The sequence below is a fragment of the Manihot esculenta genome, chromosome 13, assembly GCF_001659605.2.
Source record: "Manihot esculenta cultivar AM560-2 chromosome 13, M.esculenta_v8, whole genome shotgun sequence".
NCBI lineage: Eukaryota > Viridiplantae > Streptophyta > Magnoliopsida > Malpighiales > Euphorbiaceae > Manihot > Manihot esculenta.
In genome coordinates, this window is record NC_035173.2 from 9326435 (window position 1) to 9398523 (window position 72089).

A 72089-nucleotide genomic window follows, 5' to 3' on the forward strand; every position below is an offset into this window, starting at 1 on the left:
ATAATTAATTTCTAATTTTATTATATTTGATAAAAAATAAATTTTAATATTATTTTAATCATAATTTTAATCTATACTATAATATTATGATATAATAAATTTTTGCTAATTATTTTAATAATAGTGATGACCGTCGGGTCTCACCATTTCAAAATGAGGCCGGGTCCAAGAAGTCAGTGCTAATCCAAAATTCATGAAGTCTCCCCCGACAGACCGGTCTAGCATCTTCAACCTTGATCCACACAATGCGGAACAGACCGGATCACTCACAAGTCTAGGTCCAATAGGAAGAAGTTTAGCCCAGTAATATGACATGAGGAAAGTACAGGCAGACCCAGTCATTTCGGCAGCCCTATCCGCATATGCGCCGGTGTGAATTAAATGACCGTTTGGCGTTGAAGCGAGAGTCTGATACTTTCATATGTACGCGACCTGCATGATAGAAGCAGGTGGCATTGTGTGCAGAGAGACCGTTCGGGTGTGAGAAACATTGACACAATTACTAATAAAGTATAAACCCTAAACCTGGATCTCATAACATCAAATAGAATGAACTATTAATAATGTTTGGCAACAAAAGTTTATGCAAAAATTAATTTTGTAAAAAATAAAAAATTTCTAATTTTATTAGTTAAGTTTGATATAAAAAAAGCTTTGATATTATTTTAATAATAATTCTAATCTATTCCGAAAGTTTTATTGTAATTCACAATTAAAAATGTAATAATTATATAAATTTTTTTATTAAATATGTATTGTTTAATTTGAAATAATTTGTGTAAATTTAATAGATAATATATTAAATTATGTGATTCTCATATTTATAGTCATACTTTTTTTTTTTTTAAATAGGGATTGGGGGAGTCGAACCTTAGACCTTTCAAGGTTACAGGATGCACTTTCCACCAGGTTAAGTCTTGGAGTGCATTTATAGTCATACTTTTATCATGATTATAATTTTTATGACTGATGAGAAATAATATTATTTACACTTTATATTTAGCTATTATAACCCTGAAGTCTTTCTGACAACAAGGCCTTAAATGATAGCCAATCAAATAATGAAATTATATTTAGGGATAATATGTCTGTCTACTTCTCAAAACTTTCAAGGTAGAAGCAATTGTGTATTTTCTAGTTGGAGAAATATTAGATATAATATTATCCTTCCCATATTCGCATACTTTGTACTTTTTAATTTTCTCCCATGCTGCTTTTATTGCAGTATCAAATGGTTGTGACAACCTCCATTCTCCCTGTCTCCACAAATCTATTATTTTTTAGTATTTTGGTACGACAATATTTTAGTACTTTAGTATATCAGTGTCAGCACCGATGAGAGTGAGAAAATTTATTTCTAATGCTAACATCATCAACCCATGGATCAAACTAGAAAGACACCTCACTTAGTCTCAACTTATAGCTGCAAAAATACTTAAAAGAATTTCTTAGTTTTACTAAGTGTCTCCATGCCCAACTTACATTTAGAGATTTAGTGATATCCAAAAATTCAACTTTTTCAACTTGTTTCTAACCACCTAAATTGCCCATAATGAGTTATTAGCCGTTAACATGTCTCATATAAACTTTCTAACAACAGTCTTATTCCAAGTATATAAATCCTTCACACCCAAACTCCCTTTAGACTTCAATTTACGTACTTTCTCCCAAGCCACACTACCTCCCCTTCTACTCATGTTCTCTTATCCACCTTTATCATAGTTTGTGGGCAAAATGAAAGCACAACACCGATAAACAAACATACTTTTAAGCACTATGTTAACCAATTGAGTCTTGCTAGCATAAGGAAGGTGCTTTGTATTCCAACAATTAATTTTAGAAGTAATTCTATGAATGAGGATTTGACAATGATATTTTATTACTGTAGTGGACATTAATAATAACCCCAAATATTTTAATAGGCAACTGATCTTCTTTTAAAGTTCAACAGATACATAATCTGCCTTTTGACAGTATCATTCACACTAAAAAAATACAAAACTTTTTCTCTCATATACTTACAAACTAGATACATTCTCAAGGTGTCCTAAAGCATCCAACAGATACTGAACAGAACTCATATCACTATAACTAAATAGGAACAAGTCATCAAACAAAGCACATATGAATTAGTTTGACCATATTATAATTTTTATGAAATTTAAATTCAGTCGGCAATTTTATAGTAAATAACATGGAGAAGTACTCTATTGCCATCTCAAAAAGCATAAGAGACATAGAATTTCCTTGTCTAACCCCTTTCATTCTTGAAAAAAAATCTCTCAATATTATTGTTCACCAAAACTGAATACTACGACGTCCTCACGCATTACATTATTTAGTTAACAAATATAATAGAAAAATTGAGACCCAATAAAACTTTCTCAATAAAATCTCAGCTTATAGAGTCATAAGCCTTCCTTATATCAATCTTCGTTGCACACTTAGGGCACCATTTGCTCTACAATAGTTCCTTGCTAATTCATTAGTAAGGAGAATATTATCCACTATTCTTCTTCTTAGTACAAAGGTAGATGGGCTGAGGTTAATGATTTTGCTAACAACTTTTCCTATTCTAATTGTGAGGACCTTGTTGATCACCTTGTATATGACTGTGCAACACGTTATTGGATTGTAATCAGTCAATCCTACTAGTGCTCAACTTTAGGGATAATGGTTAAAGTGGTTCTAGTATGCACTTATAATTATTAAGCCTTTTTGAAATATTTGAGAATTCTCGCTTGTTTAAATTTTTATTTCAAAATAATAAATAACTAATATCAAAATAATATTAATATACAATTCTTAATAAAAATATTATAATATTTTATATTTAATTAATATATAATTTTAACTCAAATGTATTATATATTATATTACTAATATAAGATTCACTCATATAATTAAAAATTATAAAATAATTAATATATTTATAGTTAAAATAATAAATATATGGACACACAGAGACATATATATAATCTATTTAGACACAATAAATTATAATTAACAAATTAAATTATTTGAATCATAGTGTTAGAAATTTTTAATAACTAATAAAAATATATAAATATTTTATAATATTATTAATAACTATTTAATAGTTAAGAAAAATAGTTATATTTAAATTATATGAATAATTTAATTTATAAAATAAATTAAATAATATTAAATATAAAAGTAATTAAAAGAAAAAATATAATAAATTAATTTTTTTATTAAATTAAGTTTTGAATAACTTAAAAGAGCAAGAAATTATGAAGAAGTGAATAATATAATATTGAATGTAACTCCAATCATACAATGATCTATAATACACTGCTTTAAATAAAAAAATAATAACAACTGCTGTAGAAACTAAATAGGAGAAAGCGGAGAAAGTGGAGAAAGTGGAGAAAATGACTGAGCTATTTCAGGTAATCAAACCCATTACCCGTGGGATCCTAACTACTAAGACTTATTCAAACTAAACATATTTACAATAATACACCTTATCTCTCCACAGCTCTAGCACATGGCATCCAGCCTTATAACTCTAGAGGGATATTTGCATCCTTATAACCCCTTAAGTCATTAAAAAGTAACAGCCTCATCAAAAGACACATGACGACTTATAATAAATTTCTTAGTTCTAGGATTAAAACATTTATACCCTTTGTGTTTCTCACTATAACCAACAAAAACACATAAGCAAGACTTTGGATCAAACTTATGTGCCTTAGAGTCCCAAATGTACGGAAAACATTTGGAACCAAAGACACGCAACGAACTGTAATAAAAATGAAAACTATGAAGCATATAAAAAGGAGTCTCATTTCCTAAAACAGTAGTAGGTAATCTATTTAAAAGAAAGACAGCTGTTTGAAATGCTTCAACCCACATATATAAAGGTACATGACTATGGTACATCATAGTTAATCCTAATTCACAAATTACTCTATATCGCCGTTCAACGGCACCTGTTTGCTCAGGAGTATATGGACAAGAAATGTGATGCTTAATACCATGTGTGAGAAAATGAGAAGACAAAGCATTATTAACAAACTCACCTCCTCCATCTGAATGAAAAACTTTAATTTGCTTTCCGTATTGACGCAATATAAATTGTTCAAATGCCAAGTAAGTAGCAAAGAAATCAGATTTCCGTTTTAGAGGAATAATCCAGGTATATTTTGAGAAATCATCAACAAAACAAGCATAGAACTTAAACTTAGCAAAAGAAATAACAGGCGCTGGTCCCCACAAATCGCAATGAATTTTATCAAAAACAGAAGAACTAGTATGTTCAGAAGCACTAAAAGGCATTTTACTTAATTTGCCTGTAACGACCCGAAAATCCGGACCGCTACCGGCGCTAGGATCCAGGTCGGCATAAGGTCGCCGGGACCCGTAGCAAGCCTAACATTCATCCTGTAAACCTGTTTAATCCCATACATGATCAACACATACATAATAATTTTGAACTTTTCCTTACATTCATTCATTCTTTCATTCATTCACCAAACTCAACCTGTGCATGCACTATACATAAACATAGTCATAAACATTAACTCCTCTTTGGAGTCTCATCATTACCTCAATGGGGTGACATAACATGTATTGAGTTTGGTTTACAATAAACATCATTAAAATTGTAATACCCGGCTCGAGTCCGGCCTCGAAATTCCTGTCGTCTGGTGGAATCTCGGGTGTCGGAACCCTCGAGAAGGGTAAGACATATGGTTTCATGTGTTTTTAAGAGTTTGAAATGTGTTTAAGTGTTAAAAGGAAAAGGAGTTTTGAAAGAAAAGAAACAAGGGAGAAATGCAAAGGTTCGGCCGCCGAAGGTCACTTTCGGCCGCCGAACATTGCATGGTTTCGGATTCACGTTCGGCTGCCGAAGGTGGTCTGGCCAGCCACCTATAAAAGGGCCAAAGGTCGGTGGAAGGAGGATATTTCTCCTCCACTTGCAGCCAGAGGTGAGCCAAAACTTTCTCACGTTGACTTTGATGATTTTCATGTTTTTCACCAAATCCTTCAAAGTTTTTAAGAGTTTTGTTGTTGTTTTGCAGATTTGAGCAAAATAACCAAGTTTTGAAGCTTGGAGCTTTGAGAGAGGATTTCTCCATAGCTCCACGTTAGGATCCTTCATCCTCAAGTTCCTTACGAGGTAAGTGAAGATCCTGAGCTTCTTTGAGGATTTTTGAAGGTTTTATGAAGGTTGTGTGGGTAGTATGCATGTTTAGGTTTAGGTAAGGTTTTTGGTGATCTTTGGTGTTCAAGCCGGTTTGAGTGTTATGTGCTATGTTTGTTTGGGGTTTTAGGTTAGTTTTAGACCCCTTTGTGCATATATATTTGTCTATGCTAGTTGGGAGTAGTTGATATGCATGTTGAGAGGAGTTGGGGAAAAGGTTGCATGAAACAGAGCAGGGTTCTGCCCAACGGGCAAAACCAGGTTCGGCCGCCGAACCCCTTGTGGAGGCAGTTTCGGCTGCCAAAAGCTTGCCCCCGAAACTTGGGACTTTCGTCTCTGGAGGCAAGGTTCGGCCGCCGAAAGTGCCGCCGAAGGTTGAGTTTCGTCTCTGGATGAGACTTTCGGCTGCCAAAGGTGCCGCCGAACATGCATGAGTTTCGTCTCTGGAGAGGGGTTTCGGCCGCTGAACCTGCCGCCGAAAGTGCCCTATCCAGCTTTCTTTTGCATGTTTTATGTGATTGTTTGGGGAGCTTGTAGAGGGTTTTTGGGGAGTTTCTTAGAGATGTTCTTGAGTTAGTTTAGTCCCTCATTTGAGTCCACCTGTGTAGGAACGGACCAGAGGAATCAGGGAAGTCAGCAGTGAGCACTGTTTCAGAACCTGCAGAGTTAGTACAGAGTCAGCCAGAGGTGAGTGGAACTTCTCTTTTCAGAACTAAACTGCTTTGAGCATATATCATGCATCATAATGAGTCTAGTAGGATGAGTGCATTAGTTTCACGAATATGCTGCATTGCATAATACGATGCGTATGAGGCTGTGGATAGACCAAGGCGACTCCAATAGCCCAAACTCTGTTATAAGACCTGGCCGGGCCAGGCAGCCATCTGTAGGTAAGACCTGATTAGATCAGGCAGCAGAGATAGTAAGACCTGGCTGGGCCAGGCAGGCAGAGTGTAAGACCTGGCCGGGCCAGGCAGATTGAGGTTGTAAGACCTGGCTAGGCCAGGCATCCTTTGAGTGGGATTGTTGGTGGTCATGTCTGATCCCTGAGATGATGTGCTGTAGTGCATTCCATGAGAGCATGTTTTCAACTTATGGTTTATATAGTTCTGCTCATTGGGCTTGTATAGCTCATCCCTCTCCCCTATCCCCCAGGTTTGCAGGTTCAGAGTCCAGAGGGAGTTCAGCAGGGTATGGATAAAGAAAAGTTATGTAATAGCTAGTATGGACATGTAATGGTAAAGAGATAGTGTACAGTGTATAGCCTTGTGCTTGACTTAGAGAGTTGGAATCCCTTGTTATATATACATGGTCAGTTTATATATGTATGTTTCCTTTATTGATAATGTCTATGAGAAAACCAGGCTTACCATTATGAGTTGATAGACCAGAAATAGTGCATGCACAGGTTAAGCCCTGGAGAAAAGAAAAGTTTTAATGGTTTGACAGAAAATGTATGATCATGTATGGGATTGCACAGGTACACAGACATTATAGCAGGCTTACTACGGGTCCCGGCGACCTTAAGTCGATCTGGATCCTAGTGCCGGTAGCAGTTCGGTTTTCGGGCTGTTACAAAAATCATGTACTCAAAGGGATTAACAACATACTAGGGTCAAACACAACTATGAACCTCAATAGATCTCATTACATTACATCTCTATACTAAACTTATACATAACTGTACTCAATATAACATATCAACATTTATCATGTCCACACTAGCTATTACATGACCATGACTTCATTACTCTTGCTGACCTCCTGGTCTACCCTGTACCTGCAAACCTGGGGGTTAAGGGAGAGGGGTGAGCTACTAGAGCCCAGTGAGCAGAATAATAAAACATAGCATTTAAAACATATGATATCAAGGAATGCATCACAACACAAACATTTCACATCAAGGATGAACTTGTCACCACTTAGCCCTCCATACAGTCTAATCATGCTAGGGGCGTAGTGCAGGCACACCTGGACTTCCATAGCATAACATACATATCCAATCATGCCGGGGGCATAGTGCAGGCTCACCCGGACTTCCATAGTCTGTCATATCATACCATATAAGGGCTAATGGATCACTCAACATTCATCCACATCAATAACATAATGTGCAATGCGACATATTCGTGAATTCTAATGCAAGCACCCTAATGTATCTCATGGCATTCATGATGCGTGAATTATGCTAAAACGTTCATTATTTGCTTTGAAAACATAGAGAGTTATTCCACTCACCTCTGGCTAGCTCTGACAAGACTCGAAAGCAGCTATCTCACTGCTGGGGTCCTCGGTTCTTCGGGTCCGAACCTACACAAGTGGACTCAAATGAGGGACCAAACATCTATGATCATGACTCTAAAATACTCCCCAAAAACCCCCTAAAACACCTCAAAACATCCATAGAAAACATGCAAAGGAAGGCTGAACAGGGCACTTTCGGCGGCAGGTTCGGCGGCCGAAAGTCCCTCCAGAGGCGAAAGTCATGCAGGTTCGGCGGCCGAAAGTGCCCTCCAGAGACGAAAGTCCATTTTCGAGGGCAGGCTTCGGCAGCCGAAAGGCTTGCCTCACAGACAGGTTCGGCGGCCGAAAATCCTTTCGGCTTCCGAACCTGGTTTCTCCCAAAGGGCAGAAACTCAGCTCTTCACTGCACACTTTCCTCCCACACCTTCCAATCAAGCATCCAACTCAACCAAAACATGCATACACACATACATCAACACCTAGGGGTCTCAAACTATCCTAAACCCCAACTACAACACATCAAACATGCATATCCAACACACATTGCCCATATAATCACATAAAACCTAACAAGGTTCATCTAACCTAAACATGCATTTCTACCCCACGAATCAACTTAAAACTTACTTAAAACATAAAATGAGTTCAAGATCGGCTCTTACCTCTTGAGGATCGAGAGAGAGACGACCTAAACTTGGAAACCAAAGGAAAAGAGCTCCTGAGTCTTCCAAGCCTCAAAACTTGCTTAAATGCTCAAAAATCTTCAAAACAAAGTGAAATCTCATGAAAATCATAAAAGATTTGTAGGAAGAGACTCAAAATCGATGGGGGACGGCTGAGAGCTCACCTTGGCAGAAAATGGGGAGAAAAGCTCGCCCATTTCGGACAAGGGACCCCTTTATAGGTGGCTGGCCAGGCCACTTTCGGGGGCCTAACATGCCTCCGCATGCATGCCATGTTCGGTGGCCGAACATGAGGTTCGGCGGCCGAACATAAGGTTCGGCGGCCAAACCTGGACTTCCCTCACTTATGCCTTCGGGAGCCTAAAGCACTCCCGAAGCGCATGCATGTTTGGCGGCCGAACTTGAGGTTCGGCGGCCGAACCTGAGTCTTCCTTTCAAGACTATTTTCATTCAAAACTTAATTTCTTTCTTGCTTAAAACCATAAAATACATTAAAACATTTTATGAAAACATGGTTTTACCCTTCTAGAGGTTTCCGACATCCGAGATTCCATCGGACGGTAGGAATTCCGATACCAGAGTCTAGCCGGGTATTACAAACTTACAGCTATCACACAAAAACTTAGAACGCAAAGAACCTGTTAAATTAACTAGATTTTTATTGAATAAAACAGAAACAGCCGAAGCTTGTGGGTGTCCTAATCTCTGATGCCAAAGCTCAGCAGTACCAGCCTTAAACCGATTCGAGAAGTAGGCCTCAGGAATTCCAGATAATGTATACAGATTAAGCCTCCTTGGCCCTTTCAGAAGTACCTGCCCTGTTTCCTGATCCTTAACACAAACAGAAATATTAGAGAACTCACAGTTTACTGGATACTCATCAGTTAGTTGACTAATTGACAACAGGTTTTGTTTTAAATCAGGTACTGATAGAGCATATTTTAGTCCATTTTATCATTATGTTCTTGATGTTTATTTACATCTTTTCTGCTTAATTTTGTGGTTTTAATTATGTTTTGCAGATATTAGTTGTAAAGAGACAATCTGGAGAAAATGCTCTTAAAACTGCCAAAAAGTGCCAAATATGGAAAGTGCCAAAAAAGGAAAGTTTCCAAATAAGGAAAGTTTCCAAATGAGGAAAGTGCAGAAGCAAAAGCAAACAAGGAAAGCTCAGTCAGAAGATTATTTGAAATTCAAATCGCAGATCTTTCTTTCCTTATTCAAAGATATGCGCACACTGCAGCAGTCATATCTTCCTATTTAGGCAGCAAGATCTCAAAGAGATGCTCTTCCTCTTCTGCGTTCAACATTCAAATTTCAAAAGAGGCTCCACCTAAAAAGGAATGTATGGACAGCATATCTTCCCCTTTGAAGATCAAAATTCGTGCATCCTTCCTATTCAGAAACAATCTGCGCGCTTTCCTCTTCTGAAAGCCATCTGCGCGCCACCTTCCTTTTCTGTAACAACTTGGACAACAAGTTGAGCATGGGCAGCATCTTGGGCAGCCTCTACACTAATTAGGAAGTAAGGTCAGCATCTAAACTTATTTAGGAAGCACAATCTGCGCCTCTTTCCCTTTCTGAGACCAAACCGCGCGCAAAGCATGCGCGCGCAGCCTTCCTTTTGAAGCCGAAAAACGCGATTCTTTCCTTTTCAGACATAACTTGGACAGAAAATACCTCTTGGGCAGTAAGTATGACCTTGGGCAACACTTTTCAACTATAAAAAGCCACATAAGGAGCCTCTATATGTCTTTTTTACACTCCCATTGGGAGACACCTGCGGGATTCACATCTCTTCTTCTACCTTTCTTCTTTTCTTTTATTTTTATTTTTGTTTCAGCCATAAGAGGCTGAAACCTTTTATTCTAGTCGAATATTAGGTGATACTTTGGTTGTTTTATGGATTGGGAGACTTGATCAAATATTGTTTAACTTTTGGTTGTTCAATATTTATGCAATTTCATGCTTGATTTCAATATTGCTTTGTTGTTTAGATCTACGTTGATTCTTGATTGCAAAGTAATAATATGTTAGTTTGGATGATTTAAGTCCGTAATTGCTTAGATTATTCTTACATAAGAACACTTGGGATAAAACCCAAGGAAATTGTATGATCTAGCGTTATCTCCATACGTTTGGGTAGCTAGGATTGGATCTCTCTATTTCTTAATGCAATTGACAATTGTTTTGATGCCTAAGGCCCAAGGACGTTCCTTGGCAATTTGTTAATTAGTAATTAATTAGAGGACGTTCCCTAATTGGTTTAATCATAAGGAGAGATAATGGTGGTGAAAAGCGTCTTCCATCTCCATAACTAATCTATTGAATCAACCCAAAGGAAACTAAGTGTCAATGATCAATCCCAACAACTAAAGTGGATCCAATTCTTCAACTAGATCTTTCTTATTATTTATTTCTCTTTATTTTTATTATTTGTCTTATTTTTATTGCTTTCAGTTTTAGATTAATTAAATCAATCTCAAAACCCCCCCATTTTATTTACAGTTTAGTTGGTTTCAGTTTTATCTCATTTTAGTTTATTTTGCTTTCCGTTTATTTCTCTTTCAGTTTTATCTCATTTCAGTTTTATCTCGTTTCAGTTTATCTCGTTTTCAGTTTTATCTCGTTTCAGTTTTATCTTATTTCAGTTTTATCTCGTTTCAGTTTTATCTCGTTTCAGTTTATCTCGTTTTCAGTTTTCTTCTTTTGCAGTTTATTTTTGTTTCAGTTTATTTTATTGGTCTTGATAAGGAAAATAGGTAAGTCTTCAATTTCCTGTGGATTCAATCCTTTCACCACTATCTGCAGTTGTAAATTGTTGATAACCAGAAAGGTTATTTTTGACCGGCTTCGACAACCGCGAGTCAGGTACAGACAACACATTAGAAAGAGGCATATTATACTTTTGTTTCAAAAAAGATGTACCAATACCATCAATTGGCAAGAACGCACCATTTCTGATTGTGATAGAATCAGACCCAAGATAACTACTAATATTTTTTAACAAATGTTTGTTACCTGTCATGTGATTGGACGCACCTGAATCAGCTACCCAGTCGGCATCGTGAACTCCATTGTCGAGTGTGAGAGCTGCAAGAGCTTGTGGAGGGCTTTCACATTGTCCTTTAGAAACCCACCAGCAAATTTTAGCAATATGTCCTTCTCTGCCACAATATTGACAAATTTCATCCCTATAAAGTTCCCGTTCAGCCGGTGTCATTCGCCTCTGGCCTGGTGGTGGTGGACGGCGTTGGGCAGAATACCCCCCTTTGTTCTGATTCTGACCTCGGGTCTACTGGGCTTGAAATCCTCGTCCTTGCGAATCGAAACTGGAGCGTTGATCTGAGCTGGGATTTGTGTGTTTCTGTTGATTCCCATAGAAAGCTACATGTGACGCGATCTGTTCCAGCGAAGTATTGGTCTGACTTGAGAACCAATTCCGCCGTTGATCATGATTTTTCAATTGTGACACTAACTCATTATAGTTAGGTCGTGGTGGCTTGAGCATAGTAGTGGTGAAGGTCTCGTATTGTGGACCTAAGCTAGTGAGAAGATAGAAGACTTTCTCACCATCGGGCACTTTTTTACCAATTGTAGTCAAATTGTCGCAAATCTCTTTAAACAAGCGTAAGTGCTCTGTTATAGAGTTGTTGTCGTCTTTTCGAAAATATGTTAACTGTTGTCGAAGGGTAAACTCTCTCTCTTGTGAGTCTTGAGCATAGGCTTCTTTCAAAGCGCTCCACACATCTCTCACAGTTTCTAATCCGATGACAAGTCCCAGAGATTCTTCACTGAGAGTCCCATAGATCCACCCTCGAAGCAATCGATCGGACTTTTGCCAAGTTTTAAAAGCATCTGACTGTTGTGGTTGATAATTTTCTGGAACTGGATTTGGAGAAGGGTCGAACTTCTGATTTTCTGGAAAATCCCTCACAAGGTGACCGGATAATTCCTGACTCTCAGCTAAACTCAGGACCTGTTCTCTCCAAAGTGGGTAATTTGTCTGTTTAAGTTTTAGAGTTACGAAATTAGCTACATTCAAAGTAGGAGAAGCCATGGGAGCAGACAGAACCTGCTCTGATACCAAGCAAGAAATTATGAAGAAGTGAATAATATAATATTGAATGTAGCTCCAATCATACAATGAGCTATAATACACTGCTTTAAATAAAAAAATAATAACAACTGCTGTAGCAACTAAATAGGAGAAAGCGGAGAAAGCGGAGAAAGTGGAGAAAGTGAAGAAAATGACTGAGTTATTTCAGGTAATCAAACCCATTACCCGTGAGATCCTAACCACTAAGACTTATTCAAACTAAACATATTTACAATAATACACCTTATCTCTCCACAGCTCTAGCACATGGCATCTAGCCTTATAACTCCAGAGTATTTGCATCCTTATAACCCCTTAAATCATTAAATAGTAACTATTTTATTTATATTTTAAAGTATTTATAATTTTCTATTATATATTTAATAATTTATGAAATTAAAATTTAGATTCTTTAAATAAAATTATATAAATTTAATAATATAATTTATAAAATTATAATTATTAAAACTATATAATAAATTTATAATATCTAAAAAATTATTAAAATATATATATAAAATATTTTATTCTATACAGTTTTAGTTTGGTACGGATTGGGTATTGTTTTGATAAGTTTTTTGATTAAAAACTAAAATTAGAACTAAATAATTAATTTTTTTTTTCAATTTCAATACGTGCACAGCCCTACTGGTAATCCTGGGAATTGAACCCATTCAGATGGCTTTCGAATCATATCCAGTTCCATTTGCATCCTAGGCTGCCATGTTAGAAGCACCAGGGGTCTTATATCAAACATGTATGGCCCTTCCTCTATGACCTTAGCTCTACCATCTTCTTATGAATTGAAGAGAAAAATATTTGCCTTAACCATATGAACAGAGATCAGCCCGTAGTTCCTCCATCTCTTGTGTGCAAAATTTTCCATTCCCTGTAACCTAGGAAAGGCCCCAATCACACTACCAATAAGTGCGTTCTTCCACCGGTGAGCCTCTGTTTTCAATTCATCCTGCGTTTCCAAACCCCTTTCTTCGGCATCGATTTCCAGATTCAGTTTCTCTCTTGGCTTAGTCGTCCCTTCGGTACCCATCGTACCTCCACTTTCTCCCTGCCGTCGCTGGTTAGCCGGCGGTCTACGGTTCTTCCTCCGCATAATGGGACACGGCGTGTGTTAGCCTAGCAGCTTAACTGGCGCCGAGAGAAACCCATAGCCCGACGGTTTTTCATTAGAAAAATTGGCGTATGGATTACTTATTTTAGACATATGGACTGTTAGGTTTCTTGCACAGACACATATACGCCCACACACAGAGAATTAAATTCAAAATACTAATTATTTTCTTATTTAGAAGGAGCCAGTCTCTTTACTTCTATTTGTCCTATATTAGTCGTTTCAATGTTTATTTGCTTTGTTTGAAAGTAATTCGTTTATTTGTTTGTTTGTTCAGGTTAAATGATTGTATACATTGTAATATTGTGAAGTATTAGGGGACTAAGATCAGTTTCTTGGTCCCCATCAGATGACTTTCAATTTTGTCTGGAAGAAGCTGTGTGAGGGACAACAATGAGCTCACAATTCCAATCCCTGTTCCTTGGGGTTCCGCTTTCCAGTTCTTTGAAAGGGCAAATCCATGCCAATTCTTTGTATCTGGGAAGAGGTCCGTTATCAAGAAGAACTTTTCGCAAATGTATGTGCACCAAAAAGCATAATGAATGGATTACTCAAGCAATTAGGTTTTCAAATTTTTGTGGCAAGTATGTAGTGTTTCTAAGGAATGCCATTGGATCAAGAAGTGAGTTGAAGGTGGAATGTGTGAAAGAGCCTTTTTCTCAAAGCAGAGCTCTTGTGAGATCGTTGTCTCCTTTGTGGAAAGAGGGATTACTTCTAGTCAGAGGTTCAGTTTTTGTGGCTGTGATATCTGGGGTGTGCTTGTTGGTTTGGTATGGGCAGAACAAAGCCAAGGGTTATATTGAGTCCAAGCTTTTGCCTTCCATTTGTTCAGCGCTTAGTGATTATATTCAGCGTGAGATTGATTTTGGTAAGGTTCGGAGGGTTTCTCCTTTAAGCATAACTCTAGAGTCATGCTCAATTGGGCCTCATGGTGAAGAATTTTCTTGCGGTGAGGTACCTACTATGAAGCTCCGTCTTTGCCCATTTGCAAGTTTGAGGAGAGGGAAGATTGTGATTGATGCGGTTTTATCACATCCTAGTGTTGTGGTTGTGCAAAAGAAGGATTACACTTGGTTAGGTATACCAGCATCTGAAGGTTCTCTGCAAAGGCACTTATCTACTGAAGAAGGGATTGATTATCGTACCAAAACAAGGAGAGTTGCCAGGGAGGAATTGGCTGCTTGCTGGGAAAGACAGAGGGATAACGATGCAAAAGAAGCTGCAGAGAGGGGTTACATTATTCCTGAGAGGGATTCTAGCTTGTCTGAAGATGAAGTTTGGCAGGAGGATGCAATTCAGCTGACAAATTTAACAAACTACAAGTCTTTCTCGTGCATGGATGAAAAGATGCGCTGGAGGGATCACCACTGCATGGACACAGGTCCTGCTTATAATATGAAGCATGCTGATTTGGAAAAAGCTTTTGGTGTAAAATTTCCTGGTTCAGGTCTTAAATTCTGGTCTAGTGTGATTACAGGACCCAAAAAACTCAAATTTAAGAGGAGGAGTAATGGGTGTGATAACTCAGCAGCTGGTATAAATGCTAAAAGACGAATCCTTGAACGCAGTGCATCAAGAGCAATTGCATATTTCCGTGGCCTTGCCAATGAGGAGTTTGATGAACCTTCTCAATCATCTGATGGTTATGATATTATGAGCCTTGACACCCTTTTGGTGCAAATCCAACGTGATAATAATGCAGACGTATCTGTTGATGTAAGTAGTGTGGAAGAACGTTTGCCTGCTGACAACCAGCATGGAGAACCTGATGAAAATTTAGGAATCCAGCCTCTCACAAGGAGCAAACATTTACTTAGTCGTACATATGGTTTCAGTCTTATACGTGATCCGTTTCTTAAAACTCTAGATATACTTACTGAAGCTGCAAAAGTTGGTGAAAATTTTCCATCTAGCACAAATGTGGTAAGGGATGCTAAAATAAATGGCGTAAATGGTGAGTATTTATCAGTTGATGTTGTAAATAGAGATATGGATGCACATACATCTGAGATTAATAATTATACTTCTGGAAAGCCTCATTCTGAACCTGCAATGGTCTATCCAGTTTCAAGTTCATCCCTGACCTTGAATTCTGGCTTATCTTCTTTTTCAAGAAATATCAGGAGATCGTTTTCTTATTTTTTAGCCGGTCCCATTCAGAAGCTGAAGTCGGGATTGGGCCCAAAAGTTGAAGATATTGTTGCAGAGCTTGTTGATGGTGTAGATGTAGTTCCTAGTGAAGGAATTGAGAAGATGCTTCCAGTTTCGCTGGATTCTGTTCATTTCAAAGGTGGAACCCTAATGCTGCTTGCATATGGTGACAGGGAGCCTAGGTGAGAACCAATTCAAATTCTTATACTATTATTTTATTCTTGATCTACTACTAGAGTCTGGAGCAGGTTTATAAAATTGCAATTTTTCTATCCTCTTACAATTTATGGAATTGAATGGCTTGTTAATTCACAAGTTAAAGAGTTTTATAGCATGCCCGTTCAAGAGTCTTTATAAGGGGGAATAATGTGGTTAATTTTGGAAACAGATGGGAAAACCTCCATGTTTTGATATTTAAATGTTTTAGTTATTTTATTCAGTAAGAGTTACAAGTGGATGTTGCAGTCATTGTCTGACTGAGATATAAATATATGTATGAATTCCAGGTAACCGCATCAATTACCAATTGCCGTTTTATTTATCAAAAAATTATAAACAGAAATTATGAGAAAGCACTTTTCTTTACAAGTGAACCAGCAATCAATTCTACTGCAAGCAAGTAATTAATTTTAGCATTTACTATTATAGTAGGGAGACCTTAGCTAATAAAAATCAGATGAATTATTTTGTATAACGACGCAATCTCCAATGGGAGTAAAGTGTCGTTTATACAGTTGAGACATTAACTATTGCTTTATGATTTTACTGCACTGCCTTAGAGAGATGGAGAATGTCAATGGGCATTTGAAGTTCCAAAATCACTATGGCCGTGTGTATGTCCAGTTGAGTGGCAACTGTAAGATGTGGAGATCTGACGCAATATCTGAAGATGGTGGCTGGCTATCTGCTGATGTTTTTGTTGATATTCTTGAGCAGAAATGGCATGCTAATTTAAAAATTGCCAAACTCTTTGCTCCGGTAGAGTATACATTTAATATGATATGTTTATTTAAAATTCTACCTTTTACTAAGTGCTACCTGGGTATTGCCTATGTATGTTAACCATTGTTCTTTTTGCCTTTTTTTTATTGTTTTGTAGCTTTTTGAAAGGATTTTAGAAATTCCAATTGCTTGGTCCAAAGGGAGAGCCACTGGTGAGGTGCTTCTCTAACCCACGTTCAATTTCCTCTCTTTCATAGAAATGTTTAAGCATCTACATCAATTGCGATATTACTATTTCAAGTTACAAGAAATTCTATTCTTGTGTTAGAAAACTGCTTATGTGATTAATAATTTGCTTTCTTGGAATTTTTTAATCATTGGTTGGTCATTACTAAAAAAATGTTGATATTTGTGGGTGTTATGGTAATTATGTTCAGATGTTGAAATCTAGAATGAACAGAATTATGAGAGGTAATATTATATTTTGACTTCTTCAGTCAACAGGGAGTTATTTCCATATCTATTGTTAGATTCATCCTTCATTTTATTACACTTTTTATTTGTTGATAAATTGGACTGCACCTGACTCCACCCAAAAGGTAGCTTATGATGGAGGTTTCTCCAAGTCATAAATTAATTTTTTTTTGCCAATATCTAACTGATGTCGGACTTTACACCTAGGACTAGGCATCTGGAGTTGTGAAGTTTGCAAATTTGAACAGTTGCGGGTGGCCCAATACTGAGACTGAAAAGTTGCCTTTGATAGCCTGTTGATATAACTTACCAAGCCCAAGCCTAACTCTACCCTAAAGGCACCTTATGGGAGAAGGTTGTCTATGTTATATATGAATCATTTTTTTCCCACTACCTTGCTGATGTGGGACTCAACACATCTCCTTCTCACTCCCGAGGCTAGATACCTGGAGTATGAAGTTTGCAAGACTGAATATTTGGGAGTGACTGAACATCAAGAATGGGGTGGCTCTGCTATTATGTTGATAAAATTGATCTGATCTAATTCTACCCAAAAGCCACCCTGTGGGGAGGGACTGTCCAAGTCATAAATGAAGTGGTTTTATGTAATATCCGGCCGATGTGGGAGTGAACACAGTATTCACAGCCAACTGTAGATTTTTATCTCCATACTTCTATAGATGGAACAATTAATTTGTTGATATAATGCATATGCTTCTTGTTCAAATTAATTTCTGTCAGCAAATTTTGTGAAATTTGATTATCATAACACTAGAGACAGATAGATTTTATGAAGAGCTTTAGAGTACAGAGCATATTAATTGTCTTCCTTTATAAGGTGTTGCTATGAGTTCTTGAGACTTGTCTTTTTTCCATTATAAGAAAACAAATGTTAACTTTATATTTATTCTTTTTGGATCTTTCATGTTAGTTTCCTAATAAATTGGCCAGGAAGTACACTTTTCATCAACTAAAATGATCCTAGACAATTTAAGTTGCCATTTTGAATTGTATATACCTTTCCTGATTGCAGGTTCATATTTGCATGTCCAGAGGGGAAACGTTTCCTAATCTTCATGGGCAGCTTGATGTGACAGGACTAGCCTTTCAGATATTTGATGCTCCATCATCATTTTCTGTATGTTCTTGTCTCATTGGTTCTTAAAATGTTCACTTCTCTTCTCTTCAGGTGTGTGTACTATGTTGTGTTTTAGTTACTAATTTGCGGAGCTGAAAACATTTAGGAAGAAGGTTCATAATATGCTCCTATCATCTTATATTTTTGCTTCAATGCATAATGAGGGATACTTGATGACTGGGTGATGTGTGAATTATATACTGATGATGCACTGTTTAGGTGTTGAATCGGTGGTTTAGAAGCTCATCATATATTTTAGAGCATTTTGCATCTCTACCTGTTCCATATGAATCGGGTCCAGTCTAAAGGAGACCACCAATTGAGTCATTTTTTGAGTGTTTAGTTGGTATGCAAAAAGGAAAACGAAATTCTTCAGTCTGGTATTTTATTGTCAGGATTTATATTTGGTTTGTATTAAAGGCAGTGGAGGCATGGAACTGAAGAGATGGGAATCTGAATTCTGAAAACTATTATTTTCTTGGGGGTATCTCTATTCAATGAGGCAGAAATTGCTCTCAAGGAAATGCCTTTGCTAGGCTTAGTATTTATTTGTCTTGATTAGGAACATTTTTAGAAGCAACACACTGGACATAACTTGTAGATTTACAAAAGCCACTTTTAACTGTTTGGCATTTGAAAGGACATAGACGGGCATCATTATACTTCAGGATTTAACGGGTAATAGTTCTCTGTTGAATTTATTTTAATGCTTCTCTACTTGATTTTGGTAGGTTGGATCAAGGCTCTTCTGAGTTCTTTTATTTTTAAAATTCAAGCTATTGCATGTGTCTGTTCCATTTTATCGTACCATTGACCTAAATTTATGCAACCATTTATAGTGTGTTGAAATAAACATAACTGGTCCAGGAGTCCCCAGTTATTCTACTGTATCTGTAATGCTTTAGGTATATACCAAAGGTGCAAAAATTTTTGCAGTTACCCTTCATTTTATTCTTTTGGAATTGGAGACTACTTTAATCAGGTAATCTTGCACTGAAACGTGCATGTATTCATTTTCCAGGACATCTCAGCGAGTTTATGTTTTCGTGGTCAGAGGATATTCTTACACAATACTAGTGGCTGGTTTGGCAATATTCCTTTAGAAGCTTCTGGAGATTTTGGCATTCATCCAGAGGAAGGAGAATTTCATCTAATGTGTCAAGTATGATCTTCCATATGTTTGCCTTTATTTCTGGATGCTTCGGCTATTGATTTCAGCATCAATTCATTGTACCATATGTGCAATACTTGAATCCTTTCTTGGAATTGAAAGTTCTGCATGCTTGTGCAAAATTTCTGTGTTGTAGACTGCTAGTGCTACACACACTCTCCTAATAGGCCCTTATTTTTAAGTTAAAATTGCAAACTGATCGAAGGGATGTTTCACCAATGGAATAGTTGTACCTTAGTTGGATGTGGGGTTAGTAAGTTCTATCATACGCCATTACTTGATCCTCTTGATGGACCTTTCAAGTTCCAATAGCTCTACTATTGATCATTGTATTTAGATTAAGATCATCGAAGTATTCATCGTGTGTTGAGTTCTGTGTGGCAAGTTCCCAAATACCTTCAATTTCTTTTAAAATGTTTCTGGTCTTTCCTCTAAGGCTGTAACCCTTTGATTTTGTTAGTAATTGATAATTGTTGAAGTTAGATTCAGATTTTAAATACAGGAGCTAACTAAGAAGCCAGCAAGGAAAGAGGGCGAGAAAAGAGGGAGAAACAAGAGGGAAACATGTGTGTGTATTTTCCTTATTTATTAGTGGCCATGCCTAGGAGAATATGGTGAATATCTTCTACATTTGATTGAAAGGTAGAGATGCTTGGATATGGATGTTTTCCTTTAGGGAAAAGTATAGAAAAGTATCATGAGATTTCATCAATTTTTCACTTCATGGTCTATGGTTCCATTTGTGTCAAACTAGTATATCGTGGTATCATGCGGTTAGCAAAAGTTCTAAAATATTTTGACACAATCTCATTTCACGAGATATTAATTTCAACACAAATTGAACCATAAACCCTGAAGTGAAAAATCGATTAAACTATATAATGCTTTTTTTATACTTTCCCCTTTCCCTGACATGTCTGAAGGAGAATTAGTGAATCACTTGCTCCTCCATGGAGAGCAGGTGAGAATTCTTTGTTGTGTTTAGTTTGCAGTACATTTGTTATGCTTTGGCAAAGGATTTTGAGATGTAGCTGAATGAATGTAGGAGTCCTTGTTATAGAGAAAGGTTGAGAATCTTTTGAGATGTTATTCCCTTGACCATCTTGTGGATACCATGCGAGATATGTACTATAACTTTTGGATGAATTGAGATTTTTTTATTGTTCAGTTCACTTTTTTTTTTTTTAACTTTGCAAAGTTCTTGAAATGAATATATGTTAGTAGATATGAATAAGATTAGCATACACAACCATATAATAAGCATAAATACATCAAATAAAGACTATAAATCTAACATTCTTAAATATCATTATCATTAATTAATTTATAGCTAAAATATTATGTAGATAATAAAATTATGAGGAGTCGAATTATTGGTAATGGACATTACGGTTGAGTAACTATCGGTAGTGTCCATTATTGGTTTGTAATTTTGTAGCGTTATTGTTTTGTAATTGTGTAACGGCCATTGTACCTGCAAATTACAGGGGCCCTGTAAATAATGGTGAAATGGGTAATGGCCCTCCAAAATCCCATTACATATATAATGGTTGTTATTTGATTCCATGCTCCATATATATTCTCCCTGTGGTAGTTCTTAATTTTGTATAGACATAATATACATGGATTGCACTCAGAATATTATTTTTTTCCCATTACGTATGTGCTGTTACATACTGATTTTTAGGGTACTGATATGATATTTCCTGTTTTTGTTCACAAAACATGAACCTTTTATCAGATGAAGGCGCCAAGATGGACCAATATAGATTTGTTCAATGGTTTTTTCTTCATTTAGAGCCTTGGCTTCTAATGGACTTGCTTTTGAACTTGCATTTGGTTTGTCCCTGTCAGCTTATTTTTAAAAAATAAGGGGTTCTAGCCATTTATATAAAAGCATGATTTTTTAGCAAATAATTTATTAATGAGCTTCTTAATTTTTTTTTAATTTGTAATTTATGCTTGATAACCAACTTTAATATTGCTAGTGTATTACTGAATAATATTATTTTGTAAATGTAAGATTTTATGTATCTAAGAATTTATTATGTTGATTATGCATTGAAAAAGCGTAATAGTTGAACTTCGCATTTAAGTTAAACATTATTTTGAGAGTAGCAGAATTCAGTTATATATATATTTTTTTAAGCTTTGAATTTAAGTTAATTTTTTTTTTGCAAAGCTCAACATAGTGCCAGTTGATACTGTTACTGATTGCTGTTATTTAGAATACTATTTGCACTGCTTTCTTGGATGAATTTATTGGTTGCCAGGAAAGTTTGTACTGGGGAAGGTGAATATCCTCCATTCTTATTTATTTTTAAATTCATGGTGGTAAATTTAAGTTCCACTTTCTGCTTTATACTTCTGACTTCTTATAGCCATTAATATTCATGTTGATCTTAAACTAGCCAATTGCAGTTGTTTTGTTAGTTGTTATTTTTGTACCATCTTGTCTGATTTCTGTACTCCAACTAATGGTTTGTGTACTCTTAATTTATTTAGGTTCCAAGTGTAGAAGTAAATTCCCTGATGAAAACATTTAAGATGAGGCCTTTATTATTCCCAGTAAGTTTATCAGGGTTTGTTAACATTTTTTTTCCCCTGTTGAAATGTGTAATTTAATGTTCCATAATTTTGTTTGCCATTTGCACAAGCCTTCTATTATGAATTTCTTCATCCCAGAAAATTATAGGGAAGGCAGTCCTTGTTTTATCTCTTTAATTAATAAATTAATTGGTTACTTGTATTTTATGGAATTAAATAAAAAAGATCTCAATCTCGCTCCTCTTATTTTTGCTTTCATCTTGTTTCTATACTGGCTGCAGTTAGCAGGTTCTGTAACTGCTGTATTTAACTGTCAAGGCCCTCTGGATGCTCCTATATTTGTGGGAAGTGGAATGGTTTCCAGGAAGATATCTCATTCGGTTTCAGATGTCCCTGTGTCCACTGCATATGAGGCAATGTTGAGAAGCAAGGATGCTGGTGCTGTGGCAGCAGTTGACCGTGTCCCATTTTCGTATCTGTCAGCTAATTTCACATTTAACACTGATAATTGTGTAAGTTATTTCCGATAGTTGATGATGCAAGTGTGTAATCAGATTATCAACCTTTAGTCCAATGTTATAACTGTTGTGCATGTGAACTTTTTTTTCCTTCAAATTTTTATTTAATACTGTTCTTAAACTTTGTAAAGTTCACTTCACATCACAGGTTGCTGACTTGTATGGAATCAGAGCTAGCCTTGTGGATGGTGGTGAAATTCGGGGGGCAGGGAATGCATGGATTTGCCCTGAGGTAAACTACTTGCACTATGGAATTGCAAATATATAGTTGCACATGCATATGCACATGTGAGTTTCTTTTTTTCTTTTGAGGAAATTGGATTTGGTCTTCTTGGTTTGTGAGCTGGGTATTAGACTATTAGCTTTCTAGGATTTACTATTTTGTCTTGTCCTTAATATTTCTGTTTGCTATGGAAGAATGTATGATTATAGTTGGATCATAATATGTAGGCCCTTTCTCCAAATGATATGTTTTAGCATTTTATAGTTTGGTTTTGGATTTTTCATTTAATTGCAGTCAGTGAGCTATAGTTGGTCTTCCATGTTTCTTTCATGCTGAGTTTTATGGCTTTTTTGGTTCTTGTGTTTTGCAATCAGCCTTTTATTTTGTAAGGGATTCACTGTTAACTTGTAATAAGTTTATACCAGGTGGGCAGACATCTGTGCTGATTTCCTTTGCTTCAATCATGTTGATTGACCAGCTGATAATATAGAAATGGAATAAGTTATGGTCTTAATATTTTTATGGTGGGACTGGATTTTTTTCTTTCTAAGATTATTTTATTTCTCTATTCTGATTCAGAATTCCTTGTTATAACAGGGCGAGGTGGATGATTCAGCAATGGATGTAAATTTCTCTGGCAATTTTTCCTTTGATAGGATCATGCATCGATATATTCCGGGTTATCTTCAGCTGATGCCACTAAAGTTAGGGGACCTAACGGGAGAAACAAAACTTTCTGGATCCCTTTTGAAACCGTGAGCCTCAGGGCCTTTTTTTCTGAGCTGTCATTTTCACATTTTTTTCCATTTCCTTTTCCCCCTGATTTGCATTTGCATGTTCAACACACTTTCATTGATTAATATTCTTTTTGGATATAGGAGGTTTGACATCAAGTGGGTTGCACCAAAAGCTGAAGGATCATTTACTGATGCTCGAGGAGATATCGTGATCTCACATGATTATATTACCATTAACTCTTCATCTGTTGCTTTCGAGTTATACACAAAAGTTCAGACAACTTACCCTGATGAATACTGGCTAGATAGAAAAGAGTTTGATGCAAACTATGGCATTCCATTTACTGTTGATGGAATTGAGTTGGACCTACGCATGCGTGGTTTTGAGTTTTTCAGCTTGGTCTCTTCTTATCCATTTGATTCTCCACGACCTACACACTTGAAAGCAACTGGAAAAGTCAAATTTCAGGGAAAGGTTCTCAAGCCATCAAGTATTGCTAATGAGAAGGATCTTCCTTGTGACAAAAAAGTGTCCCATGAGCAAATAGAGGGGAACAAAGAAAGTCTTGTTGGTGAGGTTTCAGTATCGGGTCTTAGACTAAATCAGTTGATGCTGGCGCCTCAATTGGTTGGGCAGTTAAGCATTTCACGTGACCATATCAAGGCAATGGCTTAAATCTTTTTCATGACTCTATATATATACTGAAAGGAACTTGGAAACCATGAAACACAAATTACTATTAATGAGGTTATTGTAGACCACTATTGCATTATGGCAATAGGAGCTGCAAATTGCAATCATTAGATTCAACAAAATATGCAGGCATAACTATAGATGTACTCTTATTAAATTCTTATTACCTGCTTTGGTTAGCAGTTTATTCTAAAATCTAAGCTCTTGCTGATAGTGCAGTTGGATGCCATGGGTAGGCCAGATGAAAGTCTTGCAGTTGAGCTTGTGGTACCCTTACAACCTAGTTGTGAAGAAAACTCACAAAATGAAAAATTGTCATCTTTTTCCCTTCAGAAGGGGCAACTACGAGTTAATGCGTCTTTCAGACCATTACATTCTGCTACCTTGGAGGTATCTCTGAATCCTGTGTGTTATTTATTTTAAGTAGCCAAAGTTTGATTATGCACTTTGAGGTTTATCATCTATATATGCCTTGTGTCAAAGTGCAGGAATTATTTTGAATGTAGGTAATTGACTTTCCTTTCTGTGTATGAACTGGTTGTAGGTACGCCATCTGCCCCTGGATGAGTTGGAGTTGGCTTCACTTCGGGGCACAATTCAAAGGGTGAGCCTAAGGCTATTGTTGAATTTGTCTTTCCGTGTTTTGTTGGTTAATGCTATTCAATATTCTTTGGAATTTTACTTTAGATGGTTGATTGTTCCTACAAGTAATAAATTTGCGGTGTAAATAGTTTGTTTTCATTCCTTTTCTCACATAGAGAAGAAGAAAAAGGCTGCATGAGAGAGAGGGAGCTAATGTCATGGATGGGAAATAAACTTATCATTAGGATTTAGCCTTCTCAGTTGCAATTGATGAAATTTTCCCCTTAATTCATGCGATATGACTATGGAAAATCATTTGATTGATGAGCAAAACATTGATTTAGGGTAATACTCGTAATGAGTGATATATGGAATTCCATATGCATCTTGTGTCTTCCATTATAAACATGGAATCTTTTATATTATGTTAATTCACTAGAGAATGAAATGTAACTTGTTGAGGTTTTGAGTCCATTGACATAGGGTTTTGGTACTGAACCTCATAAATCCTTCTCATATCTTTTATGCATTCTAAATTTCAACATAGTACTAGAGCCTAGGGTTTGAGTTTCAAAGCAATTTTTCTTCCATATTCTTCTTCTTCTTCATTTTAGCCCAGGGTTTTGGTCTCAGAGCTATTTTTGTCCCATACTCTCTTCCTCCTTCATTTTAGCCTAGGGTTTGAGTACCAAGGTTAATTTTCTCCTTCATTCTCATTTTTCTTCATTTTAACCTATGGTTTATATTCCAAAGCAAATTTCTTTCAAATTCGTCTTCTTTTACAATCTAACTTGTATCCAGCTTAAAAAAAAGGTAAGAAAGGAAGCTTGATGATTATTCGTAACTTCATAAAAATCTCTTCATGAGGAAATGTTGAAATCAATGAGGTTTCCCTTAATTCATGGGATATGACTTAGAAAATCTTTTATTGATTAGAAACATCATTGGCTTTATTAATGCTTGTGTTAAGGAGTGTCTTATGGGATTCCATATATATCTGCTATCTTCCATTATAAATGTGGACTATGATGTATTATGCTAATACACAAGTAAATGAAATGTAACTTTTTGAGGTTTTGTGTCCATGAACATAGGCTCTCTGTAGTGGAACCACATAAATCCTTTTTGTTATGATTTTCTCCTATCTTTTCTATCATTCTAAATTTCAGCACTCTATATCGTCTGTGCATTTCAGCTGCTTCTTGAAATTATGTTTATGTTGTATGCTGGCTTTGTTAATTGTAATATATTTGTTGTCAAGAGATGAATGTTATAATAATTGTTTTAGGCTTTCAAATTCCATCTGTAATGTTTCTCTGATATTACTATTGTGCTTCAATTAATTGTTAAACTCCATCCTGATATGTGGAAATTCCTTTATTTTACCAAAGAAAATGAATGATGTGATCCATCAGCCAGTCTTAATATTCAAATAAATCTTTCTGAGCTAATCCAATAGAAACGGGAAAAACACTCAAGTTCCAACAATAATTTTCCATGTATAGTCTTGTGATGTAGATGATATTGGAAATGCATTTTAAATATTAATCAGTATTGCGTTAGGAAAAGATCAACCATGTAAATCTCAATCAATCAGTCACCTGACTTTTTCATGGTGATAAGGTACCCAGTTTTTTTCCCCTTCCCAGTGGCAGGCTCATGGTGACTGCAACATAAGACTGGGTGAAAATTCATAACTTTGAAGGCACCTTCTTTGGGCAATAGATGGCAAAAACTTGGTTGTTTGGAGAAGACCTCATCCTTAAGTATAACTGCTGGGAGGAAAACAACCATGTCAACCATACATACTTATATGCATACACATACACACGCACACATATGTACATCGTTTGATATATTGGATATGCAAGAGTGTATTTACATGCACATATTGAATGGAGAATCCCACATTCACACTTTAGAAAGATGAAGCCAAGTTATCAGCAGAAAGGACCCATAAATCCATTGCTTGAGGTTTTGAGTTGGAATATTGTGTCAAGTCCAAGGACCTGGATGATTCTTAGAAGGATTGGGAAATTTTCATTTCATTATATTTCTGCAGTCCGATAGAAGTATACATGCATGTATTCTTGTAAGCCAATGGGCATAAAATGCAGACTTTATTGTATAGTTTATGAAGTTTCTCAAATCACATCAAACTAACGCCCAATCCTGCTAATTCAGGGGAATATGCAATTAGTTGTATTAATTTTATACTTGATAACTGTTACTCAGGCCATCTATCTTGTTTACTTTCAGGCAGAAATTCAGCTTAATCTGCAGAAGAGAAGGGGTCATGGTGTATTATCTGTGCTTCGTCCAAAATTTAGCGGTGTGCTTGGTGAATCCTTGGATGTGGCTGCTAGATGGAGTGGTGACGTTGTGAGTATCCGAATTTTCTTATAATGGATCTGATTAGTTTGCTTCAATTACTGAGGGGTCTACTTGAATGAGTCCGGGTTTTTATAATAAAATAATCATCTTACTTCAACATACATTCTTTTGATCTTAATATGTTATAATATCAACTTGTTTCGTTGGATGTCAGTCTTGGAGTTGCATGCTTCTCATTGGTGTCCTTACTCCCTAGTTTCATGCTAACATTTTGGTTGAGTTAGTGATCGCCAAAAATCATCTTTTCATAACTTATCTGGAACCTCCAAAATATCCGTCTTCTTATTTGTTATTTATGGCCAAATACATAATTTGGCTCTTAGCCTTCACACAAAAGATCAGTTGGCACCCTGAGCTTTTTGTCAATAATTTTTGAGACTTGACTTTATAAAGTGTAACTACTTAGCCCCGGAACTTTATAAAATATAATTATTAAACCTTTAAACTTTATAAATGATTATTTAAACCTTGAAAATTTTGAGTGCGTGCAACTCACATTCTTGTGTAGGGCTTCAATAGTTACACTTTTATAAAGGTGAGGGGTCAAAAGTTAACAACATAAAGGTCAAGATGCTAGTTGACTTTAGTGTAAAGGTTAGGGGCCAAAATTATATATTCAGCCTTTATTTATTTAGTTTTTGTCTCCAAATAGCTGAGATCTTCTCAATTATTTGTCATCTGTTGGTTGTTTTGGCCAGAAATTCTGCCATGAATATGACCTTTTTTTGGTTTTTTCCCACTATTAGTAACCAGTTATTCTTCTGATTATTCCTGAAACATTGCTATTTCAATTTATTTCCTCTCATTTGACTGCTTCAAAACTTCCTTTTGTTTTTCCAAAATTTTTCAAATTAGCCAGTGATATCTGGATATGTTCTATGTTTCCACAATTGGGGGAAGTAAGCTGCATATAGCTAAAAGATGAATATTCACCACATGTTTGGGAGTATGAGCTTTGATTTATATAGTACATAGATGTCCTAATGCATGAGGTCTCGCGCTTAGCCAGCTTGTATTATCAAGAGGCTATTCCTGCAGTTTTAATCCCTTACCCTTACATTAAAACGGAGCAATGTTCCTATTGCCCCGAGATTCATCCTCATACTTGGTAGATAGTTATTCTTTTTCCTTTATAAATGTTGCACCCAATGATGTGGTTGATGTTCTTGTCTGGTGATGTGCCACTGTTTAGATCACTGTTGAGAAAACCGTTTTGGAACAAACCAGTAGCCGTTATGAGCTTCAAGGTGAATATGTGTTACCTGGCACCCGAGACAGAAACCTTGCTGGAAAGGAAAGAGGTGACTTGTTTAAAAGGGCAATGACTGGACAACTGGGTACCGTCATATCTTCTATGGGAAGATGGAGAATGAGACTTGAAGTTCCTCGAGCAGAGGTTGCTGAGATGCTTCCACTTGCAAGGCTTCTTTCTCGAAGTACAGATCCTGCTGTTAGATCTAGATCAAAGGTTGTATTCTGCTTAAACATGTTGGATTATCACATAACATTATAATCATCGGAAGGTAGATTAGAAGCATCTGGCTGCTTATTTAATATACATTCTGCAATGCTATGTATCTTTTGAATTTGAGATCAGTAATTAGTGCATATCTTCCATGCAGGACCTTTTCATTCAAAGTTTGCAGTCAGTAGCATTATATTCTGAAAGTCTTCAGGACTTGCTTGAGGTATGCTGTTGATATGTTTCAGCATCTTATTACCTTCATTTCTTATTAACATGCTTCACGTTTACGACATTGATTGCATTGATACTCACAGTTGGACCCTATATCTATTTGCGTTTTGATTTCATAACATCTCTATGAAAGCTCAGGTCATACGGGAACATTGTACTGCATCAAATGAAGTCATTCTGGAAGACATAAGTCTTCCAGGTTTGGCTGAGCTTAAAGGCCGCTGGCATGGTTCTCTTGATGCTAGTGGTGGAGGCAATGGTGACACAATGGTATATATTTTCAGTTATTGCATGAAGCCGTAATCTTAAATCATATATTTTTGCTTTTCACAACTGTACATGTGTGTATTTTCAGGTGGACTTTGACTTTCATGGGGAGGATTGGGAATGGGGAACCTACGAAACTCAGCGTGTTCTAGCAGTTGGTGCATATAGCAATAATGATGGTTTGCGCCTTGAGAGGATCTTTATCCAAAAGGATAATGCCACAATCCATGCTGATGGCACTTTGTTAGGGCCTAAAACCAATCTTCATTTTGCAGTTCTGAATTTTCCTGTCAGTCTAGTCCCAACTGTGGTGCAGGTTATTGAATCATCAGCTTCTGACACAGTTCATTCTTTGCGGCAACTTTTAGCTCCAATTCGAGGTATATTGCATATGGAAGGAGATCTCAGAGGAAATCTTGCAAAACCAGAATGTGATGTGCAGGTAAGACTCTTGGATGGTGCCATTGGGGGCATTGATCTTGGACGAGCTGAAATTGTTGCTTCTCTAACGTCGACCAGTCGTTTTCTATTCAATGCCAAATTTGAACCAATTATCCAAAATGGCCACGTACATATTCAAGGAAGTGTTCCCATTAATTTTGTTCAAAATAACTCGTTTGAGGAAGAAGACACAGAAACCGATAAAACTGGAGCAACTTGGGTCCCTGGTTGGGTGAAGGAAAGAAATAGCGACCCTTCTGATGAAACCAGTGAAAAAAAATTTTTAAGAGATAGAAATGAAGAAAGTTGGAATAGTCAATTAGCAGAAAGCTTAAAAGTCCTGAATTGGAATTTCTTAGATGCAGGAGAAGTTAGGATTGATGCTGATATCAAGGATGGGGGAATGATGATGTTAACAGCTTTATCTCCTTATGTCAACTGGCTTCATGGCAATGCTGATGTTATGCTTCAGGTGGGTTAAGGAATGTTCTTTATGGGCTTCCATATGTTATTTGCTATTAATATTTCAATTTTGTGATGCTTTTGATGTGTTTCTAATCAAACAGGTAAGAGGTACAGTTGAGCAACCTGTTCTTGATGGATTTGCTTCATTCCACAGAGCATCTATAAATTCACCAGTACTCCGAAAACCGTTTACAAATTTTGGTGGGACAGTACATGTAAAATCAAATAGGCTATGCATCACTTCACTGGAAAGCCGGGTCAGCAGAAGAGGAAAGCTATTTATAAAAGGCAATCTACCCCTCAGAACAAGTGAAGCATCTCTTGGTGATAAAATTGACTTAAAATGTGAAGTCCTGGAAGTACGAGCAAAGAATATTTTGAGGTATCTATTCTCCAACATGAAGATCTTCATAAAATATGACTTGGTTTGCAGACAGCATCGTCCATCATTTGAATTTATGAATATGCAATTGGTCTTCTGTAATTATCTTTCCTGAATGGGTGTTGGTTCTATGCACTCAGGAAAAGAGCATGTTGTGTCTGTTTAATTCTTCCATTTCTACTTGTTTACATTGTAGGTTCTTTTTTTGGTTGACTCTTACTTTAGTTGTTTTAACTTCTTTATCTTCTTGTGTTGCCTGGAGAAAACTAATGCCTTGCTAAACTCAGTGGCCAGGTTGACACTCAGTTACAAGTAACTGGTTCTATACTTCAACCAAACTTATCAGGAAATATTAAGTTGAGCCATGGAGAAGCTTATCTACCACATGATAAGGGTAGTGGAGGTGCTGCTTTTAATAGATTGGCATCAAGTCAGTCCAGGCTTCCTGGCAGGGGGCTCAATCGAGCAGTTGCTTCTAGATATGTTTCACGGTTTTTCAGTTCAGAACCTGATGCTTCAAGGACCAAGTTCCCTCAAACTACTGGTAACATATCATTCATCAATTTTTGTGGTGTGAAATTCTTCTCCGGTGACCATGTGCAGATATTAGAGATCAAAATTTATCTTTTCTGGGACCTGTAATTTACAAAAACTTTCTTTTCTTTGGGAAGATTTTCTAACTCTTGAAATATCTCTTTACGTAGAATAATGGGGTCAGACTTGAAGGATTGCTGGATTTCTTTTTCTTTGCTAATAAAAATGCCTTAACTTTTATGCTGTGGATTTTAAGTTTCCGGCAGTAGTTCTGTGAAGACTTACTTATTTTATGATGTTTCTTTTGTGTACTTGCAGTTAAATCAACTGAAGCTGAAAAGGAATTGGAGCAATTTAGCATTAAACCAAATGTAGATATTCGCCTTAGTGATTTGAAGCTTGTGTTAGGACCAGAATTGAGGATTGTTTATCCGTTAATTCTCAATTTTGCTGTTAGCGGAGAGCTTGAGCTAAATGGCTTGGCACATCCAAAGTGGATAAAACCTAAGGGTGTTCTCACATTTGAGAATGGCGATGTCAATCTTGTTGCCACTCAGGTGTGTATATTTTTCTTGCGGCCAAAGCACTTGTTTCATTTTTCATTAGGTTGGCTTATGGTTTCACTAAATATGCTGACGTTAAGGTTCTGAATTGCAGGTGAGGCTTAAGCGAGAGCATCTAAATATAGCAAAGTTTGAGCCTGAGCATGGACTAGATCCTATGCTAGACTTAGCGTTGGTTGGATCTGAGTGGCAATTCAGGATTCAAAGTCGAGCCAGCAATTGGCAAGACAAACTGGTGGTGACCTCCACTCGTTCTGTGGAACAGGATGCTCTCACACCTAGTGAGGTAACAAGGGAATTTAGACAAGTTCGACAGACTTTTTTCACCCCAATTACCTTTCCTATATTCATCATGCCTACTGTTACATATGTGCTTGTACATTGATCGGAATGAGTCTTTCTAATGAGATGTTGGATTTTGAATCTGAGTGCATGAATACATCTCAAACTCTTTCAACTTAGAAAAATATATGTATGAGAATTCGGATAGTGTTCTTTTAATGCATTATCATATATCAGGTTCAGAAAGGAAGAAGGGAAGGGGGGGGGGGGGATGAAGGATATTGTGCATTTTTTTTAAAATTATCAATATATACATTTGTATCTTTTTTAAGCCTATGACAATTTATCATTTGATAGGCTGCTAGAGTCTTTGAGAGTCAATTAGCGGAATCCATACTGGAGGGTGACGGCCAGCTTGCATTTAAAAAGCTTGCAACTGCAACACTTGAAACATTGATGCCAAGAATAGAAGGGAAGGGGGAATTTGGTCAAGCTAGATGGAGGCTGGTGTACGCCCCACAGATTCCTAGTTTACTTTCGGTCGATCCTTCAGTTGATCCTCTAAAATCTTTGGCCAATAACATTTCATTTGGTACGGAAGTTGAAGTGCAGCTTGGGAAACATCTTCAGGTTATCTCAGTTCTACTAGTTTTATTCCATTTTTTTTAGGATAATCTATAAAAGTTAGTCTGTGAGATTTTATTCAATTAACAAAATAATCATTTTTAACACCATTAAACTATAATAATTTAGTCTTTCAAATTTCACTTTTTATAACAATTTATTCCTTTAGTTTTAATAATTTGTAACAATATAATCCTTTAATTTGAGTTGATTTTATTAATTTACGGTTGATTATCGCTAAATTTAATAGACTTTATTAATTTATTTAACAGATAGACTATTTTGTTAAAAAAAAAAAAGTCAGGAGCTAAATTGTTTCTCTTAAAAAAGCAAGGATTAGGTTGTGGATTTTGGTAAACTTCAGGGACTATACTGTAAATTATCTTTTTTAATTTACTGAATGAATTCAAATCTTATTCTGTTTTAAAGATTCTTCTTCATTAAGTATCTAGTAATCTTATAATTCATCTTGCTCTCTTGCTAGGCCTCTATTGTAAGGCAGATGAAGGACTCGGAGATGGCAATGCAATGGACTTTGATTTACCACCTCACAAGCCGCTTGCGAGTGCTCCTACAATCTGCCCCCTCCAAACGCCTCCTTTTTGAATATTCTGCCACGTCGCAGGACTGATTAATTAGCCACTGCCACCAGTGGTCGGCTGGTCTACGTTGGATCAGATGAGTGATCTTTCAATGAATGTTACTGCATTTGCCTGTCCATATCAGTTTTAGAAAAATCTAGTCGAAAAAAAGAAAATAGATTAATGTATGATTAGATGTATAGATGTATTTGATTATTCTTTGCTCATAAATGAATGAATTGTCCATTTGTTCAACACTATGAAAAAACAAAATTAATGAAATCAAATTTGTGAATAGTGGGAAATTTTGACAAATATAAATGGATAAGAGCGTTTGTTTTTACTTTATGGTGGCATTGTTGGTAAATGTAAAAATTTGTTAAGAGCTTCTTGATCAATTTTTGTAGGTAGTTGACGAGAAATATAATGATGAAACTGTAATTAAAGGGCTTTTTGCCCTTAAATTATACAAATTTATAAAAGTATTAAATTTTATTTTTCTGTTGAAAATTTATTTTTGAACCATTTAAACATAGACTAAATAGAGTGGAGTTTGCTTATTTATCTTTGTTAAAGTTTGGAGGGGGAGTAGAAATTTGAATTGAAAGCTTTATTATTACAAAACCCATCAATCAATCAATAATGACGAGAGAATTACAAAACTCATCAATCAATCAATCATTCAAATCAACTTCATCTAATTAAGAACGAGCATGCTTTGAATAAATACAATCCTAGGACAAGCTGAAGTATTTTGCGTCTATGGTTGGGTAACTTTATTTGTTATCTTTAATTTGATAGTCGAAATAATTAAATTTTATTAAATTATTATTTTATCAAAAAATATTATTTATAAGAGTTGTTTTATTAATAATTTTATAATCATAATTTTACTAAAATAAATTTTATTTATTATTTTTATAAATAAAATTATTATATATTTGATTGATTAATAACTAAAAATAACTTTTTCTTATTTTATGCTCCTTATGCAACTGTGATTTGGGATCTTGGTTGATACATCCATACTGCATTTTCTATTAAGAATTTGGTCAATCGATTCATTAGTAACTTGTTTTGGATAGATTGGATGTGCTTTTTTATTCCAATTGACTTGGTTGATTAACTTAGATCTTATTTAGTTCAAATTTCTTATTTTTTAAAAAATAATCTTCTTAGGAAGTAACTTATTTCTATAGAGATAAATAAATTATTTACTTTAAAGCAAAGAAAATAATTTTTTAAATATTTAAAAAATAAAATAAAATACCTATCAAATAAGGTTAATATACTCCTTTGAGAACTTAGAGTTCTTGAATTAATTTACACTCAACTTTGGTGTATCCTGGTCAACTGATTCAATCTGCTTGTGGTTTTGTTTGCTTTTGTGTTGTACTCTCCAGATTTCATTTATCATGCCATCACATTGTAGGTTTTGTTTATGGGGTTATTTTGTTGGGTTAAACTGTAATAATGATGTCAAATATATAATTATAGAAATTTAACTCTCAAGGATCTAATTTGAAATTTGAAATATATAATTTATGATGTAAAAATAAATATATATTGAGAAAATATTTTCTTGTGAGAAATTAATAATATATTATAAACTAAGTTACGATGATTATCTTTTATCTTCCATTAACCGAAATATGTTCACAATAATTTTATTATTAATATTTATTAAATATAGTTTTCGTTCAATATAACTCATCGAATAATCATTTTCATTTTATTATAGAGTGCTTTTAATAATACTAGTAACATATAAAATTAAGCTAATTTTATTTCTTTAGGAGGTGTTGAATTCAGCTTGCTTCATAAATAATGACGGCTGAAGATCTTATTTTTTATTTTTTACTTTTTCACAATGAAAAAAATATTCTTAGATTTACTTTTGAGAATGAAAAAAAATGGTAACTACAATTTTATTAATATAAAATAATTTTTTATTAAAATATATTATTATATATGTTAAAAAAGTTAATAAATAATTTTTTAAAATGTTAAATACATTTTAATATATTTTTTAAAATTTAAGATCAATTAATAATTTATTTAATTATTTATTTTTACTTTCCTTATGCATTATTTGTAAGGAGAAGAGGTAAAAAAGTATTGGTAAGTCTATGAGAATATTAGAAATTTTTAGATGAATCTGATTTATGGTAAATTCAAAAATTATGAATGTAGGTCTTCTTATCCATATTAATTTATTTATAAAAAACCTATATTTATAGGTCTTAAATCTATATAGACCGAATCATTGCTACTATTTTAGAGATGGGAAACTGGTCACATCTCTTCCTACAATCAATCCATCTCCTTTTAGGCAATTAAAGAATCATGCCCTCACCCTCTCCCTCTCCCTCTTCCGCCACTTGGCATTATATATATATATATATATATATATATGGATTGGAAAGCTTAAAGAACTGGAGATCGAGAGAGTTATACCTATGGGGGAAAATGAAGATCGGAGCATATCATCTGGAGTGGTGGCTCAGTTGTTGTGGGAGAGCGGTGCATATACAGTGAAGGTATTGGCGTGCCTCAATCTAAATACGTGGTTAGCTTATATCTATTAGCCATGTAATTTTGATTGAGCCGCGTCAATATCTCTTTTTTGCAACTCTCTCCTTTTCTCTCTTCTTCATTATTTCTTGGTAATTACTTTGCTATCTATCTCTTTATCCATGCTTCATCATCTTCCTACACACACTCGCACTAGCCTCAGCTACTCAGACCCTTTTCCAATTAATTCACCAGTAGGCTGCAGAACTAAATATCTATGTCCATAAGGGCAAGTGGAAATAGCTAGTTTATTAATTTCTTTACAACTGGTTTCGAACTCAAAACTTCACTGTTATCAAAACGACTTAACTGCTAAATGCCATTGGTGGAAGTATAGCTGGTTTAGATAGCTGGGTGAAATGGGAACCATAACTGGAACTTGGGTGGGGTAGAGTCTGTGGCCTATCTTATAATTAGGTCCTGCTGGTGTTGTTTATTAAATTCGATTCCTTCTCTTTAGACCCTACCAAGTACCAGTACCCTTGGCTTATGAATCATGATGTTTCTTCGACAATTCTATAGATATCAAATTAGAAATTCTACTGAAAATCATTTTAAAAATTTTTATTTTATTAATTGAAATGTTTTTTTTATGTTAATTATTATTATTTCTTCTTAATTAATTATTAATTGTTCTAATTTTTTCGTTAAAGTGATTATTATTTTTTTTTTAAAAAAAAAGAAAATTGGCATTTAAGTGAATACACGATAATTTCATAATCAAATAATGCATGAAGCACCAAAAACCTAGCCACTATTACTGGAAGCATGCAAGTTTCAAGTATTTCCATTATTGCTTTTCTCATGATGTTGTTGATTACTTTTTCCAAATCATGGTGTTTTGATTGTGATTTTACATTGGAAAAGCGAAATAAAGTGAGATTTTATTGAAATTTATTATAATTTTAGTAATAATGTTCATCATATTGGGATGATTTCTTTAATTATTTAATTATTTTTACTGTTATAATTAATAATTTTAATTAAAATGGAATTTACAATTATATTATTTTTAGGAAATATCACAATATCTCAACTCAAATTTCATTAATTTATTTGATGGGATATCTTACCGTACCTTTTATAGTTTACAAAAAATTAGCCCCTTGAATTTTTTTTGCTACCACTGATTTTTAATTTTATAATAATTTAGTTTGTTATTGAACTTTAGTTTTATCAATTAGGATTGCCATACATATTTCAATGATATTATTCCTAGAAAAGTCTTGTGGGAAAAAAACAATTAAGGATTAATTGAGATAAATTATAATAAAGAAGTACATACGTTTGGTTAAAGGTAAATTGAGCATAAAGAAATATAATGAAAAAACTTCTAAATATACTATAGTTTGAACTGAATTTATTTACATTACATTTAATAGTATTACACATTAAAATTTCATTTATTTATAGAAAATAATTTATATTTAAAAAATATTTTTTATAAAAATTATTTTTCGTTGAAAATATAAGATAATTTATTTTTTATTATTTAATTTTAATTTAAAAAGTAAAAAATATTAATAAAATTATATATAAAAGTCTTAATAAAATACTTGTAGTGGAAAATAACTCTTTTTTTTTTTAATTATTTTACCAAAAAATATTTTGCATTCAATATTAGCGTAATGCAATTAAATTTTCTATCATCACAATGACATGTTTCTCAAATGATGTTAGTAAATATGGTGAAAAAACAACTAAATTAAAGCTAAATTTTGCAAAAGAAAAAGCTTTTGTATATTAAAAGTATGGAAAATCTAGAAATTTAATGAAGAATAACAAATGATAAATTTGGATAATATTGATTGTGTTAATTATGAGATATGTAATTGATTAATATGAGACATCAATTATGACATTCTTGTGTAAAACCCTTATATTTTAATAAAAGAAAAAAAAGATATTTATTGATAGAAGAATTTCTTTAAAAAAATTATTACAATTCGCTATAGATAATTTAGGCAAATTAATCAGTAACATCTGGTCGATTTTACTTTTAAAATTAAGATTTTAAATCTATAATTGCTCTTGTAAAAAGATATTTTATGAACAGTACTTTCAGTTTGAACAGATTAAAAAAATAGTAATAACATAAAAAATGTCTTATTTGATATTATTATATTATGTTGATTTTTTTTTTACCTAATTCTCTCTTAAAGAACTGTAAAAAATCCTCATCTTCTTAAAAATATTAAAGGATTATAAGAACTATATTGCTGAAAATTTTCTCATGGATAGTTGTGTCAAAGGTGTAAAGGATAGTTGTGTTAAGGTTGTAAAGGAATTTGAGTTGGAAAAGGCATAAAAAATAGGAGAATGAAATACTTAGCATGCAAATTGGAGCGAAATTGAAGCTTATACCTCTACTTATTCTATCACCTAGGCAATTTAATCCCCTCTTTTCTTCCTCCATCTCTAATCTTTTGGTTTGACATCTTTCTCTTTTCCAATTGTTGTTTTTTATTTTTATCAAATTCTCTTTTTTTATCTCGACCTTTTTTACTCTTTTCGAATTGTTATTTTTTATTTGTCAGATTTTCTTTTTTTATCTCGACCTTTCTTATTCTTTTTATCAGATTCTCTCTTTTTATCTCGACCTTTCTTACTCTTTTTGAATTATTATTTTTTGTTTGTCAGATTCTTTTTTTTATCTCGATCTTTCTTATTCTTTTCAAATTGTTATTTTTTATTTGTCAGATTGTTTCTTTTTATCTCGACCTTTCTTACCCTCTAAATTTGTTACTACTCTCTGCGTAAGACGAACAAGAAAAAAAAGAAAATTACTTTTCTTCTTTCTTTCTTCAAATTTCGTACTTTGCTCTCCTCTAATTACTTTTCCACTAATGTTGTTTAAGGACAAAAACTGAGTTATTTTCTTGAAAATATGATGGCTTTATTATTGCATCAAACACCCTTTTATCAAATTTCATTGTTTTCTTATAATTGAATATTTTATTTATGAAGATAATTCATAATATACATCTTTTTTATTATAAAAGAAACACTTGGTATTTCAACTAATATTTAGAGTTTGAGAGAGTAAATTGTAAAAAGTTATTTTCTTTTAACTTTTTACTAAGTACTACTAGAATAACTATCTAATAACTACAATAAATTAGGTACTTTCAGATGCTCGACTTAATCAAACCATAATAATATAGACTTAGGTAATATATATAATTATTTTTTAGACGGATTTAAATTTTAAAATTAATATTTGTAATGGGTTTGGATTAAAATCGAGTTTTATATATAGAGTACCAATTTGTCACCACTGGTTTATACAAAAAATTAATTTATTTGTTTTTGTTTAAAAATTAAAATTTAAATAGTTTTTAGAAATATTAAATTTTAAAATGAAAATTATTAATAAAAATATATTTTCATATAAATTATTAATAAAAAATATAAATTATTAATTAAAATATATAAAATTAAACAGAGTTAGAGTATTACTTTTACACCAATTTATTTGTTGTATATATAGGGTGAATGTCAAACTCTATACATGTAGAAGATTTATTTTATTTATATATTTTTAATTATTTTAAAATTATTATTTATTTTATTTTTTATATATAATTAATATTTTTTTTAAATTGAAAATAAAGGATTGGGGAGTAGAACCTGCACTTACCATCAAATTAAATATAATTAATATATAAATTAACTATAAAATAATTTTATTTTATTTCATTTTTAAAACAAATTTTCATTAATTATCAAAATATTTATTAATATTTAATAAAATTTAATACTGTATACAATTAAAAAGTTAATAAATTTTTTAATTAACGAGAAAAATAAAATGTAGCATAGAGCTATACGGTTCCACAACAAACCAGCAGCGAGTTTTGCATTTCTCTTTTTCCAATTCATTTTTGGGTTTTTTCTGCATAATAAGGAAATTTGAACATATTAAAAATAAAAACTCATTCAAACTAGAAACCCATTCAATAATAAAACAGATACTCAGCATTATATCAACAAAACTCATTCAAACCAAAAATATCATACGAGCCCACAAAATATAAATATAAATTTTTATAAATTTCAAGAAACCCATCCACAGAATGAATTTTACCAGGAATGGCAATCCTGCAGGATGCAATCTGCAATAGTGCTTCCTGCAAGAATGCAATCTGCAGTAGTGGTTCTTACATATTGCAATCAGCAATAGTACTCTGCAGATTGAAATTTGTAGGACTGGGAGATTGCAATCTGCAACCTAATTTCTAATCTCTAATGTACACAACATATCAGTAATATGAAATTTAAATTCAAAGAAAAAAACAAATAATAAAGGAAGAAGAACACTAACCAGCATACAATCTCCTCCTCAAGCTCTGAAGTGCTTTTGCAGCATCCTCATCTTCTCTAAACTGAATATACACATTCTCCCCTTGTTTATGGATATTAAAAAGCAGAGTTTTAACTATTAGAGAATAACAAATAGTAAAATGACTGAAATGATGAAGAAATTTCAATTTAAGAAAATATTACCATGTGGTTAGCAAGGTTATCACAGACATTCAGACTCTTAATTTCACCATATTTACTTAGCTCCTCAAACTATCCTCGTAGAAATCTTCAACTGGACCACCGATAACGCTGGCCAATGAAGGGTGGCGGCTATTGTGTGCTGTTTTGATTTGGAGATAGTAAATGTGAAATGTAAGGATGTGTTTAATTATAAAAAGAGTATCCTGCTGTTTAGTCACTTTGATTTAATGAAATATTTATTTTATTTTTTATATTTTTAAAAATTTATAATTTAATTTTTGATATTTAAAAAAGTAATAAATTAATTTCTGCCATCAAAATTCAGTTAACTTATATTTTTTTTAAAAAAATAACTAAAATACCTTTTAATATATATTTTCATTTTAAAAAAATAAAATTCTTAAAGTTTAATTAAATTTACAATAAAATCCCTATAATTTTTCATTACAGCCAGATCGCCATCCGCTGGTGGCTTATCCTCCTACGCTCCTTCATCATAGTCGAATTGCCACCAATCCATACACCGGAGGGACGCGCAACACTTACATCCTCGTCGGTGGCTCATTCTGATACCACTATTCTAGTGATTGTTAGAATCACAAAGAAAAAAATTAAAATTCATTCGATTGGTTATGTCGACAGGAACAATTAGTCCGGCGTCCACCTTGCGTAAATACTCAACTAAACCATGGCGTCAAGCATGGCGCGACAATAACACGCATCGACATGGCTCATCGTCGGATTTGGTCGAACTTGGACATTAGTTGAGTCACACAACGACTCACTTAATTATCGAAATCACAAAAAAGAAACTAAAATCCATTTCGATTAATTCTACCGACGAGAACAACCAATCCAGCGTCCACCTTGTAAATGCCTGATCAGGCTATACCATCAATTATCACGTGACTACAACCGCGTGGAAGTGCCCACCGTCGGATTGGGCGTTAGTTCGCTCACACTGTGCTAAAATAATTAAAATAACTAAATATATTTAATTTCACTTTTTTATGATGATGAGGCGGTAAAAATTTTCTTTAAAATATGCCTACAGGATAATGAAAGAATAATGTTCGGCACAAATCGACATTAGTCAGATTAGTGCGGATGACAAAAATAAGATTGATTAAAATAGTCACCCTCAATTTTTCTAAAATAAATATTTTGAACCCATTAATTTTTAAGTTATTCCTTAATATCGTCCCGATTTTTACAAATTTTGTAATGTAATTAACTAATTTAATTAAAATGGAATTCACAATTATATTAATTTTAGGAAATATCTCAATATCTTAATCAAATTTCACTGTTTTATTTTTTTATCCCCAAATTTCATTGTTTTTGTTTTATTTTTTTATGGGATATCGTCTCGTGTCTGTACTTTTTATAGCTTACAAAAATGAGTCCCTTGAATTTTTTTACTGCCACTGATTTTTAATTTTATAATAATTTAGTTTGTCATTATTTTGTAACTAAACTTTATTTTTATCGCTTGTGAAAACAAAACTTTATTTCTATCGATTAGGACAGTCATACATATTTCAATAATAAACATATTTCTAGAAAAGTCTTGTGAGAAAAAATTAATTATAAATTAATTGAGATTCATGATAATAAATTAAAGATGTGTATATGTTTAGTTGAAGGTAAATTGAACATAATGAAAAAACTTTTAAATATACTTATGAAGCTGGAAATAGAACTAAGCTATAATTGGTCTATTTGTAAAAGAGAAGATATATGAGTTGGTTGGCGTTTATAGGTAGCTATTTCGACGCTCAAATTAATTAACTGATAGAATAAGTAAATGTAATAAGTTGCTTAGAACTTAGAATGAGTGTAAGAATACATATCTTAATCTCTGTGTATATTAGTTTTTATATTGTAAGAAGGTGGAGTTATTTATCAAATTTTCAAGAAATCCGACTGGCACCGGTTAGAGGATAGGAAATTCCATGATTATAGTTGTAATGGGAATCTGCTAGATTGTATACGCTAATTGTAACTTTTCGTAAAGTCTCGTCGTGCTCAAGAGAGGGCGAGTTTCGGTGAAGAATTGAGTGCTACGGTGTCAAACCGAGCGCTACGGTATATAGATATTCCTTTTTATGGGTAGGACCGTGTATCAGCATATCAGACCCTTGTCACATGACCCTATCTTATGGTGATAGCTTGTAGCTTACTTTGGACAATTGTTATGTCGTATCAGAGGTCCCTCCACTGGTCTTTGGTTCTTCAAATTCGAAAGTTACAGTTATCTTCACGATCTTGGACATGTGGCATGTTTGGATTGGCTCTTCATGCCCATGTCACTTCTCCTGTTCCTAGTTATAAATAATGATTTCCTTGTTTCTCGAGCTGCATTCAAAACCTGTAGTCAAAATCTTAATATAAAAATCCTTCTTCTTCTTCGATTTCCACTTTTGCTCACATATGATCTTTGCACTTTACAAAAGACTCGACTACTCAGCTTCTCATTCCCACATCTATTTACTCAAGGTAATTCCTATTCGTGCTTTCTTTCATAAAAATGAATAGGAACTCTTCTTCTTCTCCCTCTTCTTCTGGTGAAAATCCAACTTCAAGCTCCTCTTCTGACGGTCCCATTTGCACTCCTTGTAATACCCGGCTAGACTCCAGCATCGAAATTTCTACCGTCCGGCGGAATCTCGGATGTCGGAACCCTCTAGAAGGGTAAAATATATTTTTTCTAAAATGTTTTCATGTGTTTTAAGGTTTTAAGTAAGAAAGAAATTGAGTTTTGAAAGAAAATGTTTTGGAGGAGAAACCCAGGTTCGGCCGCTGAACATGGTGGAGTTGCGGAGGCACTTTTGGCTTCCGAAGGTGGTCTGGCCAGCCACCTATAAAAGGCCCCCTGTCCGAAAATGGACGAGTTTTCTCTCTCTATTTTCAGGGCAAGGTGAGTCTCCGCCACCCCTTTTGTCGATCTTGTGTTTTCTCCTTAAATCCTTCAAGTTTTGACAAGTTTTAACTTGGTTTTGAAGATTTTCAAGTTAAAAACGAAGTGTAACGACCCGAAAATCGGACCGCTACCAGCACTAGGATCCAGATCGACTTAAGGTCGTCGGGACCCGTAGCAAGCCTAACATACATCCTGTGCAATTGGTATAATCCCATACACGATCAAACATATACATAAAAAAATTTAACTTTCCTCTTACCAAGTTTGACCTGAGCATGCACTATACCTGTAATCATAAAAAAACCCCTTTACTGGAGCCCTCATCAAATGCTCCAGTTGGGTCAACATAATATATATCAAGCTTGGTTCAGCATTTCTCAATATAAAAACATTACATAAAGATCATGAGACAATGGGATTAACCAAACACTCGGACCAAGCACAACTCTATCCATTACATTTCATTACACATCTTTACATTACATCATGTCCACTTCTATTCTATTACAACACATAACCATAGCCATAACCTGCTGACCTCCTGAACTATCTTTGTCCCTGCAAACCTGGGGGTTAAGGGAAAGGGGTGAGCTATAAAGCCCAGTGAGCAGAAACTATATAAAAATAAACAGTCATTAAAACATATGCTATCATGGAATGCATCACATCACAAACAAATCATATCAAGGATGAATTTGTCACCAATAGCCCTCTACATAAAAATCTCATATCATAACGAGTTCAGTAATACTCTGTGCCAGGGGCGATACGGCCACACCTGGTCTTGCTCTGTGCCAGGGGTGATATTGCCACACCTGGTCTTTCCATCTCATATCATATCATATATGTCATATTATATCATTTCATATCATGTCATATCATGTCATACTGAGGGCTAGAGGATCATCCAATATCCATCCACATCATCATCATCGTATTATGCAATGCATCATATTCGTGAATTCTAATGCAGATAACCTATTTCATAACATGGTGTTCATGATGCATGAACATGCTTAAAACATTTAATTTCTTTTTTTTTAATATAATAAGAGTTATGTTCTACTCACCTCTGGCTAGCTTTGGACTAACTCTGAAGCAGCTAACTCACTGCTGAACACCTCGGTTCCTCGGGTCCGATCCTACACAGGTGGACTCAAATGAGGGACCAAACATACTCTAATAGGATTCTAAACATCTCCCCAAAAACCCCCCTAACACATCATAAAACAATCATAGAAATCATGCAAAAGAAGGCTGAACAGGGCACTTTCGGTGGCAGGTTCAGCGGCCGAAAGTCCCTCTAGAGCCGAAACTCAGCCACTTTCGGCGGCACCTTCGGCGGCCGAAAGTGGTTCCAGAGCCGAAACTCGTGCATGTTCGGCGGCACCTTCGGAGGTCGAAACTCCCCTCCAGAGTCGAAAGTCTAACTTTCGGAGGCAGGGTTCGGCAGCCAAAACAAGCCACCACAGGCAGGTTCGGCGGCCGAAAGTCCCTTCGGCGGCCGAAAGTCCCTTCGGCGGCCGAACCTGAGTTCTTCCCGAAGGGCAAAACTCAGCCTCCTCATGCACAAACAGCCTCCAAACCTTCCAAAACAACCCAAAACCTCACATGCTCTCTCCCAAACATGCATACACATTCCATCATGCATATAGAGCATAAACTAGCTTAAACCACCCAACAAAACATCATATAAACATACATTGAGCATAAAACCCACATAAACCTAAACATGCACATCTACGCTCACACAAGCATCAAAACTTCTTAAAACTTGCTTAAAACAAAGAAAAGGGTGTGGATCTACACTTACCTCTTGTAGATCGAGGGTTAGTGTGATCCCTAACTTGGAGATAAGAGGAAACAACTCCTTGGGTCTCCAAGCTCTCAAAACTTGATCTTAAGCTCACAACTTCAAAACCCAAGCTAAAACTTGTTAAAACTTGAAAGATTTGAAGAAAGAACATGAAATCGACCAAAGGAGGACATGAACTCACTTTAGCTCGAGAATGGGGAGAAAACTCGCCCATTTTCGGTCTGAGGGGCCTTTTATAGGTGGCCGGTCAACCACCTTCGGCGGCCTAAGCTGCTTCCACAACTTCACCACCTTCGGTAGCCTAACGTGCCCTCTAAACTATCCCATGTTCGGCGGCCGAACCTAGTTTCTTCCCTCAAAACCTTCGGAGGCCTAAAGCACTCCCGAAACAGCTCCATGTTCCGCGGCCGAACTTGAGGTTTGGCGGCCGAACCTGGGTCCTTCCTCCTTGGCCTATTTTTTTCAAAACTCATTTCTTTTTCATTTAAAACCATAAAATCGTGTGAAAACATTTTAGGAACACACTTTACCCTTCTAGAAGACTCTGGCATCTTCAGAATTCCAGATTCCAACGGAGATTCCGCCGGAAGGTAGGGATTCCGATGCCGGAATCTAGCCGGGTATTACATTCTTCCCCCCTTTAAGAACATTCATCCCCGAATGTTCAAACAACAAACAAACAAGCAAGCAAGCCTAAAAACCTCTCCTAAAAGAGACACAGGTACTGCTGGAGTATAAACTCCCGGGCCTCAGACACACTTTTCTATTGGGTGGTGATTCCAAAGGGTTACCACCATCGGGATTCCTTGTTCCTCAGCTTTCTGACTTGTGTGTCTATGATCTGAACTGGCTGCTCAACATAGGTGAGACCCCCTGAGATCTCCACCTCTGGTTCTTTAAGAACCTCACTTGGATCTGACACGAACTTCCATAACATAGGAACATGGAAATCTGAATGGATTTTCTCCATCGAAGTAGGTAAATCTAGCTTATAAGGTACATCCCCAATCCTTTGCAGGACTTCAAAGGGTCCGACGTATCTTGGAGCCACTTTACCCTTCGACCCATAACGAATCACCTCTTTATTGGAGACACCTTAGCAATACCCCAACCTTCTCCTGAACTCCACAAGCTTCCTTTGCGCACTCTGATAAAACTCTTCTCCCTTCTGGAACTCTACATGCTTCCTGCGGATAACAACCTAACTCTTCTGCTGACTCACAGCAGTTCTACTTCTTTCTCGAACCACCGGCCTTCTCTCTACCGTAATATGGGATAAACTGCCAAGTGATCTCCGGCTGAGGACATCTAACATAACATTTGCCTCACCCGGATGATATTGGATCTTGCAATCATAGTCACTATGCAGTTCTACCCATCTTCTCCGCCTTAGGTTCAACTCTTTCTGACTCAAGATGCACTGCAAACTTTTATGATCTGTAAAGATCTCACATTTTACCCCATGAAGGTAATGCCTCCACATCTTGAGTGCAAAGGTTACAACTGCCTTTTTCTAGATCATGTGTAGGATAATTCAACTCATGCTTTTTCAGCTGCCTAGAAACATAAGCAATTACCCTGCCACTTACATTAATACACAATCTAGCCCCACACGGGACGCATCACAAAACACTGTGAAATCTTCATTACTGGTAGGCAGAGCTAACACTGGTGCTGACGTCAACCTTTTCTTAGGCTCTTCAAAACTCTCTTCACACTGAGCAGACCACACAACCCTGTGGTTCTTCTTAATCCATCTGGTCAAAGGAGCGGCAACTTTGGAGAAGTTCTGAATGAACTTCCTGTAGTCAACTCGCCAAACTCAAAAGCTCTTAATCTTTGTCACTACAATGGGCCTGGGCTAGTCAGCTACAGCTTCAACTTTTTCGGGGTCTACCTCACTTCTCTTTTTCCGACATACCATGACCCAAGAAAGATATGCTCTGTAACGACCCGAAAATAGGACCGCTAACGGCGCTAGGATCCGGGTCGACTTAAGGCCGTCGGGACCCGTAGCAAGCCTAACATGAAACCTGTAAACCTGTTTAATCCTATACATGATCAACAAATATACATAAAAATTTAAAACTTTTCTTTCATACATTCTATCATACGCCAAACTCAACCTGTGCATGCACTGAACATATACATAATCATATCTTGACCCCTCTGTGGGATCTCATCAATGCCCCCAATGGGTGGCATAACATGTGTTGAGTTGGCTAAACATAGTCATCAATAAACCTCTAGGATCATGTAATAAAAAGGGATTACAACATTCATAGGGTCAAGCACAACTTCTAGTCCTCAATATCATTACATTACATATCTATACATCATTATACAATCTGTCATGTCCACTTTCTAACTATTACATACATAAGACTTCAAGACTCTCGCTGACCTCCTGGTCTACCCTGTACCTGCAAGCCTGGGGGTTAAGGGAGAGGGGTGAGCTACTAGAGCCCAGTGAGCAGAATAGTAAAGCATTTAAAACATATGATAACATGAAATGCATCACATCACAACTAATCATATCAAGGATGAATTTGTCACCAATAGTCCTCTACATGGTCCAACTGTGCCAGGGGCGTAGAATGGGCCTCACTGGTCTTTCTCTTTCATAACATAACATAACATTCCATAATGCCAGGGGCGTAGAATGGGCCTCACTGGTCTTCCGTACCGTATCATCATCATATGGGACCGTCTCCGACATCCGAGATTCAACCGGACGGTAGGAATTTCGATACCGGAGTCTAGCCGGGTATTACATTCCCCCCTTAAGAACATTCATCCCCGAATGTTCCTCTACTAACACATAGCATGGCATACACATAACATACACATAGAACATATAAGAAACTAACCTTAGAAAAGATAAGGGTATTGCTGGAGCATGGACTCCCGTGTCTCCTAAGTGCACTCTTCCAAATTGTGGTGGTTCCATAAGACTTTCACCATCGGGATTTCCTTATTTCTTAGCTTTCTGATCTGGGTGTCTATGATCCGCACTGGCTGCTCAACATAGGTGAGATCCTCTTGGATCTCCACATCAGGCTCACTAAGAACCTTGCTCGGATCTGACACAAATTTTCTTAACATGGAAACATGGAAAACCGGATGGATTCTTTCCATTGAAGCAGGTAAATCCAGCTTGTACGACACATTCCCAATCTTTTGCAAGACTTCTAAGGGTCCGATGTATTGTGGGGCTAGTTTACCTTTCTTCCCAAAACGAACCACTCCTTTCATTGGAGACACCTTGAGCAATACCAGATCCCCCTCCTGAAACTCTACCTGTCTTCTGCGGATGTCTGCATAACTCTTCTGTCTGCTTGCAGCAGTCTTGATTCTCTCTCTGATTATGGGTACCACCCTGCTGGTGATCTCTACTAGCTCAGGCCCTGCCAAGGCCTTCTCTCCAACTTCCTCCCAGCAAACAGGTGATCTGCACTTCCTTCCATATAAAGCTTCATATGGAGCCATCCCGATGCTAGCATGATGGCTGTTATTGTAGGCAAACTCCACCAAAGGTAGATGCTGCCTCCAAGAACCACCAAAGTCCAGCACACACATTCTAAGCATATCCTCGATAGTCTGGATGGTCCTTTCTGACTGTCCGTCAGTCTGGGGGTGGAAGGCAGTGCTGAAATCCAACCTAGTACCCATGGCATTCTGCAGACTCCGCCAAAACTTGGAGGTGAACTGGGGCCCTCTATCTGACACTATCGAAACAGGAACCCCATGCAGCCTGACGATCTCATCCACATATACCTGCGCCAACTTGTCCACAGAGTAGCCACTCCTGACAGGGATGAAGTGAGCAGATTTGGTGAGTCTGTCCACAATCACCCATATGGAGTCCAATCTGTTGGACGCTGCCGGTAACCCCACTACGAAGTCCATAGCTATATTCTCCCATTTCCACTCTGGAATAGGTAGCGGGTTAAGCATTCCAGCCGGCTTCTGATGTTCCAGCTTCACCCTCTGACACACTTCGCAGGCTGACACAAACTGTGCCACTTCTTTCTTCATAGCCGGCCACCAATAAACCTTCTTTAGATCTTGATACATCTTGGTGGCTCCGGGGTGAACGCTGTATCTTGCATTATAAGCCTCCCTCATAATGTCTCCTTTTAGCCCTATGTCATCTGGTACACAAAGTCTGCTCCTATAGCGGAGGATCCCCTTACTGTCAAATCTGAACTCACTGTCCTTGCCTGACTGAACAGTCCTGGAAATCTTCACTAACTCTGGGTCCTCATGCTGTTTCTGAGCCACTTGCTCCAGAAACACGGGTGTCACTTTCATCTGAGCAACCAAGGCACCTGTACCAGACAACTCCAACTGTAGACCTTCATCAATGAGCTTGTAAAACTCCTTCACCACTGGTCTCCTCTCTGCCGTGATGTGGGATAGACTGTCTAGTGACTTCCGGCTTAGGGCGTCTGCCACGACATTCGCCTTACCCGAATGATACTGAATCTTGTAATCGTAGTCACTCAGCAGCTCTACCCATCTCCTCTGTCTCAAGTTCAAATCTCTTTGACTCAAGATGTACTGCAGGCTCTTATGATCTGTAAAGATCTCACATTTTACCCCATAGAGGTAATGCCTCCACATCTTGAGCGCAAAGATTACTGCTGCCATCTCAAGGTCATGTGTGGGGTAATTCAACTCGTGCTTCTTCAGCTGCCTAGAAGCATAAGCAATCACCCTCTCATTCTGCATTAGCACACAACCCAGTCCCACACGGGACGCATCACAAAAGACTGTAAAGTCCTCATCACTAGATGGTAGAGCTAAAACTGGTGCTGAAGTCAACCTCTTCTTAAGCTCTTCGAAACTCTCTTCGCACTGGTCGGTCCACAGAAACTTCTGATTCTTCCTGGTTAGTTTGGTCAGAGGAGCTGCTATTTTCGAGAAGTCCTGAACGAACCTCCTGTAGTAACCTGCCAAACCCAAGAAACTCCTGATCTCCGTCACTGAAGTGGGTCTAGGCCAGTTAGCCATAGTTTCTGTCTTCTTGGGGTCCACCTCTATCCCATTCTCTGACACTACATGCCCCAAGAACGAAATGCTCCTCAGCCAGAACTCACACTTAGAGAACTTGGCATACAAGCTATGTTCCCTCAAGGTCTGCAAGACCAACCGCAGATGATGGGCATGCTCCTCTGCATTCCTGGAATACACTAAGATATCATCTATGAAGACAATAACGAAGTGATCCAGGTACTGGCTAAACACTCTGTTCATGAGATCCATGAATGCTGCAGGGGCGTTGGTTAACCCGAACGGCATTACAAGGAACTCAAAATGCCCATATCTGGTCCTGAAAGCCGTCTTTGGCACATCCTCATCTCTGATCCTCAGCTGATGGTACCCAGATCTCAGATCTATTTTGGAGAAACAACCCGCTCCTGCTAGCTGGTCAAATAGATCGTCGATCCTCGGCAATGGGTACTTATTCTTGGTAGTGACTTTGTTCAACTGCCTGTAGTCGATACAAAGTCTAAGGGATCCATCCTTCTTTCTCACGAACAAAACTGGTGCACCCCAAGGTGAAGTGCTCGGTCGGATGAAGCCCTTGTCTACCAGCTCTTGTAACTGCTCCTTCAACTCTTTCAATTCTGCTGGCGCCATCCTGTAGGGAGGGATAGAGATCGGTCGGGTTCCAGGCATTAGTTCTATCTTGAACTCTATCTTCCTAGCAGGTGGTAAACCTGGCAGCTCGTCTGGGAAGACGTCTAGAAACTCTCTAACCACTGGCACCGAGGCAGGCTCTCTAACCTGACTGCTAAGCTCTCTCACATGAGCCAAATACCCCTGACATCCCCTCCTAAGCAACCTACGAGCCTGAAGAGCTGATATCAGACCTCTAGGTGTACCCCTCCTGTCTCCTCTGAAGACAACCTCTGACCCATCCTGACCTCTGAACCTGACTACCTTGTCCCTGCAGTCCAAGGTAGCACCATGGGTAGATAACCAGTCCATCCCTAGAATGACGTCAAAATCTGTCAAGTCTAGAACCACAAGGTCGGCGGACAAGCATCTTCCCTCAACAAACACAGGACTACACTGGCAGACTGACTCTGCCACTGATGGATCACACTTGGGTCCACTGACCCAGAGAGGACACTCTAACTCAGAGATCATCAACCCTAACCTCTGGACGGCTCTCGGTGTAACAAAAGAATGAGATGCACCAGGGTCCATCAAGGCATACACATCTGAACAACCAATGACTAAGTTACCTGCCACCACGGTGTTAGATGCATCTGCCTCCTGTTGAGTCATTGTGAAGATCCGTGCTGGAGCTGATGGACCTTCACCTCTGAAACCCACTGAAGAAGAGGTTGCTCCTCTCCCTCTACCTTTGCCACTGGCCTGAGTCATGGCTGGAGCTACTGGCTGAGCCACACTACCAGAAGCTGTCTGCTGAGACTGTGCTCCAAAAACTGCCCTAGGACACTCTCGAGCCATGTGTCCCTCCTGCCCACATCTGAAGCAGGCTGTCGTCCCAACCAGACATACTCCCTTGTGCGGTCTCCCACACTTCTTGCATACTGCATTATCTGCACCAGAACTCGCGCCACTCCCTAGTCCCAGTCTGGACTTGACCTTGTTCCAAAACTTGTTCTTCTTCGACTTCTTGGTGGTACTGCTCCACCTCTTGCTGCCTGAAGCTGCTGCACTAAAAGAAAAAGAGCCTGGGATCTTAGAACCAGAAGGCTGTGCCACTGACTGCTTGACTGTCGCTTGAACGATGGCACTGGCCTCCATTTTCCGGGCCATATCCACTATGGCATGGAAGCTCTCCCTATCTGCTGACTGGATCAAGGAGGAATATCTGGAGTGGAGTTTCATGATATACCTCCTTGACCTTTTCTGATCCGAGTCAAGATTTTGCCCTGCAAATGGCAACAGCTCCAAGAATCTGTCTGTGAACTCCTTTGTACTCATCTCATCAGTCTGTCTCAACTGCTCGAACTCTATCATCTTCAGCTCCCTTGAACTATCTGGGAAAGCCCATCCTGCAAACTCGTTTGCAAACTCTTCCCAAGACATGCTGTCTACTCTAGGGTTCACATAATTCTTGAACCATTCCCGTGCTTTCTTGCACTTAAGAGTGAACCCAGCCATCTGAATGGCTCTACTGTCATCAGCCCCAATCTCATCTGTGATCACCTTGACCCTCTCAAGATACACAAATGGGTCATCCCCTTTTTCATACTGGGGAGCACCCAACTTCATGTAGTCTGTGTTGGGAAATCCGGAGATTAATTGCAATCTAATTGCGCAGCGGAAAAATAAAATTTTGGATTTCCTTTCCAGAATCCGAGTGCTCCGTTTAAATCATAAGAAAGATGTGAGACTAACCTGTTAATCTCGTAGTGAAGATACACTGGCGGACTGATGGTGCTGCCTTTTCAAACGAACACCCTCTATGGTATCCACACGAACGTCTTCTATCCTTCTAGAGTGCTAGCTCTTTTCAAGATGGATAGATTATGTGCTCTATGATCTACAATCTTTTAGATTGAGTTTTCTCAAAACTTTACAACCACCTACTCAATCTGTAGAAGGAGTATTTATAGGCCTCAGTCTTTTAATTTTCCCACAACTCTTTTCCTAAAAGAGTTGTGCTTAGAACCCACTATCACAATCTCACAGATACTCAAATATCTTTATGTGATAGAGTCCTTTATCTGTAACACTTACAGATAGACTGCAGATCTTTTAAATATTATTATCTCATAATAATAAATTATTATTATTAATAATAATAACACTTATTATTATTAATTATATTAATAATTAATATTAATAATAATATTAATAATAATAACACTTTATTATTATTAATTATACTAATGGGCTTTTAGCCCATTAATATAGCACATCAACAACGTTCTTGTGTGTGACCCAATAGGCTCATATTAATTGGCAATAGGCCCAGTCCAACAAGGCCTATAAGTCATAAGTGGCCTCTAGCAAGACATTATGACTACCCAACTAATATGAGGATCAATAGTCCGATAAAGCCTATTAAGTAGAACATGAATTAATCCCTTTGTCACACGATATCTAGTTTGAACATAAGTCATGGTCAATGTCAAACTTATAATGTTCAAACTTATGATTTCTCGATCTCTAAGTAGACTGATAAATTCAAATGATATTGATCACACTATCAATTCATTTGAGCACGGCCATGCATTTCTCAGTCTCACTTATCGAGGGGCCCAGAAGATATCTCTCTCATAGAGAGGGACAAATCCTATCTTGATTGTTCATTTTCCTCTACATAATTTCTATTATGCTCAATCATAACCTTTATGATTGTCCGATTAAAGACAACGTTTGATTATGTCAAAACATAACAGTCCTTATGTTGGAAACTATGACAATCTCAAGTCAAAGGATTAAGACATAACTACTTTGAGATTCACTTATGACAATGACCCATGTAGTGATCTCAATGCGGGTCCATCCAATACTTTGTTCTCTAACAAGTATTTATGATTATTGATTTATATCAACATATACATAATCATCTCATGATTATCAATCAATAATCATACTAGTTATATTTTATTATTATCAACATAATAATAAGTAACCAGGGATGATAATCATTATTATGTAACATGCAAACAAATAATAATGATAAAAACCTCTAGAACGACATACAAAAAGGTCCAAGATAATGGCCTAGGGCATATACACTAACAATCTCCCACTTGCACTAGGCCTAATCATATAAGTATCTAATACCCATAGACCTAGTGTGCTGATTATGCTTGACCTGTGAAAGAAGCTTAGTCAGTGGATCTGCAATGTTGTCATTTGTGTCTACTTTGCATATTTTGATATCTCCTCTATCAATGATCTCTCGAATAAGGTGATATCACCTGAGTATATGTTTTAGATCTCTGGTGAGATCTGGGCTCTTTTGCCTGTGCTATGGTACCGTTATTACCATAATAAAGGTCCATAGTTTTTGCAATACTGGAAACCATTCCCAACTCTGAGATGAATTCCTTCAACCAGACTGCCCTTTTAGCTGCATCTGATGCTGCTATATACTCAGCTTCTATTGTAGAATCTGCTATAGTACTATGCTTGGAACTCTTCCAACTAACAATTCCACCATTCAAATTGAATACGAATCCTGACTGCGATCTGAAGTCATCTATGTCGGTTTGGAAACTAGCATCTGTGTAACCACTTACAACTAGCTCGTCTTCCAATCCTCCATAAACTAGTAATGCATCATTAGTCCTTCTAAGGTACTTTAGGATATTCTTAACAGCTGTCCAGTGACTCTCACCGGGATCTGACTGATATCTGTTTGTTGTGCTCAAGACATATGAGACGTCTGGTCTAGTACATAACATGGCATACAAGATAGATCCAATAGCGGAAGCATAAGGGATCTTATTCATCCGTTCTCGCTCATCAGATGTCATAGGACATTGATTCTTGCTAAGATGAATACCATGAGACATGGGCAAGAATCCTCTTTTGGAATCTTGCATGCTGAACCTTTTCAGCACCTTGTCAATATAAGTACTTTGACTCAGACCGATTATCCTCTTGGATCTATCCCTATAGATCTTAATACCAAGGATATATGCAGTCTCACCTAAGTCCTTCATTGAAAAAGAATTCCCTAACCAAGTCTTAACCTTTTGCAAGGTAGGGATATCATTTCCAATGAGTAATATGTCATCCACATATAGAACTAGTAACACAACTGCACTCCCGCTAACCATCTTGTAAACACAAAATTCATCTTCATCAATGAGTAAAAGTTCACGATTATCAGTCATGAGAAATCCATATCTCTCAGGCTGATGACGTGTCTTATCAGATCTGCATGGGACTTGTGTCACCCTTTCAGTCTCCACAACTGTTTGTGGTACTGGAAGTGGTTCTACTGGCGGTTCAATGCTCTCTTGTGGTGCTTGAGTTTTCTCAAGTCGCACTGTACTCCCACTGAATCTCTGAGAGATAAATTCCTTTTCCAAAAAGGTACCATTTCGAGCAACAAACACTTTGTTCTTTGAGGGAGTATAGAAGTAGTATTCTTTGGTTTCCTTAGGATACCCCACAAAATTGCACTTGATAAATTTTGGAGCTAACTTATCTGAAACTGGGCGTTTCACATAAGCCTCACAACCCCAAATCTTAAGGAAAGACAAACTGGGCACTTTCCCAGTCCATAACTCATATGGTGTCTTTTCAACCGCTTTCATGGTACTCGGTTCAGAATGAATACAGCTGTTTCCAAGGCGTAACCCCAAAACTATAAAGGGAGATCTGTTTGACTCATCATAGATTGAACCATATCTAATAAAGTTCGAATTTTCCTTTTAGAAACACCAATCCATTGTGGAGTTCTTGGAGGAGTTAATTGTGAAACAATTCCACAGTTTTTAAGATGTTAATCAAACTCTTGGCTCAAATATTCACCACCTCGATCAGATCGAAGCATCTTAATAGTTCTACCAAGTTGATTTTGTACTTTATTTTGAAAAGTTCTAAACATTTCAAAAGATTCATGCTTATGTTTCATTAGGTAGACATAGCCATACCTACTGAAATCATCAGTGAATGTAATGAAGTACTGATAACCTCCCCTGACACTAATGCTTATTGGGCCATATACATCTGTATGTACTAAGCCCAATAAGTCTGAAGCCCTTTGACCTTGTCCAGTAAAAGGGTCCTTTGTCATCTTACCTAGCAAACAAGATTCACAATTTTCAAATGATTCAAAATCAAACGAATCTAATAAACCATCTTTATGGAGCTTAGATATGCGATTCTCATTTATATGGCTAAGACGACAGTGCCATAAATATGTTGGGTTTAACTCATTTGGCTTAGTTTTCTTAGAAGTTATGTTATAGATATTGCTGTCTCTAGAATCATCTAGATAAAGGACATAAAGGCCATCATATGAATTTGCAATACAATAAAGCAAACCATCTTTATGAATGGAACATTTCTTATTCTTAATGAGAAATGAAAAACCTTCATCGTCCAAAACAGAAATTGAAATAATATTCCTACTCAAAGTAAGAACATAAAAGCATTTGTTCAAAACTAACAAAAGCCCATTGGGCAACACAAGTTCATATGTCCCTACAGCTATGGTAGCAACTCTTGCTCCATTGCTTACACGTAGGTCCACTTTGCCCTTTTCAGTTTTCTACTCCTTTTTTAAGACTCTGCACATTTGTACAAATGTGAGAACCATATCCGGTATCTAATACCCATGAAGTAGAAATAGATAAATTAATAACTATAACATAAATACCTGAAGTCATAGTCTCACTACTCTTCTTCTTCTTGCACTCATCCAAATAGAGTTTGCAATTTCTCTTCCAATGCCCTGGTTCCTTGCAATGGAAGCAAATTCCTTCCTTAGGAACTATTTCCTTAGGAACTTTTTCCTTGGATTGCCATTTAGGCTTGCCTCGTCCCTTAGGCCCATTACCACCTTTAGACTTGGGCTTCCCCTTAATTTTCATGGGCTTACCCTTATTGACATTCAAAATTTGCGTAGGCCTTTTCTTGATATTTACCTCAGCTGTCTTTAGCATCCCATGCAACTCAGGAATGGATTTCTCCATATTGTTCATGTTATAGTTCATGACAAATTGAGAAAAACTGCTAGGTAAAGAATGTAGGATCAAATCCGTGGAAAGTTCTAAACTCAAAGGATAGCCAAGCCTAGCAAGGTGATCAATGTAGCCTTTCATTTTTAAAACATGAGCACTAACTGAATCACCTTCAGCCATTTTGCAATCATGCAATGCAATGGTAGTTTCATACCTATCCTGCCTAGCTTGTTGTTGGAAAGCTTGTTTGAGATGGACACTCATCTCATAGGCCTCAAGGTGCTCCAGATCCTTCTGAAGTTCTGGGCACATAGTCGCCAACATAAGACATCCAATGTCATTAGAATCATCCATATGCTTCTTATGCTTGTTCTTAACAGCATTAGTAGCATCAGCAGGAGGTGGTTCAGGGACAGCTTCATCAAGCACGTAGGACTTTTTCTCTTGCTTGAGAACAATTCTCAAGTTTCTAAACCAGTCAATAAAATTAGTCCCATTTTCTTTCAGTTTATCCTTCTCAAGGATGGATCGCAGTGATAAGGTGGAATTGTTATTAGCAGCCATAATAATCTACAAAAATATGCAAATATAATTAATTTAATAAACAAATTAATATTGAGGTGATAATAATCTCCCACTAAAATATAACCCTCAAAATAATAATATTTTAGTGGGCTAAGATCCATATTTCACCTAATTCTAAGTCAGCTTTGGCATGACGCTTAGAATTAAGTTATTTAGGTAGGTAACCCCTTACCAATTACATCTAATGTAACTCTTAAATTATGAGGTATTGACATCATATGTCAAATGCATGTTATACCCCATCTAATGCCTTAGGCCCAAAACCGTTTTGATAGCCTAATTAAGCTGAACCAATATTAAATAAATGAGTAACCATTACTCATCCTACCTTACTAGGATAACCTAATGCACTTTGCTTTGGCAAAACCTGCATTTTGGTGATCTTAGTCTTGATAGGTTTTTAATATATGGATGGCATTAAAACTTAAAATTTTGAAATGAGGGTTCAATTTTAATTTTAATTATTTTGTCTTGCATGTGTATATATTATGACATCCAATATGCATACATATATAAACCATCATGCATAATATCTCATACTAATGTATAACAAAATAATAAAATTATTTTATCTTACATATATATATATCATAGCATCCAATATGCATACATATATATATATATAGACAATGATGCATAGTATCCCATACTAATAAAATATAATCATTTAAATCTGATTTAAAGACTAAAAATAATAATAATAAAATATAGTAATTTAAATCTGATTTAAAGACTAAAAATAATAATAAAATATAGTCATTTAAATCTAATTTAAAGACTAAAAGAAAATAAATATTTTCTTATTATTATTATTATTATTATTATTATTATTATTTTATTATTTTCAGGGGCAAAAACGTAATTTTGGGGCATCATCTTCTTCCCCCAGCTTCTGCCCGAAGGTCCAGAAGCCCGCCGGACTCTCCGGTCGTTGCCCTCATCGTCGCGCGACTCACCGGCGGGCGAACCACCGATGCATGACCCACCGGCGCGCGAGGCACTGGTCGAGCGATCCCCGGGCGCACTACCCCTTGGGTCGCGCGACCCACGGGAAGGCGCGACCCACTGGGAGGCGCGACCCACCGGTCGCGCGACCCACCGGGAGGAGCGACCCTCCGGTCGTGCTACCCCTCGGGTTGCGCGACCCACTGGGAGGCGCGACCCACCGGTCGCGCGACCCACCGGGAGGAGCGACCCTCCGGTCGTGCTACCCCTCGGGTTGCGCGACCGACCGGTCGCGCGACCTACGGGAGGCGCGACCCTCCGGTCGCGCGGCCCTTTCAGGGCGCGCGATCCTCCGGGGCCGGCCTTCTCAGTCACTGCGTTCCAGGCAGTGACGCCGGCCAGGCTATTGACGGCCGAAGAATCAGTCGTTCCTCGCCGGCGGCGGCAAAGACACTCTCTGCAGGTGGTCGCGAGCGTCACACGCCCTCCACGTCCGCCCATCAGCCTCGCCAACTTCTGGGTTCACGATGACTGTTCATCGTGAATCCAGTTGCAAATATTTTTATTTAATTAATTTAATTTTCTAACAAAATTAAAATTATTTAAATGATCTAATCATTTATCTATAATTATCATGCCATTCTAATAAACATATATCACATATATAATATCAATCATGGCATAGTTAATTTAAACGAAAAGCACAACCTGGCTCTGATACCACTGTTGGGAAATCCGGAGATTAATTGCAATCTAATTGCGCAGCGGAAAAATAAAATTTTGGATTTCCTTTCCAGAATCCGAGTGCTCCGTTTAAATCATAAGAAAGATGTGAGACTAACCTGTTAATCTCGTAGTGAAGATACACTGGCGGACTGATGGTGCTGCCTTTTCAAACGAACACCCTCTATGGTATCCACACGAACGTCTTCTATCCTTCTAGAGTGCTAGCTCTTTTCAAGATGGATAGATTATGTGCTCTATGATCTACAATCTTTTAGATTGAGTTTTCTCAAAACTTTACAACCACCTACTCAATCTGTAGAAGGAGTATTTATAGGCCTCAGTCTTTTAATTTTCCCACAACTCTTTTCCTAAAAGAGTTGTGCTTAGAACCCACTATCACAATCTCACAGATACTCAAATATCTTTATGTGATAGAGTCCTTTATCTGTAACACTTACAGATAGACTGCAGATCTTTTAAATATTATTATCTCATAATAATAAATTATTATTATTAATAATAATAACACTTATTATTATTAATTATATTAATAATTAATATTAATAATAATATTAATAATAATAACACTTTATTATTATTAATTATACTAATGGGCTTTTAGCCCATTAATATAGCACATCAACAACGTTCTTGTGTGTGACCCAATAGGCTCATATTAATTGGCAATAGGCCCAGTCCAACAAGGCCTATAAGTCATAAGTGGCCTCTAGCAAGACATTATGACTACCCAACTAATATGAGGATCAATAGTCCGATAAAGCCTATTAAGTAGAACATGAATTAATCCCTTTGTCACACGATATCTAGTTTGAACATAAGTCATGGTCAATGTCAAACTTATAATGTTCAAACTTATGATTTCTCGATCTCTAAGTAGACTGATAAATTCAAATGATATTGATCACACTATCAATTCATTTGAGCACGGCCATGCATTTCTCAGTCTCACTTATCGAGGGGCCCAGAAGATATCTCTCTCATAGAGAGGGACAAATCCTATCTTGATTGTTCATTTTCCTCTACATAATTTCTATTATGCTCAATCATAACCTTTATGATTGTCCGATTAAAGACAACGTTTGATTATGTCAAAACATAACAGTCCTTATGTTGGAAACTATGACAATCTCAAGTCAAAGGATTAAGACATAACTACTTTGAGATTCACTTATGACAATGACCCATGTAGTGATCTCAATGCGGGTCCATCCAATACTTTGTTCTCTAACAAGTATTTATGATTATTGATTTATATCAACATATACATAATCATCTCATGATTATCAATCAATAATCATACTAGTTATATTTTATTATTATCAACATAATAATAAGTAACCAGGGATGATAATCATTATTATGTAACATGCAAACAAATAATAATGATAAAAACCTCTAGAACGACATACAAAAAAGGTCCAAGATAATGGCCTAGGGCATATACACTAACAGTCTGTCATCTTGACCTTGCTCCCACTGGCTGAGCTAGGTCTAGGAGGTTGAGTAGCTGGGGCTGCTGGTTCTGTAGGTGGTGGAGGTGGGGCAACATTTTCTGAAGTAGGGTTTGGATAGTAAGGTGGGGGTGGATACATTGGGTATTGTGAATACGGTGGGTAGTAGGGTGGGTATGGCATCTGTGTGGGATAAGGGGTGAAGCTAGGGTAATCCGATGTACCTCCCATCGAATACCCGGGATTTTGTGAGAAGTGTGGGTAGTGGGGTGGCTGAACAAATCCCGAGGCCTGAGTGTCTCCTTGGGACTCTCCCATTCCCTCTTCTGACATACTAACTCTCAAACTGCCATCCCTTCTCTGCTCTACATCCATATCATCCCCCATGTCCTCTGACACTCCTCCCTGAACTGTTCCTCTGACTGATCTGCTTCTATCCAGATCCAAAGACCTTCTAGGGTCTCTTACTGTTCTGTCCCTGTTGGATCTGCTTGACATTGCCCTAGGCAACGTAGGAGGACGGGCGCTCATGCCCTCATCCTCAGGTGGTACTCCAGTCAATCTTGCTGATCGACGAGTTCCTCTCATCTTGTTTTCTGGAAAACAGTACACATCACATAAACATTAGCATCATATGGTTCATGTGGGCACACATGAACCCTCATCACATATCATTAATGCACATGCATATAATCATGGCATTTCACATCATCATGCAAGACAGGACTCCACATCCTATCCTAGTGGACATGATCTTCCTATTGTGCTTGACCTTCTATAACATCTATGAGCCCGACACTCTAGGTCCGACCATATGAACCTAGGGCTCTGATACCATTCTGTAACGATCCAAAAATCAGACCGCTACCGGCGCTAGGATCCGGGTCGACTTAAGGCCGCCGGGACCCGTAGCAAGCCTAACATGAAACCTGTAAACCTGTTTAATCCCATACATGATCAACAAATATACATAAAAATTTAAAACTTTTCTTTCATACATTCTATCATACGCCAAACTCAACCTGTGCATGCACTGAACATATACATAATCATATCTTGACCCCTCTGTGGGATCTCATCAATGCCCCCAATGGGTGGCATAACATGTGTTGAGTTGGCTAAACATAGTCATCAATAAACCTCTAGGATCATGTAATAAAAAGGGATTACAACATTCATAGGGTCAAGCACAACTTCTAGTCCTCAATATCATTACATTACATATCTATACATCATTATACAATCTGTCATGTCCACTTTCTAACTATTACATACATAAGACTTCAAGACTCTCGCTGACCTCCTGGTCTACCCTGTACCTGCAAGCCTGGGGGTTAAGGGAGAGGGGTGAGCTACTAGAGCCCAGTGAGCAGAATAGTAAAGCATTTAAAACATATGATAACATGAAATGCATCACATCACAACTAATCATATCAAGGATGAATTTGTCACCAATAGTCCTCTACATGGTCCAACTGTGCCAGGGGCGTAGAATGGGCCTCACTGGTCTTCCGTACCGTATCATCATCATATCATAATATACGAGGACTAAAGGATCATTCAACATTCATCCACATCATCAACATATTATGCAATGCAACATATTCGTGAGTTCTAATGCAAGCACCCTATTATATCTCATGGCATTCATGATGCGTGAATCATGCTCAAACGGGTTTATTTATTTAAAAACATAAGAGTTATTCCACTCACCTCTGGGTAGCTCTGACTAGACTAGAGCAGCTGACTCACTGCTGGGGTCCTCAGTTCCTCAGGTCCGAACCTACACAGGTGGACTCAAATGAGGGATCAACAACTAGAACATAACTCTAAAAACATCCCCCAAAAACCCCCTAAAACATGTCAAAACATCCATGCAAAACATGCAAAGAAAGGCTGGACAGGGCACTTTCGGCGGCAGGTTCGGCGGCCGAAAGTCCCTCCAGAGCCAAAAGTCAGGCAGGTTCGGCGGCACCTTCGGCGGCCGAAACTCCCAGACAGAGGCGAAACTCATGCATGTTCGGCGGCACTTTCGGCGGCCGAAACTCCCAGACAGAGACAAAAGTCTCCTTTCGGGGGCAAGCTTCGGCAGCCGAAGGCTGCCTCCACAAGAGGGTTCGGCGGCCGAAAGTCCCTTCGGCTGCCGAACCTGGTTTCTCCCAAAGGGCAGAAACTTGGTTCAAACATGCACAAAAGCCTCAAACTCATACCATCATGCATTTAGCTCAACCAAAACATGCACACAAGCTCCTAGGGGTCTCAAACTAACTTAAACCCCAACTACAACACACATACACAAGCATTTGCAAGCCACATTGTTCATGAATATACATTTATACCCATAAACATAACTAAAACCTAAACATGCATTCTACCCCCATGAACTTCATAAAACTTGCTTAAAACAAAATATAAGCTAGAGATCGACTCTTACCTCTTGAAGATCGAGAGTAGAGGCGACCAAACTTGGGGTTGGGAGAGATTTGAGTTCTTGAACCTCAAAGCTCCAAAACTTTTGCTCAAAAGCTCAAATCTTCAAAACAAAGTTAAAACAAGTGAAAAACTTGAAGGATCTAGAGGAAAAGCATCAAAGATCGGTGAGGGGCGGCGGAGAGCTCACCTTGGCCGAAAATGGGGAAAAACTCGCCCGTTTTCGGCTAAGGGACCCTTTTATAGTGGCTGGCCAGGCCACGTTCGGGGGCCGAATGTGCCTCCGCATGCATGCCATGTTCGGCGGCCGAACTTGAGGTTCGACGGCCGAACCTAGACTTCCCTCACTTATGCTTTCGGGGGCTTAAAGCACACCCGCAACGCATGCATGTTCGGCGGTCGAACTTGATGTTCGGCGGTCGAACTTGAGGTTCGGCGGCCGAACCTGAACTTTCCTCCAAGGTTGTTTTTATTCAAAAACTCATTTCCTTTTTACTTAAAATCATAAAAAACATTAAAACATTTCATGAAAACATGATTTTACCCCTTCTAGAGGTCTCCGACATCCGAGATTCCACCGGACGGTAGGAATTCCGATACCGGAGTCTAGCCGGGTATTACATGCTCCTTGACCGGAACTCACATTTGGAGAACTGGGCGTCTGAGCCGTGTTCTCCTAGGGTCTACAACATTGTCCTCAGGTAATGGGTGTACTCTTCTGCATTTCTGGAACTCACCAAGGTACCGTCAATGAAGACAATAACGAAGTGCTCCAGAATCTAGCTACCAACTCTGCTTATGAGATCCATGAATGCTGTAGGGGCATTTATTAGCCCGAACGACATTACTAGGAATCTCATAGTGCCCATATCTGATTCTGAACACCTTCTTCGATACATCTCCTTCCTTGATCTTAACTGATGGTACCTGGATTTCAGATCTATTTTGGAAAGATAACCAGCTCCTGCTAGCTGGTTTAAAATAGATCGTCGAACCACGGTAACAAATACTTGTTCTGGGTAGTTACTTTGTTCAACTGCCTGTAGTCGATACAAAGTCCTAGGGATCCATCCTTCAATTTCATAACCAACACTAGAGTACCGCAGGGCGAGGTGCTTAGTCGGATGAAACCCTTGTCTACCAACTCTTACCACCGCTCTTCCTACTCCTTTAACTTTGCAGGCGCCACCTTGTAGGGAGGGGTAAGGACAAGTCTGGTCCCCATTATCACTTTAATTTAAAACTCTATCTCCCTAGCAGATGGTAAACCTGGCAGCTCGTCTGGGAAAACATCTAAAAACTTTCTGACTACTGGTACTGAGGCGGGCTCCCTGACCTGACTGCTATGCTCTCTCACATAAGCTAGGAACCCCTGACAACCTCTCCTGAGCAACCTACGAGCCTATAGGGCTGATAACAAACCTCTAGGTATCCCTACTCTGTCCCCTCTAAGGACTACCTCTGATCCATCCCGAACTCTGAACCTGACTACCTCGTCTCTGCTATCCAAGGTAGCACTACGAGCAGATAGCCAATCCATCCCTAGAATGACATCAGAATCAGTCAAATCTAGAACCACTAGGTCGGCTGGAAGGCATCTACTCTCAACGTATTCTGAACTATACCGGCAGACTGACTCTGCCACCGATGGATCACACTTGGGTCCACTGATCCAAAGGGGATACTCTAACCCAGAAGTTACCAAACCCAACCTCTCTACGGCTCTCTAAGCAACCAAAGGAAGAAAAAAACATCAGGGTTCATTACAGCATACACATCAAACATAAGAAAGTGAGATTACCTGTCACCACCATGTCCGATGTGTTAGCCTCCTGCTGAGCCATGGAGAAAATCCGAGCTGGAGTTGATGGACCTTCTCCGCGGGAACCTACTAAAGAAGGGGCTGCCTCCCTTCCTCTGCCTCGACCACTGCCCTGAAACATGGCTGGAGCTACTGGTTGAGCCATACCGCCTGGAGCTGTCTGATGGGACGGTGCCATAAAAGCTGCCCTAGGACACTCCCGAGCTATGTGTCCCTCCTGGCCGCATCTGTAACATGCTGTAGTCCCAATTCGATAGACCCCCTTGTGCAGTCTACCGCACCTCATACACTCTGCAATCTCCGTGCCTGAGCTCGAGCCACCTTCTAATCCCAGACCAGACTTTATCCGATTCCAGAACTTGTTCTTCTTCGACCTTCTGAGGCCTCTATCACCCTTCTTACTCTTCATGGTAGTATCGTTCAGAGAGGAGAGATTAACATCACTCGTCCCCAGGACTTTAGAACCCGAAGACTGTGCCATAGACTGCTTCACTGTCCCCTGAATGATGGCACTAGCCTCCATCTTCCGAGCCATATCCACTATAGCATGGAAACTCTCCCTTTCTACTGATTGGATTAAAGAGGAATACCTGGAGTGGAGTCTCATGGTATACCTCCTTGCTCTCTTCTGATCCGTATCATAGGCTTGCCCCACATAAGGCAACAACTCCAAAAACTTGTCGGTGAACTCATCTACACTCATCTCTTCCGTTTGCCTCAGCTGTTCAAACTCAATTATTTTCAACTCTCTAGAACTATCTGGAAAAGCCCATCCTGCAAACTCATTGGCAAACTGCTCCCAGGATAAGCTCTCCAACCTTGGGTCCACATAGTTTTTGAACCACTCCCTTGCCTTCTTACATTTCAATGTGAACCCTGCCATCTGAATGGCTCTACTGTCACTTGCTCCCAACTCATCAGTTATCATCTTTACCGTTCTGAGATACTCAAAAGGGTCATCATCTGATTCAAACTTGGGGGCATCCAACTTTAGGTAATCCATCATCTTTACTTTACCCCCAACTGATGAGCTAGGTTTGGGTATCTGGACATCAGGAACTATTGGTTCTGCTGGCGGTGGAGGAGGTGCAGCATTCCCTGGGTTAGGGTTTGCTGGACCTGGGTAGAAGGATGAGGGTGGGAACATAGGGTACTGTGGGTACGGTGAGTAAAAGGGAGAATAGGGCATGAAGGTGGGGTATGGGTGGTAACTGGAATAATCCGATGTACTCCCCATCGGATACCCTGGGCCCTGTGGATAGGGTTGGTACTAGGGTGGGTGAACAAAACCCGAGGCCTGAGCGCCTCCTTGGGACACTTCCATACCCTCTACTGACATACTCATGCCCAGACTACTATCTCTTCTCTGATCATCCTCCTCTGATTCCCTCACCTCATCTGACATTCCGCCTAGAACTGATCTCCTCCTGCTTGCATCAAAAGACCTTCTAGGGTCCCATGATGTTCCTTCTCTACTTGTTCTACAAGACCTTGCCCTTTGCAGAGCAGAGGGATGGGCATCCATGCTCTCATTCTTTGGTGGAGCTCCAGTCAATCTAGCAGATCGACGAGTTCCTCTCATCCTGCTTTCTGAAAAGCACAACACATACACCTAAGCATTAACATCATATGATCCATGTGGAAACACATGAACCCTCATCACATACATCACATACATAGCATATCATTAATGCACATGTTTTTTAGTCATAGCATTACACATCATCATACAAGACAGGACTCTACATCCTATCCTAGTGGACATGATTTTTCCTATTGTGCTTGCCCTTCTATAACCTCCATGAGCCCGACACACTATAGGTCCGACCATATGAACCTAGGGCTCTGATACCAATCTGTAACGACCCGGAAATCGGACCCTATCGGCGTTAGGATCCAGATCGACTTAAGGTCGCCGGGACCCGTAGCAAGCCTAACATACATCCTGTGCATTTGGTATAATCCCATACACGATCAAACATATACATAAAAAAATTTAACTTTCCTCTTACCAAGCTTGACCTGAGCATGCACTATACTTGTAATCATAAAAAAACCCCTTTACTGGAGCCCTCATCAAATGCTCCAGTTGGGTCAACATAACATATATCAAGCTTGGTTCAGCATTTCTCAATATAAAAACATTACATAAAGATCATGAGACAATGGGATTAACCAAACACTCGGGCCAAGCACAACTCTATCCATTACATTTCATTACACATCTTTACATTACATCATGTCCACTTCTATTCTATTACAACACATAACCATAGCCATAACCTGCTGACCTCCTGAACTATCTTTGTCCCTGCAAACCTGGGGGTTAAGGGAAAGGGATGAGCTATAACGCCCAGTGAGCAGAAACTATATAAAAATAAACAGTTCATTAAAACATATGCTATCATGAATGCATCACATCACAAACAAATCACATCAATGATGAATTTGTCACCAATAGCCCTCGACATAAAAATCTCATATCATAACGAGTTCAGCAATACTCTGTGCTAGGGGCGATACGGCCACACCTGGTCTTCTCTTACTCTGTGCCAGGGACGATACGGCCACACCTGGTCTTGCTCTGTGTCAGGGGCGATACGGCCACACCTGGTCTTTCCATCTCATATCATATCATACATGTCATATTATATCATTTCATATCATGTCATATCATGTCATACTGAGGGCTAGAGGATCATCCAATATCCATCCACATCATCATCATCATATTATGCAATGCATCATATTCGTGAATTCTAATGCAGATAACCTATTTCATAACATAGTGTTCATGATGCATGAACATGCTTAAAACATTTAATTTCTTTTTTTTTTTAATATAATAAGAGTTATGTTCTACTCACCTCTGGCTAACTTTAGACTAACTCTGAAGCAGCTAACTCACTGTTGAACACCTCGGTTCCTCGGGTCCGATCCTACACAGGTGGACTCAAATGAGGGACCAAACATACTCTAATAGGATTCTAAACATCTCCCCAAAAACCCCCTAACACATCATAAAACAATCATAGAAATCATGCAAAAGAAGGCTGAACAGGGCACTTTCGGCGGCAGGTTCGGCGGCCGAAAGTCCCTCCAGATCCGAAACTCAGCCACTTTCGGCGGCACCTTCAGCGGCCGAAAGTGGTTCCAGAGCCGAAACTCGTGCATGTTCGGCGGCACCTTCGGCGGTCGAAACTCCCCTCAAGAGCCGAAAGTCTAACTTTCGGGGGCAGGGTTCAGCAGCCAAAATAAGCCACCACAGGCAGGTTCGGCGGTCGAAAGTCCCTTCGGCGGCCGAACCTGAGTTCTTCCCGAAGGGCAGAACTCAGCCTCCTCATGCACAAACAGCCTCCAAACCTTCCAAAACAACCCAAAACCTCACATGCTCTCTCCCAAACATGCATACACATTCCATCATGCATATAGAGCATAAACTAGCTTAAACCACCCAACAAAACATCATATAAACATACATTGAGCATAAAATCCACATAAACCTAAACATGCACATCTACCCTCACACAAGCATCAAAACTTCTTAAAACTTGCTTAAAACAAAGAAAAAGGGTGTGGATCTACACTTACCTCTTGTAGATCGAGGGTTGGTGCAATCCCTAACTTGGAGATAGGAGGAAACAACTCCTTGGGTCTCCAAGCTCTCAAAACTTGATCTTAAGCTCACAACTTCAAAACCCAAGCTAAAACTTGTTAAAACTTGAAAGATTTGAAGAAAGAACATGAAATCGACCAAAGGAGGACATGAACTCACCTTAGCTCGAGAATGGGGAGAAAACTCGCCCATTTTCGGTCTGAGGGGCCTTTTATAGGTGGCCGGTCAACCACCTTCGGCGGCCTAAGCTGCTTCCACAACTTCACCACCTTCGGCAGCCTAACGTGCCCCCTAAACTATCCCATGTTTGGCGGCCGAACCTGGTTTCTTCCCTCAAAACCTTCGGAGGCCTAAAGCACTCCCGAAATAGCTCCATGTTCGGCGGCCGAACTTGAGGTTCGGCGGCCGAACCTGGGTCCTTCCTCCTTGGCCTATTCTTTTCAAAACTCATTTCTTTTTCATTTAAAACCATAAAATCGTGTGAAAACATTTTAGGAACACACTTTACCCTTCTAGAAGATTCTGGCATCTTCAGAATTCCATATTCCAACGAAGATTCCGCCGGAAGGTAGGGATTTCAATGCCGAAATCTAGCCGGGTATTACACAAAGTTTTAGAGCTTGGAGACCCCGGAGCTTGATTTCTCCCTATCTCTGAGTTAGGGATCGCTTCTCCTCTCGATCTTCAAGAGGTAAGCATAGATCCTACCCTTCCTTTATGTTTTATGAAAGCTTTGAGAGGTTTTAAGAAGGTTAATGCATGTTTTAGAGTAAATGCATAATGTTAGGGTTTATGTTAGTTTTATGGGTAATGTATGTTATATGTGTTGCTAGATGTGATGTTTGTTGGGGTTTAGGCTAGTTTGAAGCCCTTATATGCTTAAGAACATGTTTATGCATGTTTTAGAATAGTCGAATGCATGTTGGGTTGTTGAGGGTGGCTGGTTTGGCAAGGTAGAATCGGGTTCTGCCCTTTGGAAGAGCCCAGGTTCGGCCGCCGAAGCCAGTTTCGGCCACCGAACCTGCCTGGGGAGGCAGTTTAGGCTGCCGAATCCTGCCCCCGAAAGTTGGACTTTCGGCTCTGGAAGGAACCTTCGGCCGCCAAAGGTGCCGCCAAAGGTGCATGACTTTCAGATCTGGAGGGGGTTTCGGCCGCCGAAGGTGCCGCCGAAAGTCCTCTGTCCAGCTTTCCTTTGCATGTTTTCTATGAATGTTTTATGATGTTTTAGGGGGGTTTTTGGGGAGATGTTTAGAGTCTTAATAGAGTATGTTTGGTCCCTCATTTGAGTCTACCTGTGTAGGTTCGGACCCGAGGAACCGAGGACCCCAGCAGTGAGATAGCTGCTTCAGAGTCTGTTCAGAGTCAGCCTGAGGTGAGTAGAATAGATCTTTATGTTTCAAAGTAAATAAATTTCGAGCATGTTCATGCATCACGAATACCATGATATATACTAGGTTGTTTGCATTAGAATTCACGAATATGTTGCATTGCATACTATGATGTTGATGTGGATGGATGTTGGATGACCCATTAGCCCTTGATATGATATGATGACGATGTTACGGTACGGAAGTCCAGTGAGGCCCATTGTACGCCCCTGGCACAGAGTAAGAGAAAGACCAGTGAGGCCCATTCTATGGCCCTGGCACATTGGAATGTTATGTTATGTTATGTTAAGAGAAAGACCAGTGAGGCCCATTCTACGCCCTTGGCACATTGGAATGTGTAGAGGGCTATTGGTGACAAGTCCATCCTTGATGTGATTTGTCTGTGATTTGATGCATTTCATGAAAGTATAGATTTTAGTGTATTGTTTTACTATTCTGCTCACTGGGCTCTAGTAGCTCACCCCTTTCCCTTACCCTCAGGTTTGCAGGTTCGGGATAGACCAGGAAATCAGCAAGAGTAAAAGTTTTATGTATGTAATAGTTAGTTGTGGACATGAAAGATATTGTAATGTAAAGTATTGTGTAAAATTGTAATGAGGATTAGTGTTGTGCTTGACCCTAGTGTGTATGGTTAATCCCTTTTTGTTCATGATCATTATGTAATGTTTTAATGTTAAGAAATGTTAAACCAAGCTTGATGTATGTAATGTTGACCCAACTAGAGCATTTGATGAGGGCTCTAGTGTGGGGTTTTATGTTTATAGTTATGGTGCATGCACATGTCAAGCTTGGTGAATGAAAAAGTTTAAAGTTTTTATGAAAATGTATGATCATGTATGGGAATTATCAGGTATGACAGGTTGTATGTTAGGCTTGCTACGGGTCCCGGCGACCTTAAGTCGATCTGGATCTTAGCGCTGGTAGCGGTCCGATTTCGGGTCGTTACACTCCTGCTCCCATCATCCCGCTGAGAGCGGTCCATGATAATGAAAGCGTCCTGGTGAATGACATCCCTCCTAAACTGACCGAGAAGGATATAGACTGTCTTCACAATCATTATCAAATCTCTCAAGAAATCTTCTAGGTTTATGCTCTATCTCCGAACGTTTGTGTAGATGATAAGATCCCAGCAGAGGATACCATCATGGTCTATAAAGGACAACTGAAGGCGGGTTTTCAGTTTTCCATGGATCCATTTTTTTTATTGAAGTCCTCCAATTTCAAAAGTTGTCAGTTGCCCAACTGGACCCCAACAACTAGATAACTTTGGTGGTATTCTGGTTTGTCTGCTTTAACAACAATATCAAACTGAGTGCGGTGCTGTTCTCCTAGCTATACCAGCTGGGTATCAGAAGAACGAAGAATTCTAGTTCTTCAGCAGGAGAAAGCACCAAACTCTTTTTGACCGGATACCCTCTTCCCTCAAGCGCTAGAAGAATAAATTCTTCATCTTGCATCACAGGGTATCTGGGGTTTTGGTCCTCTTCATACAAGCTGGAACACATATGTGGAGCTAAGAAAAGGATGGAGTCCGGCCACAAAGGAGTGAGGAAGAGGCTTTGGACTTCCTCTAAAAGATGGGCTCGACCCAAAGGATAAATATCACCATGGCGGTGAGGAACGCCACTTTATCCTTGTAGAGTCATTTTCAAGTGGATCAGGCTCCATCCTCTCACCCGTCTAGTTCTCTAAACCCTCAGGAAAGCACTTCCTATGCTAGCGAGCAGAGTATTTTCTTTCTAACTACTTTTGCTTTTAAAACTGCCTTACTTACTCATCTTTTGTTCTGTGTAGATATGGCTGGAACAAGGGACTAGTTCACCGAGGAGGTATGCATTACTCATAAGGGCAAAGCTATTACTAGAGCCACCAGTCCACCTCTAAAATGAGCTATTCGGGCAGAGGAGATTATCATGCTCCCTCCCCTTCCTCCATCTGCCATCGAAGAAATAGCCCTCACTTAGCCCGAGTCTTCTATATGGAGCGGTCCTACAGCAGTCCCTATTCAAGTGAACCCATCACAGGAAGAGGCTGAAGCTGGAGCCACATAGCCTCGAGGCATACATCACCTGGTGTTAGCTCTGACTTGAAAAACCTCCCTGCTCGAGGAGCCCCGTCTTTCAATCCTTATTGTCATGAATGCTCTTAGGCCCGAGGACCGCCTTTGCCTGAATGAGGTTGAGACCGATGACCTCTACAACAATATTATCCATTCCGCGATGGGAGAGTGCCCTTTACACTTATATGGCCAAGAAGCAGAACAAGGTCTTGAGGCAAGAGTTTGGGGCTCAGGAGACGGACAAAACCCTCCTACAGAAGGAGTGCTCAAGGCTAAAGGCTCGGGTTGAAGAGGTGGAGAGCACTATGAAAGAGACACTGGAGTCTGTGGACAAGCTCTAGGCAAACCTGGATGAGGCCAACGCTTTAAAGCTTGCCCTTAAGAATCAGGCTAAAAATGTCGAGGATCAAGTGGCTATCCTCCAGTTGCAAGTTTAGGAGCTATAGTATCAAGCTGAGGAAAACTAGGCCACCTCCATTAGAATTATTGACTGTGGCCCGGGGGGGGGGGAGAGAGATGTTTATTGAAGGAAAATATCAAGAAGGAGCTAATTAAGTGCTTCCCTGCTGAGGACTTTGCTTGGATTGATGACATCTTTCCACAGGCAGCCCGGTTCTCCTCAGCCTGAGACTACAACTCCTAGACTTGCTGCTAGAGGTTAGCCACTTGATCTTTGGCATTTTTAGCTCGATTCTCAAGGGCAAGCTTTGAGGTGTTGGCCTCATCTAGGTCCACCTAGATCTTATCCACAGACTCCAGCATCTCCTTCATAGTGCTCTCAATCTCTTCAATCCGAGCCTTCAGCCTTGAGCACTCCTCTTGTAGGAGGGTTTTGTCCGTCTCCTATGCCCTGAACTTTC

At 38.0% G+C, this 72089-nt stretch overlaps 1 protein-coding gene across 3 annotated transcripts; it reads left to right on the forward strand.

Annotated features, from left to right (window-relative positions):
- The first annotated feature begins 12835 nt into the window (after positions 1-12835).
- Positions 12836-33074, forward strand: LOC110629888 (protein TIC236, chloroplastic). 3 transcript variants are annotated; one of them, XM_021777084.2, is made up of 24 exons: positions 12836-12953; positions 13603-15658; positions 16256-16454; positions 16576-16635; positions 17926-18030; positions 19052-19192; positions 21707-21769; positions 22030-22260; positions 22415-22498; positions 23087-23244; positions 23368-23890; positions 24140-24310; positions 24465-24524; positions 26762-26884; positions 28089-28364; positions 28519-28584; positions 28731-28862; positions 28948-29772; positions 29867-30147; positions 30435-30691; positions 31000-31238; positions 31339-31530; positions 31884-32156; positions 32635-33074. In XM_021777084.2, exons 2-24 carry the CDS (start codon positions 13719-13721, stop codon positions 32779-32781), a joined length of 6546 nt encoding a protein of 2181 aa, XP_021632776.2. In that variant the 5' UTR covers positions 12836-12953; positions 13603-13718; the 3' UTR covers positions 32782-33074. The 3 variants fall into 3 exon arrangements, with proteins under 3 accessions (XP_021632776.2, XP_021632774.2, XP_021632775.2); XM_021777082.2 differs by having other exon boundaries at positions 12852-13394; XM_021777083.2 differs by having other exon boundaries at positions 12852-13139.
- The last annotated feature ends 39015 nt before the right edge of the window (positions 33075-72089 follow it).

What these genes read in the sequence shown, in the direction of transcription:
- LOC110629888 (XM_021777084.2), top strand. Translation starts at nt 13,719, where the DNA reads ATGAGCTCACAATTCCAATCCCTGTTCCTTGGGGTTCCGCTTTCCAGT. An exon ending in CTAGATGGAGTGGTGACGTT is followed by an intron (nt 26,885 to 28,088) that starts GTGAGTATCCGA and finishes GCCACTGTTTAG; the next exon opens with ATCACTGTTGAGAAAACCGT. An exon ending in GTCTTCAGGACTTGCTTGAG is followed by an intron (nt 28,585 to 28,730) that starts GTATGCTGTTGA and finishes ATGAAAGCTCAG; the next exon opens with GTCATACGGGAACATTGTAC.